Source organism: Eutrigla gurnardus (assembly GCF_963514095.1).
Source record: "Eutrigla gurnardus genome assembly, chromosome: 6".
NCBI classification, from domain to species: domain Eukaryota; kingdom Metazoa; phylum Chordata; class Actinopteri; order Perciformes; family Triglidae; genus Eutrigla; species Eutrigla gurnardus.
In genome coordinates this window covers 6,763,834-6,819,913 of record NC_139920.1, presented here as the reverse complement: position 1 = coordinate 6,819,913, position 56,080 = coordinate 6,763,834, and the positions used below count along the sequence as shown (strand labels likewise).

Genomic DNA, 56,080 nt, shown 5'->3' with positions numbered 1-56,080 from the left:
CATGCAGCACAGCATCCTTTCTTCCCAGAGCTCGTACTCCTCTGCTCTCCCGTCGAACTTGGGCCATTTGGTCTTGCTTCCTGTCGCCATGGCTTTTTGTGTTTGTAGCTCTTACTTGTTTTTAGCCTAGCTTCAGCTTCCCGGGTACTCGATGCTAAGCTAGCTCTTTTACACTTCTGTATGCTAGCGCAACCTTGCTAGCTTTCGCCGCATGTGTCCGTCAAACTTTAGAATTATTCTCGGTTGCTGGGCCCATAACCTGTTAACTGGTAGGCTTCACTGCCTACTACAGCGGAATAATAATTCTATAGAAGAACGGTGTCTCTTCAGCCAACCGGCATACTTTATTTCGGTGCCCAAGAACATGTTGCCCTTCTTCTTCTTCTTCTTCTTCTTTTTTAATGGCGGTTGGCAAACAACTTTTTGTGCATTTCCGCCACCTTCTGAACTGGAGTGTGGATCAGAATGGTTTTGGACGATTATCGTTGGATGAGAAAACCAACAAAAAATTAAAAAAAATAAACCAAACAACTATTCCATGAGAATATATTTAAAAACAAATAAATCAAACCAAATACAAAAAAATAAATAAAAATAAAAATAAAAAAATAAATAAAATAAATAAAAATCCTAACTAACTATGTTATCAAACATATACCATACTAATAATACCTTAATACTTATATTCTTTTAATGAGTCCTGTCTTTTCTAAATACTTAAATATTGCTTTATATCCTACATGCCCTGAGTTCAGTCGTAACACCTCTTTAATACTAAATTTAATTTGCTCCCTACTCAGTCTGTCTTTTAGAAACCTTCTTTGATACTGGTACTTAGGACAATCTATAATTACATGTTCAATAGTTTCTGTATGATTACAGTGTTCACACAAGCCAGTTTCATGTTTCCCTAATAATTTCATTGTATTATTAAGTCCAGTGTGCCCAAATCTCATTCTTGATATTATATCTTCTTCTTTTTTATTTCGACAATTTTCTCTCATCTTTCCTACTTCCCTTTGGATACTGTAGTACATTCTACCTTTGTTTTCCTTGTTCCAACACTCCTGCCACTTCTTCTTCATTTCTAATTTGATTATGCTTTTAACCTCTGCCTTACTATATTTAACTATCATATTAACTTCTACTTTTTTTGTTGCGTTTTTTGCATATTTGTCTGCCATTTCATTTCCATCTACACCTATATGGGCTGGTATCCAAGTGAACTTCACTTTTACTCCTACTTTGGTAATTCTAAATACACTTTGAGCTATTTCTACCAGAATATCTTGTCTTGATTCTGATTTCATATTTTTGAGACTGATTAATGCACTGCTTGAATCTGATCCAATTATTACTTTGTTTGGTCTATTTCTTTCTACCCACTCAAGAGCTAACAGAATAGCTATCATTTCTCCCGTATATACTGATAAATTGTCATTTATTCTTTTACTTGACATAATATTTAACTCTGGTATGATGAATGCTACTCCTACTTTGTTACTAATTGTCTTTGAAGCGTCTGTGTATATTTTAGTAAATGATGAGTATTGTTCCTCTATATATCTATCTACCTGATCCCTATTTATACTTTTTCCTTTCTTCTTCTCTAACATATGCATATCTACATCTATCTCCCCTATTAGCCAAGGTGGAACAGTGGAAAAAAAGTACACTGGGGCTTATCTCTAGTTCCCCTATCCCTATTTCTTTTACCGCATCTCCTACCGTCCAACCAAAGCTCTTCAGCTGTCTCTTTTCCTTTTCTTGGCATTTTTTAAAAACGTCCTGAGTGGGGTGACTGTCCTTATGGCCCTTTAAGTTTGCCCAGTATGTAAGTGAAATCTGGTTTCTTCTCATTTCTAATGGCATTTCGTTCATTTCTACTTGTAAGGCTGACACTGGGGTTGTTTTAATAGCTCCACAGCAGAGTCTCAATGCCTGATATTGAATTGTGTCTAGTTTATTTAGTAATGTTCTTGAAGCAGACTGGTATATTGTGCATCCATAGTCAAGAACTGCCCTGATTAGCCCAATGTAAACAGTTTTCAGTGACACTCTATTTGCTCCCCACTCTTTACCCCTCAGACATCTAACAACATTCAGTACTTTTTTACATTTTTCAATAATTTTTCCTATATGGACTTTCCAAGTAAGATTTTTGTCGAACCAAATACCCAGATATTTAAAACATTCTACCCTCTCTAAATTTTCTCCATACATTTTAAGCTGAATCTGATCTTGAATTTTCTTTTTTGTGAAACATACTACTTTTGTCTTTGCTATTGAAAATCTAAAGCCCCACTCCCGTGCCCAACACTCTATTTTTCCTATTGCCTCTTGCACTTCCCTACCCATAAACTCTACATTCCTTCCCCTTTTCCACATGACTCCGTCATCTGCAAATAATGCAACTCCAATAGACCTGTCTACACTGCTAAACACTTCATTAATCATAACTGAAAACAGTACTGGACTAACTATACTCCCTTGAGGAGTTCCATTTTCCACTACATACTTGTTACTATATTCTTTCCCTATTCTTACTGTTATCAACCTATCCGTTAAAAAGATTTTAATCCAACTATACATTTTTCGTTTTATTCCCATCTGATATAATTTGATCATTAACCCTTGTTTCCACAACATATCATAAGCCTTCTCAACATCAAAAAATACAGCGACTACACTTTCTTTATTAACCTGTGCTTTTCTAATCTCATTTTCTAAACATGATGCCGGATCTATTGTGCTTCTTCCCTTCCTGAACCCACTCTGGTAGTTCTTCAATAACTCCTTGGTTTCTAGATAGTACCTTAATCTTTCATCTATCATTTTTTCCATAGTTTTCCCTATATGTGATGTTAACGCAATAGGTCTATAACTTTCTGTTAAGCTCGGATCTTTTCCTGGCTTACATATAGGTACAATAACTGATTCTTTCCACTTTTTTGGCAAATACCCCTCTTCCCATGTCTTATTATATAATCTTAATAATATTTCTTTACTCCTTTCACTTAAGTTTTTTAGCATACAGTAATTTATTTGGTCTTTTCCTGGCGTTGTCTTCCCAGTTTTCCTTAAAACACTATTTAACTCTCCTATTGTAAATTTCATATTTATTGTACTTCCATCCTCCCCAACCTCCTGCAGAGCCTCTATATTTTTTTCTATTGTTCTCTCCCTCTGTCTCTTTTCCTCATTATTCAAATTTCCATTACTATGTACCTTTACAAATGTCTTTGCTAGTGCCTCTGCTTTATCTTTACTTTCTATTATTATTTTCCCTCCATCTTTCATTACAGGATATCCATACTCTTTCCTATTTCCAGACATTCTCTTAATCATACCCCATACTCGGTCTAAAGGTGTAGTTCTTCCTAATGAGTCACAGTACTTCCTCCAGTAGTTCCTTTTAACTTCCTTTATTGTTTTCCTTACTACTGCCTGCTTCCTTTTATACTCAATTAAATTCTGAAGATTATGTGTTTTTTTAAGGATTTTAAATGCCTTATTTCTATTTTTAATTGCTTTAGTGCACTCTTGTGTCCACCACGGAACTATCCTTTTCAGTTTATTCCCACTTCTTTTTGGTATTGACTCCTTTGCTGCTCCTAGAATAATACTGCTTATTTCTGCATTGAGATCATCAATTCCCTGGTTTAAATTGACCTTTTTTAATTTTCCTTCTGTCAACACTCTATACTTGTTCCAATTTGCTTCTTCAAATTTCCATCTTCCTTCTCTCTCATCCTGTTTCATCTCCCTTTCAGCTCCAACATCTGTGTAAATAGGATAGTGATCACTCCCTATTGTGGTTCCTTTAAATACTTCCCAATTACTATTCCCGACTAATGACTGTGACACCAACGTAAGATCGACTACTGATTCCGTACCCTTCCCCAAATTAATTCTTGTGCCTGCTCCATCATTTAGACACACCAAATCCTTCTCATCCATTATTTCCTCTAAAATCTCTCCATTTAAATCATCTTTACCCCCCCACACTGTGCTATGTGCATTGAAATCCCCACACCAAATGATATTACCTGTCCAGTGTTCCAATATTAACTCTAGTTTTCCCTTTTCTAGCTTTTTGCACGGATTATAAAAATTTATTATTTTCATACTACCTTTCTTACTACATACTTCAATAACTATTACCTCCAATTCTTCTATTGTATCTAACTGTCTATACTGTATACCTTCCTTAATAAATATTGCACACCCTCCACCATTACCATTGTTTCTATCCTTGCGTATAACTGTATACCCCTTAATAATGAAATCCAGAATTGTTTTGAGCCATGTTTCTTGGATGCATATGATGTCTGGTTTCCTTTCTTAATGTTCAATATGTCCTTTAAATTCCTGTCCATTTGCAATCAGACTCCTTGCATTCCATTGAAGTATTAACATTATGTTATGAATTGTGAAGCTGCCTCCAATGTCCCTTCACCGTGGCTAAGGTCAGTCTGTATTTTCTCCCATGATAAATCTTTCATATTGAGGAATTTAGCTGCTGCCTTTACTATGATTTTGATTTTCTCTGTCTTGGTTTTCGCTTGCTCTGAACAGTTGATGACATATGCTAAGAATAGCACTATCCTTTCCATTGGTACTCCTATATTTTCCTTTTGTGCTTGCCCTACCGCCATGCTTGGTTCTTGTTTGCTTTGGTTGACTCCTGCTTCTCTTCTTTCATTGTTACATATCTGCACAGCCTCTGCATATGTCACTTTCCGTTCTGATTTTACTTGTTGCACTTCTACTGCCTGTTTTCTAACAACACATCCACCATATGCTGCTGTGTGGTTCCCCCCACAATTACAGCACTTTACGGCATCCTTACTGCCACACTGCCCATACGCATGTTCCCCCCCACATCTTCCGCATCTTTGCTTCCCTTTGCATACATTAGCCGTATGACCGTACCGCTGACATTTATAGCATCTTAATGGGGGAGGAACATATTCTCTTACCCTGAAACTCATGTATCCTACCATCATTTTCTCTGGAAGCATCTCATCCGTGAACTGTAGTAGAACCGATTCACTATCTACTTTTTCCCCATTTCTTGAGGCCTGGAGCCGTCTAATTCCTGTGACCGTTCCTCCTTTTAGCACTTTCCTGAGTTCCTCCAGATTTTCTCCTACAGGGATTCCAGTTATCACTCCCCTCGTTCCTCTCTTCTCCCCAACTATCTTCTTTTCCACTATTTCTTTTTTACATATCAATTGCAGTTTCATCGCTTTATTTCTCTGTTCAATGTTCTTGCATTTTATCAGCAGGCTGCCATCACGCAGTATCTTTGCCATCTCAATTTCCCCAATTGCCTTTCTCAATCCGGCTGTTAGTGTGATTGGACTGACTGATGTTATCTCATTTCCCACTTTAAATTTAACAATGATCTTATTTTCTTCCATCATTACCTTTTTCCTGACATCCCTTCTTTCCTCCTCCTCCTCCTCAAATGCTCGTTTATTTGACTGGCTATTTCTGCTATCCCTTATCCCTCTTCCACCTCTCCTGCTCCCCCTCATTTCCCACTCTGTCTCTAAATCATCATCCTCCGATAATCCACTCCTACTTCCCATTCCGATCCAGTCACAATTCAGATTATGCCAAAACCGCTTATACCGAAGAACCTCCTGACTTCAATTTTCGCTCCAAAATCCCTGGTCGCACTCCAGCACTCCGCTTCCGCCTCGGACGCCACCTGCGTGTGATCCAGAGCGTGTGTCACTATTTCCATCAAACACTCTCAGGAGCTCCTCGTAATTTCAACATGTTGCCCTCCGTGAGAGCCAGGTACAAGAGAGAGAGAAAACATGCGGTGTTTTTCCCTTCAGGCCACGCGACACGTGACCACATCCAGCGCAACAGCGCCTCCCCATGGACAAATACAGTTACATGCATTCATACACTTAAACCACTCTCAACAATCTCCGATACTACGATTCACCATGGCAACCGGGAGAGCGTAATTAGATATTACCGAGTGTTTATGTAGAAAATGAGCATATCCTGAGAAAGCGGACCACCGTAACTGCAGCAAAGTAGCGTGGCGTGGCAGACATTTACTGCACGATCTAATGTGTATAACTGAATGAAACAGTCTATTGATCTAAAGGTAATAAGTGTTCATTTTCGGATTTGCAGAGCGACACTGTGGTGTAATGGTTAGCAACGCTACCTATGGTGCAGGCGACAGCATTTCACTTCCCGTAGTTCACAAAGTAGCGCAACAAATAAGTTATTATTTTTATTGGGTGTAATCCCCCCAGGCACAGAAAGAAAGTGGCTTCAGTTGAAAATTAAGCATAAGAATATTGCGCAAATACGTTGACTTAGGCATATGATTTTAATCATATTTCACATATTAAACAGTAAATATAAGCAGGTATTTCAACACAGGAATGTACTTAAACATTTCATAAATCTCCCGTTCGCAAAAACACTACCTCCGCAAAGAATCTGGTTGCGGATTATGTCCGCGATATGAAATGTTGAAAATGTCGGAGAATATTGTTTAGATAATATCTAATGTGATTGAAAGGAAAGGTAATCAAAATCCTCTCCCGACGCAAAGCTGCTAGAAAGCCTAGAATCACTTTTATTTTCATATCGATTAGGTTGACGATGAAAGGACGGCACAATTTTTCAGAGTTGGTTTAGATTCCGGAAAAAGGCGGAGACATGTAGGGAGAAACTCAGGGTTTGTTGAAGCAAACCTGCTAGCGAGCAGGTTAGGTTCACGGAGCATGTTACCCGAGTAACTGACTCAGATTTATGCTGAACTGGCTTTGTGAAACCGAAATACCAGAGTTTCCCTCATCTCAGGGTTAACTAACTCAAGGTTTTCACTAAACCTGCTTTGTGAAACGGACCCCTGGAGAGACACCTGCATGGGGCTCTGCTGCCACCTACTGGTGTGACTCTCTGGTTACCGCTTCACATGCCATGGTTTGTTTACAGTTTTTCTCAATTGTTTACACACAAATACTGGTACTTGAGACACAATGACCACAACATGTAACTCATGCACCAACACCCTGAACTAGCTCTGCTAAACTACAAGCACAATTCCTGCTTTACACTCAAATTGCAGTTCTAAAACACACTTTTTTCAAAACACTACACACAATTCTCTGCATTTGGCACAATTTTCATGAAGAAAATCTCTTGTTTTCACAAGGAACACACTGCCATTCAAAATTCTAAAGTTAATTTCCCTACTATGCACACTGACTCATCACATGGGCAAACACCTGCAACACAGTTTTACAATTTGCAATCAGAGCATTAGCATAAAAGTGCAACAGGTGAGCTCTTCTGTTTTGGAGCAATGGATGCCAACATTGGCAACAGAGGCAGAGCCAGAGGAGTGAGAGTACGAGGAGGAGCCTAGCATGGATTTGCCATGCTAGGCGATATTTCCCCCACTGCTTGGCCATCGCTTGCATTGCCTGTGATGTGGATGAGGTGCTGTGGCCAGACGGAAACAGAAGAGAGGATGCGGGATAGTTGTTGTTGTTGTTTTTTTGTAACTGTATACAGTAAATTCTTCTGGTTTTGTATGTAGACCACTGTATATGCAACTTTGTGTTGGTTGGGATGAACAGTGTATACATTACAGTATTCTTGTGGGAAACATAAAATATATAAAAACAATATTCTTAAATATTTTACAACACATTTATGTATGTACTGTCTGTAGTGAGTGTAACACTGAACAAAAAAAGGCCTAAGTCATTATGGTAAATGAAGAAGAAGTCTTCATCGTGTTTTACATTGAGCACATCAGTGTTCAACTGGTTCTTATAAATGTCTATTCATATGATGGTTTGTGTGTGTCATTTGAAAACAAAATACCATTTTGAGAAGAAATAACATTGTTTTTAATGTAAAGTTTCATTTTGCAGGAGAAATGAGGGGGTTTGCCCATTGTGTGTGTGTGTGTTTTTTATTTGTGTGTAGAGTTCTGAGAGTATTAGGCATGCGTTCAGAAAATGTGTGTAAACAATCGAGAAAAACTGTAATGAAAAAGTACGTTTGTTTACCTGCTCACTTGCCAGATACTGATGAACATCTTGATTTCAAAAATGAAATTTTGATTTCAGAGGTGGGGGGGGGACACAAGTATTTTTAATAAAACTCTAACTCTTTCAGTTCACTGTGTTTTCTTGTAGTTCTTCTAGTGTTCTATTGCTACTTTTAAGTTTACTGTTCCCTTTTTTGGTTTGATTGGTTGTAAATCATGTAGCAAAACATCCATCCATCCATCCATTGTCTACCGCTTGTGTATTCAGGGTCGCGGGGGGGCTGGAGCCGATCCCAGCTGTCATTGGGCGAAGGCAGGGTTGTAGCAAAACATTATCCCCCAATTCTAATCCAATAGTAGTAATAACAACAATAATAATACATGTTATTGATCAGATTATTGAGAGCTTTGTAGATGATGAGGAGGATCTTGAAGTGGATATGCTGCTTTATTAGGAGCCAGTGAAGGTGTTGCAGGATGGGTGTAACGCATTTCTTTGAGCAACTTACACTTTCACTTCTAAAGAAGTCTCTTATGTCCACTTTTCTTTTTTTAGACATCCTGGCTGCGTCTAATTACCAAATGCACGCACGCACGCACATCCGCACACGGACACTGATTCAAACGTTCATGTAAATGAAACCGAACATCGTACCCTTTAAACATGAACTGCACCGTTATACTGCCACAATCAAGAACATCAGTAATAAGGAAGCTGCCAAAACGTACTTTATTATGGAGACATTTTGTGCAAGTGACTTGTAAAAACCTCTGACTGTCTTATGTTTGTGTTTTGTTTTTTGTTTTTGTCTGATGTGCTGTGTTTGTTGTTTGCTTTATTGTCTCAATAATAATAATAATAATAACAATAATAATAATAATAATAATAATAATAATACAGTTTTTTTCAATTGTTTACATGCAATTTTGAAAACCGGGTTCTTTTTTTCAAAATATAATCACAATTAACACCACACTCAATTTGCATAATTCCTAGATTGTTTGCAAAATGACACACTTCAGTCAAAACATACACACTTCAGTCAAAACATACACACTTCAGTCAAAACATACACGCATATTTGTGAAAATGCTATTAGTTTTCATTTAAACCAACACATTCCCCAATGATCAGACACTATTGCAGCCAGTTTCACACTGCTGTGATAAATAAAAAACATTTGTAAAAAAAAAACTGATTTTTAGGAAATAGCATGTGCTAGATTTTTGGCCAGACATTGTTATGTAAGGGATAATTTAGATGTCAAAAAAATAGTGACAAACCCACAACATTCTTCATGATTAGTTTGAGATATAGAGAGAATGTAAACAAATAGGCCTACTATAAACTTACCAAGCACTGCACAACACTGATGCTGCAGACTGAATATTTCAAGTATTTATTTTATCTACTTCTTCCTCTCTGTCCTTCTTCTCCTCTTCCTCTACCTGGGCCTCCTCCTCTACCTCCTTCTACTCTTCCTCTACCGCCTTCATCTCCTCTTTGAGCTCCCCCTCTCATTCTCACTCTTCTTCTTCTAGCTCCTTCCATTTTTTTGAAGACAGGTGAACTCACCTGCTGCCTTTTATAGCAAACCTGAGTGCTGCGTTTTCAAATAAGCACATGTGTGCTTCCACACTTGGTGGATGTGATTATCCAATTTGTTCATTAGTGTGGTCATTGGCAATCCGGGGCTTTGTAATGACAAGGAAGTAACCTCACAATCCTTATCTGTGTCTAAGGTGTGAAAATGTGTGTAGCGTTTTACAAATCCCTGTGTGTAATGTTTTGCAAAAAGGATGAAGCAGACAGTGTAATGTTGTGCAAATCTGTGGAGGTGTTTTGCTCCTTGGAGTAGAATTGCGCAAATTGTGTGGACATTTTTATTTTAGTGTGTAATCAATCATAAAAAACTGTAATAAAAAAGGAGCGGACTCCTGTAGACCTCCTGACCGCAGACTAGCAGACAGGTGTGCAAGCAAGATGGAGTGACAGCGGGGAGAGCCAATCGAGGAGCTTGTGGGCGGTCTAAACTGAGGGAAACTGGCTTTAGCTTGAGCGGCCGTTTCCCGCTTGGTCCTAGCGCTTGACGCGTCTGTTTACTATAGCGTAACATTGTTTTTGGACGGTAAAAAGTGCAGGGGACATGTCCCCTGTGTATCCCCCCCCCCCCCCCCCCCCCCCCCCAATTACGTCCGTGTTCAGCGCTGTGTTTTAACCGTTAACCCGTTTATATATTTTATATTTATATATATATATAAATGACAAGCCATTAAGTAATTTCTATTTGAGATGTTGGACCACTGACCTGTCTGTAAGATAATACAATGTAAAGCCCTCAGGTTTCTGCAGTGTGTATGTACAGTATCTCATCGCTCACTCCATCTGCAGCCTTCCAGTCTCATTCTGTGGTTCTAAAATCTAATAGGACTGTTTTCACATAATTCTGGCCATTATTGATTATTATGGATCCATGTAAATGTAGAAAATGTGTTGATGTATGTTTCACACTCTGACCTGACATTTGTCAGAAATAAATACCCTGATTCATTTGTCGTGTGCTTTTTGAAGACTATTTTTTGGGTCATGCTTTACCAAGATGAATTCTTATTCTTGTAAAAAGAAATAAACATCACATTTTACAATATGGAACCATGAATGTTATTATCACCCTGTGTAACCACAAAAACAAAGCTTAAAGAGTTCTTAATGTACATAAAGCATCTTTAATAGTATTAGTAGGCTATCGTGTACATCTGAGACACAGCTTAACATACTTTTATACAATCAGGTTCAACTGACAATAATATTCAGGTTAAAGGCCCCATCAGTGGTTTACACTACTCTGAAGCTTGCAAAGTAAATTTCATATGATGAATTATGTTCTTATATAGACATAAAACACAATCATTAGGGGGAAACATGAACACAAGAATAAAATAAACATTTTGCAAAAACTGCTGCCCGACACGGATAAGCACTAGACCAGTGGTTCCCAAACTTTTTGTGCCCAAGGCACACCAAAGGACAAATTAAAATTTCAAGGCACACCTATTGTGCAAAATAGCACACGTGTTATCACTAATATCATCTGTTTATCTGTTAAGTTTATAATTATTTACTAATGCCAAATAAGATGTGACAAAGACAACTATTCTACTCATGAAATATTTATTAACAAAATACTTCACAAAAATATTTAAACTTTATAAAATTGGGCTTAATCAAACACACCCATTTCAACCAGGCAGGTGAGGCAAAGGAAACAGAAATTCAGCAGAGAACTGTCCATGAGAAAGCTGCATGGTCCTGAATCTGACCCACAAATTATAACTGTAACATTTAGAATCAGGCTTTTTTTGTAAATATTCTGCCTACTAACAAATCAGTGGGACACATGTGCCTGTCGGGGCGCACAGATTTTTTTAATCCTTGGTGGCACGGAGGAGAGGGGCACTCGCAAGTCCTGCTCAACAGAGAGCCGTGACCTGGTCTTGTTCTTCATGTAAACAAGAGTGGAGAACGCCAACTCACACAGGTAGGTGGTGGGGAAATGAAGAAGTTGGTCGATAGCGTGGTGGGAGATGGTTGGATATTCTGATGCACAAACCAACCAAAACTGATCGAGTGTGAGCTCACTAAATTTCAGTTTCAGCGTGCGGTCCGCACGGAGCTCTGCGCTCTCCTCTCTCTCCTTCATAGTGAGCTTCTCGGTTGAGGACTCGGACTCCTGGTTGAATGGGTCTCGGATCCAGTCATTGTCCTCGATGTCCGCCACACGTGGAAAATAGCGCTCAAACCTCTCTTTTAAGGTCTGAAGGTGTTCGGCATATATAGCGCGCTCACTGGCTGCCTGTGGCGCAGCTGATGCCAGCGGGAACATGTTCATGGAGCCCTGTTCCAAAGCCTCGCGCCACAGGGTCAGTTTGCCCATAAAGCCCCGAATCTTGTCTGTGGATGATAAAATGTTTTCATTCCTGCCCTGAAGCTTGGCGTTTAACTCGTTGAGATGCCCAAATATGTCTGCAAGGTAAGCCAGCCTGGCGCACCAGCTCTCATCCGCGAGCCTATGTGGGACAGCGTGTTCACGTGAAAATTCCAAAAGCTCTTCCCGAAGCTCGTAAAAACGGGATAAGACTTTCCCCCGAGACAACCATCGTACCTCTGTGTGGAGGATCAGGCTTTGGTGGTCGGCTCCCATCTCAGCGCACAGCTGGGAGAAAAGGCGAGATTTCAGGGGCCTTGATTTGATGTAATTCACCATCTGCACAGCCTGATTCAGCACCTCAGTCAACTCCGGGGGCATGGTTTTGGCAACTAATGCCTCTCGGTGCAAAATGCAGTGGTTGGTCACTATCTGTGGATTGTGTGCTTTTACCTTTGCAATAAAGCCTCTCACTCTCCCCGTCATGCATGCCGCACCATCCGTGCACAGACTGACGCACATACTCCAGCACAGATTGTTTTCTTTTAAGAATGTGACAGGATGGTCGGGTAGTTTCCACCGTTCCCCCTCCTCCTTGCTTGATCCACACCAGGTGTGTGTCAGTGCGCTGCACTGATTGTAGGGCGGAGCCGCCAGCGCTCCTGGCGCAGGTGTCTATTTAATCCAGTCTGTCCTTCATCTCCCTCATGGCTGGTATCTTGGCGTGGCATGGCGCTGTGTGTGGTCTGAGCTGTGTGGCGGTTGGCGTCGCCGATTTTGCCGGACCCTCGATTTTGCCGGACCCTCTCCACCTTGAAATTGTAAGTCCTTTGCGTTGCGCTATTGGGGTATTTCTGCGGTCTCTGGGCATTACACCTGCTTTATCCTTGTGCCTTGCAGCGTGGCGGTCAGCTGGCTACTGCTGTGTGGGATTGGAGTTGTCCGTGCTGCGGATTCACTCTCTCCAGGATTTACCTGTTGCTTGTCGCTCTCCCTCTCCTGTGTTAGCAGAGCCGCACCTGTGCTTCGGGGTATGTGATCTGTACCGGTTACTCCTTTCGGTCAGATAGTGATTAGTATTAAAATTGAAATCTTTTGTGCATGCTTTCCAGGTACGCTCTCGGCCTGGCTGTGCGCTGCGGTGCTCCACTTACCGGCGTCTGACGCTTCGGTGCACCGGGACTCTACTGCTGTCTTGTAGTGTTTTAATGTCCAGTCTCACGATCACCGTTTACTTGCTCCCTTTCCCACTTACTATTGGTCCTATTGGACCTTAAGTGCTCCACCGTTGTGTAGCCAACCAGTGAGCTCTGATTTATTATCCTTAGTATGTTTATTGATTGTTTTGCATGAATATTGTTTCCTTTTTTAGTTTATTATGACTAATTGCTTTGCTTTTGTGTGCTATTAACTGTTTGCTTTTCTTTGTTTTTGTTTAATGGTTATGTTTGTTTTCTTTATTCCAAGGTTTATTTGTTGTATATAATTGATTGTGTCGTTTTGTTTTTGAGCCACTGTTACCTGAATGAAGAAAAGGTGGTTGAAATATTGCAGCATTTAAAAGAGTAGGATGTCACTGACTAAACTATTTAACTTGTATTTTTATATTGAGAATTAATAAAATTAATTTCATAACTCACGTCTTGTCTGGGTGCATTCGGACTTGTGTCCTTTAAAACTAATTTCCTGGGGGAGAAATTCCCCCAGGTGGCGTTGTCGAGCAGCACTTTATCCGCAATTTAAATTGTTAATTTTGCACATACCACCCTCATGCCACAAGTAGTTATCAGTTACCTTGAATATTTTTTCTCCCGTTGTATGGCTTGCCATTTCTTTACAGAAGAAAAAAGTCTCTTTAATAGAGTCACCGTCAACATACCTGACGTTTGCCAGGAGCTGGGCAGCCCCACTTATGTCGGTCGATTCATCTATTTGAAGAGAAAATCTGCCGCTCGCCTGCAGTTTCTGTTAAATGTTGTTCAATGTCTTCTGACATGTCATCTATTCTTCTTTTGATTGTGTTATCAGATGCCGGCACCTTGGATAGCTCATTTGCAGCATCTGGACCCAGCATGACACCTGCAATTATTTTGCAAGCAGGGAGGATGAGTGTCTCCGCTATTGTGTGAGGCTTCTTTTGCTTTGCAATAAGCTCCGCTAGCATGTAACTAGCCTCCATTGCCTTTTCAGACACTTTCACACAATCCAACAAACGGTCTTGCTGCCTCTGGTTCAGATCCCGCGCTCTTTTGAAATAGGCCAGGTTTCTCTCAGCGTGGAAGGGATGTTTGGTTTCCAAGTGCCTCTTCAGCTTGCTTGGAACCATATTAACATTAGCTAACTTCTCCCGACAGAGGACGCACTCCGGCTGAGGAATGTTGACATCCCCGGTCCAACTGAAGCCATAAGACAGGTAACTTTCATGATACTGTAAATTATTTTTGTAATTTGCAAGGTCTCTCTCAAATCACCTGATAAAAATCTATTCTTATAAATCATGTGATGCTGAATTATAGTAGGCTAATCACATCTGAACATGTCCACAGCAGATATTATTTAAAGGACCAGCGTTATTAAAAGATATAATAGAGTATATGACTGCAGACAAATGTATGCATGTATATACACTGTTGACCATGAAGTTGGAATATTTTGTTTTCAGACACAATCCTCTGTTTATTCCTATTGTTGTGTTGTGTTCAAAATGAAGCTATAGGAGCAGCTATTTAGGTTCTAAATCAGCTTTATTGAAGAAACAGAAAAGTTGCACAAGTTACAGAGCTCTGGGTCTGACTATGTTTCCATGGTGAACAACAAAGTTTGGCAGTTCATGAAGTCTGACAAGCTATTTTTACCCTGACCCAGTCTTTTATACAATGTTGAATGTTAAATTGTGCAAGCGGGGTGTGGTCCTGGCTGCATGGTGGTGTAGTGGGTAGCACTCTCACCTCACAGCAAGAGGGTCCTGGGTTCGATTCCCGGGTTGGGCCCGGGTTCCTTCTGTGTGGAGCATGGGTTCTCTCCGGGTTCTCCGGCTTCCTCCCACAATTCATTGGTGACTCTAAATTCCCCATAGGTGTGAATGTGAGCGTGAATGGTTGTCTGTCTCTATATGTCGGCCCTGCGATAGACTGGCGTCCTGTCCAGGGTGTACCCTCCCTTTGCCCAATGACAGCTGGGATCGGCTCCAGCCAGTACCCCCCCCCCCCCCCCCCAGGATAAGCGGTAGAAAATGGATGGATGGGTGTTGTCCTCTCGGATTGGCTGTTTTCAGGTTCCTTTTCCAGTTCCTTCCTCTTATCTGACTCCATCCTTGCTCCGTCTCCGTCATCCCTTTCATCATAGCCTGTGATTCCCAAATCCTGTTTTCTAAGGCCTTTGGTCTTCTTGACCTGGCAACATATTGTTGTGAACCGAGTCTATTGTGGTTCCCACACTCAGTAGTTGTCATCACTCAGGAAGGGAGCGCTTTTAATGCAAGCAAACAATAAAAATACAATAAGTGTAAGAATAAGTAAGTAAGAGTATAAACTTTTTTTTTTTTTGGTTCCTTTAATATACGATCATGATGTTTGATTAATACAACATAATTGATTCGATCTACATTTTTGTTCTGGGTGACGGGGAAGATAGCGCTGATTAGAGGTAGGTTTTCAAACCCGAATCCAATGGGCACACTCCGGTCCAGGCGGAGGGGAGCCGAGCACGGAGGATATTTCCTCCGCAGTACCGAAACAGATCCGCTCTCGCCCAGACCATGGAGGCCGCATTGCTCCAGAATGTAGTTGTGATGACTTCCCCCGTACATCAATCGGGATCAATTTCTCTCACAGAGGCTCCGGTGTTCCTGCTAAATGCATCAGTAATCACCTTTGACCAGGTGCAATGATTGCATTATGTCCCTATTACCCAGGTGATATGAATTCATGCAGAACATTTGTTTGGTGCTATAAAAGACAAGACATTTGCAAATTATTCCAACTTTTTAAGCAACCCTATGTTTTTTAAGGATTTCTCTTCCATAATCTACTGAAGTGTAAAGTCATGATTACTTGTTGAAACCAGTCTGTAAAGGATACAGATCAATTAGTATGTACACATTTTTAAGGTAATGCACTACCGTTATCATTTCTACATTTAGAACCCGCTGTTACAAACACTAAGGCTCTTGCAAGTTTTCCAGAAACTCCTCTATTTCTCTCCACATTCGGTTCCTGTGACTATCTTTAATCTTCCCCAGAACATTAATGCTGTTTCCACGAAAGAAGGATTGTTCTGGTATCGCTACTGCCTTCATGTGATATTGTATCGACCTGTTGGAATCTTGTCGGTCAAAGTATAAATATTTTGCGTAGTAGTTGTAAAGCATCTGTTTGTCTGCAGGTTCAAGCTCACGTTCTAGCAGTTCCTGGTATATCTGCTCAGCTTCAGCCTGGTCATGATTGGACTTTGCGTATAAATTTGCCAGATCTATTTCCTTCAGAAGTGAAGAATGTGGGTAAAGAGAAATCACCTCTTTAAGGAGGCTGACTGCTCTGTCTATCTCACTTTGCTTTGGGCGACTGTCCCTGGGAAACATTATCTTCCATTTATAGCAGAGTGCAGCACACCTCTTCAGATAACGCTCATCTGGATGGTTTTCCAGAGCCTCCTCTGCCAAATCAATGGCCTCATCAATAGACACATAAATACTGTAAACCCATAGTAACGACTTAATACCACTGTAGCTGCTGACAGGATTTCTCAAAACCTTTCTGGCTAACTCGTGTGCCTCATCTTCAATTCTTTCTCCTTTCTTAGCACATTGCTCAACGTACTTAACGGCGATGTACAAGTTCTCTGGATCCTTTTCCTTAGCCATTCTCATTTTCTCCAAGATGTCAGCCTCCAGCCCTATGTTGCTGCATCTAAGAGCATTCTCCAACCCTATGACGTGGCTGGTGTTCCACTCCACCATGTCCGGCTGCATCCTGATGGCTCTCAGGAAGTAATCTCTAGCCAGCAGCTTTTTCTCTGTGCTGAACTTCATCAGGGTCCAGGCCTTTTCAGCGCAGATCTCCGCATGGAGCTCGTCCTGGGCTGGAGATGGGTATTTACTCATCAGGGCGTTGACCTTTGACAGGTAAGCCTCGCTCTCTGTTTGGTCTCCCAGGCGATGGTGCAGCCAAGCCAGGTTCCCGTAGTTCACCACTAACCACGAGCCCTCATCTGCGTTTCTCATCTGGCGGAAGGCCTCTGCAGCCTTGTTGAAGGAACTCTGGGCGTCTTCAGTGAACCCCAGCTTGTACTGAATGAACCCTCGCAGGTTGTAAATGGGACCCAGCCACTTCTTTCCCTCCTCCATGCCGATGTCCTCCAGCTGGTCCCTGAGACGCAAGAGTTTGGACCTGCCGGGCTCCAGATCCCAGGTGAAGTGGCACTGCAGGGCCTCCAGTTTGGACTCCAGTGTTGTTTGTTGAGCAACACTGATGCAAAATACGAAAAAAAAAAAATGTTAACAGTACTTTGCTTTATTGTTTGTTCTTTTTAATTATTGTGCGCACTGTACATTAAGGGGTCATTCCGTGTCATTTCATCAATTGCCTCCCACCTGACCATCTCAGAATGTCCTGAAAAAATTCAAGTACAAAGACACACTTGTTAGTAGGACAAATCCAAAATATTAGGTCTCTACTGTCAACAGTTTTCTCATGAAACATCATTGAATGAAGGGTAGTTTAGACGGTTTTTGGCATCATGCTCTGAAAAGCCATTTTTAAACGGCAATATCTGGAAAACTATCTCACCTGTGGCCTTCAAAATTTCTTCAGTGTATATCTGTTACTAATAGCCTCCAGACATGGAATATCAGGGATGTAGCTCAATGATAACCTAATATGGTAGGTACTTGAAATGTGGCTTGTTGAAATAAAATAGTACATTTGAAGAGTGGCTGAGCTCCCATTTTTACAGATAAAAGACTTCTATCACTTCTGCCTCTATCTCTGGTGTTAGCTTAAACATTCTACAAAATATGGTTTCTCTTAGATTATTAGTTTCACAGATATTAAGGCTCAAAAATGGAAGTAAACACATCTTTGCCCAACTTCAGAGTCATATTCCAAAAAACTGACAACACGTATCAGGTCCAAACTTACTTTTTTTTAAAGATCATATTCTTGTTAAAATCATATAAAAAAAATCGGGAGGGTGTTTTGCCTCAATCTGTCGCAGTGATTTTTTAAAATCCTGATATTGGTGGGGTTTTTGTGGCCGGTTTTGGTACTGCATGTCCTAACAGCCTACTTGTAAACATCACAGGAGGGCAATTCAATTGTTTTTTATCATTTACCAAAGACTTACATGTGACTAAATGCTACTGATAAATTTAGCCTAACGAAAACATAAACTACCCTTCATTCATGCCGCCTTCGAACGCACCATGAGCAGTCAGAGCCAGGCGGCAAACACCGCTGTCGTGTTGTGATTTCAATCACACAGACATTGATTCAGATCTTGTTCACCATGTAGATAATGTTTAGCTCAATGATGTCTAATTAATACATGTCAATATAGGCCTATCAAGTTAAGTTAGTTAACAATTGTTAACTGTTAGTTATGTTGAATCGCTTGCTAGGTGCGGTGGTAGTAACTAGTTACATTTACTCCTTTACATTTACTTGAGTAACTTTTTGGATACATTGTACTCTTGAGAGTTGTTTTACTGCAAAATACGTTTTACTTTTACTTATAGCAATATTATTCTAAAGTAACAACACTCTTACTTGACTACAATTTTTGGCTACTCTACCACCTAGAAATATACTCCTCCTTAATTTCTGCACAGAACTTGTGCTCATTATTGTTTTGCAAATATTTTTTAAATCTTTATATAATAGAAAGAGCAGCGTCAGGGAGGAGAAAGTGGACCAGAGGCCAGCAAGGATGATCATGCAGGGTCACAGGTGAGAAGAGAATATAACTAGCTGAGAAAAAATATAGATAGCATAAAAGTGACTTTGTGATTAATTTCCACAGCTATGTCACCACTACTATTCTTAATTCTATTTATAAATTTATATACATTTTTATATTAATTTATATATTTAATTTTGCTTCGCACATTTATTATCTGGCTACTTACCCTGTAGATGTTAGAGAGTCATTCTGTGTCAACTCAGCTCTAGATTTTAGATTTTGACTTTAGATTTTGATAGTATATAATTCTAAAGAACTAAAGTCGGTCCCCTGGTGCTGTGCTGTTTGTAGTTATGTGGTTCTTTAGCCACTAAGGAGAGGTGCAATTGAATGCGAGAGGATGATAAATCACTCAATACACCTCAGAACAATTTGTCCCCCTCACTTCTGAAATGATGGCTACATCCCTGGAGGGAAGGATATTTTTCAGCCCTTTGGCCCATCAACTCTATGTTCCATCAACTCTATGTTCCATGAACCCTATGGTCCCTCAGATTAATAATAACATAAAGAACATGATAAACCTAATCCTAATCCTAACTATAGTTACTGTAGGCAAGGCAACTTTATGTTTAACATGTCATACAATGAAGTGAAAGAAATAAAATAATTAAAAGAAAATAAAGGCAAAATTTAAATGCATTACAGAAAGACAAGGAGAATAAAAACATATTTGCAATAATAAAAATCAGTGCAGACCTTAAAAGATTTAGCAGAAAGCTATGGTGAACATGAAAGTTTTCAGTCTAGTTTTAAAAGTGGTTGGAGTTGGGGCAAGTCTTACATCTTCAGCAAGTTTATTCCAGCTTTTTGTTGCATAGTGACTAAATGATGCTAATGATGCTATAGTACTACTCCTACATTACCTACTAATACCTACGTATTACATAAACTGCAGGGAAGGGCCATCCCTGTGCTGAGGGAACATAGGGCCTAATTTTGATGGAAGGAAAATTTCATTGAAATGAGGGGACCCTCATTTCAATGAAATTTTCCTTCCATTTCAATGAAAGCATAATGTTAACATTTCCAGCCCTGGGACTTCATGACATTTAATCAATCATAATCATAGTAAATACTCATAGACTACAATGTATGCAGAAGCAGTTACTCACCTCATCATTCAGCTGTTTCCCCACCTGTAGTTCTTTAAATATTAAGCTGGCTCGGGTTGCTGCCTTGGATCTGCAGGTGTATATAGGTGATGTCCAGCTTCTGCTTTACTGTAAGTTGTAAGATGTTGTTGACCACACTTGTACTGGTCTTGACTTTCATTTACCATGAATGGAAACCTACAGCTGCATTTGAAAAAAAAAAAAAAAAAAGAAGAAGTGAAAACCTGACATGACTTTTAGTAATTTGCATTACAAATGAATGCGGACAACGGCATGTCTTCAGCCTGCTGGCATATTTACTGAACTGCCTGCATGACAACACACAGATACATTTATACAGCCCCCAGGTACTGGTCATCAAGAGGGTCATACTACATCTCCCCTTCCTTTAAAGTAGTTACTGATAAAGCCTTAAATTAAATGTTCAGACACTGCCAGAACTGCCTTAACTGTAGGTCACCTAGTAGTCTATTGCAACAAAAGATATCAGACAGATTAAACATGAACATGGCACTGTCTTGTGTTGGGACCTCACCATGAGGACTACACAATGCGGCCTACAAAAGCCTTCACATGCGGTCAGGACAGAGGAACAAAGGAGATAAAAAAACTACAACTGCCATTTTGGTTTCACCTCGCACCTAGGTGCGAAGTGCAACGTCACACAACTGGTGCCCTATTGGCTGACAACCACAGGTACCCCAGGGGGTCCCCGGGAGCAGCCGTGAGCTATATAAACCGGCGCCACCTTAAGAACTCTCTCTTCCATCGCAACACCACGTTGCAACAGGAGGTTGACTCGTCCACCGCAGCACACCGCTGCAACAGGAGACCAATTTATAACGTCTGCAGCGTTTCCTTTGTCCTAGGCCACAGTCTTCTCCCCAAACTCGCTGGATGAGCGACAGACTGTTTTTCCCTGTTTTCCGCGACTCGCCCCTTTTGTTTTACTCGTTTTTGGATCCTGAGAGATCCCCACAACCGCGTGATTCTTTGTTTGCCTGCAGAAGAGGAACACGAACGGTTCCTTTACCCCAGCGACCAGCAGGAAGCCCCGCTACTGTCTGAAGTCAGCTGACTAAATCGCCAAGCCGTACGATTCTATTGTTGCCCGCGGAAGGAAGAAACACGAACTGTTTACTTTATTCGAGTTTGATCAACGAGAGGGATAACGCCCCGCTCTCGTCTGGACTCAGCCGACTCACGTCCCCTGCTGCCGCCGGGGACTCACGAACTACCGCCGCAGCCCTCCATCGCCGGGAACGGACTCACAGGCTACACATCAACACTGTAAGAGGCTATCTATCTGGGCAGAGATATAGGTTTGATAGTATAGGATATGCTTGTAATTCTTGTTAACGTGTTTTAAGTTTTGATCACGGACCGCCGAGTCCGTTGCCTTCTGTGTTGTTGTATTTGAATGCTGATTGTGCACCCTCGCCGCTGGGTTTCATTTCGGTAACAGCGTGTGTCCAACCTCGGACACATTCACGAGCTCAGTAAGTGATCTACCATCAGTTAAAGGACCGGGGTCCCGCCGAACGAACGCCAGTTCATTCACGGGCTCCCGTGTGATGGTAATAGCTTACTGATCTTTTGTGTATTACGCGCGCATTCCCTCTCTCTTTGTTCCAGCTAACACATGTGCACACACATACACCGCCCCCACACGTATCCTACGCCAGCTGTTTCCGTGAATGCTGTGGGAAATAGCTCCATCTGGTGGCTGTACCCGGCCATCTCTCTCTCTCTCCCTCTCTCGCTATTCTATCTGACGTCAGTGGCTCCGCCCCTGAACGCTGTGAGGAATAGCTCCATCTGGTGGTCGCGCCCGGCCATCTCTCTCCCTCTCTCCCTCTCTCTCTCTCCACACACACACTCACGCACACACACACACACACACACACACACACACACACACACACACACCATGCAGCACTGGAGAGATTCAGTGAGGACACGTCAGTCCTACTCCACGACTCCCGCGACAGCAGCCAGCTAGCGAAACATTCTAGCGGGGGCTTCCAAGATGGTGGCGTGAGCACATGCGCGTTCGGGAGCTGAACACCAACAAATGAAAACATTTTATGAAACATATATCTTAAACTGAATGCCACTCATGGTAATTTTAGAGCAGTGGTCAGTACACCGTGTTGAACTGGCAACAACCTTTATTTATGAAGAACTGTTACCGTACAACGACATACGTCGATGAAAGAAAGCTGCTAAGCTAAGTGCATCAGTAAGCTAGCGCACCACAACGACACAGCATGGAGGCGCCGTCAACAAAAGAGAACCCGCTTATGCACAACCTGCATGACTACAGCATGGCAGATCAACCTGTGATTTCCCTTGTGGATTCGGAATTCCCTCCTCTTCCCACGACACCAGCATCTACACCATCCAAACCCCCCGCACCAAAGAAACAAAAGACACACCGTTCCCTGGATATGGATGACGGGGGCATATAAAAATAGGGTTAGGGTTAAACACCAGGCTGGATAGTCTGGAAAAAAAAACATGGAGAAACTGATTTCTGACAATACACTGAAGATTGAGGGGTTGAAAAAAAAACAGTTGACTTTGCCTGCGCTGAGATTCGGGAGGTGTGGTGTTATGTGTTAATAACATAAGAACTCCAGTTCCCATAATCCTTAGTAGGATGCGCATGCGCACTAGACCTGTAGAAGCAGTCAGTGTTTAGTATGAGTTTGGACATGCCGCAGCAACTACGTTAATAAAGAACACGTTTATTGAACACGCCTCATCTGTTTATCAGCAAGAATACAACAGAAACGACAGGAGGTAAAAGGAAAGGTGACACAAGTTGATGCTCGAGCAAAAGAGACGGAGAAAAAAGTTTCATTTGTGGACCAACGAGTCACCGATCTGGAGAACTACTCGCAACGCTGGAACCTGCTCCTGTATGGAGTGCCCGAAAATAAGGAACAAGACGTCCGCACTGAGGTGATACACATCTGCCATCCTGCCGGAGTTCAAAACAAAACTCCCAGAAGTGATTGATACAGTGCATCGGCTCGTTCAACCAAGGAAAGATGTCTCCAAGCCTCGAGGAATCATCATGCAGTTTGCCCATCGCTTCGACAGCTGCCACCAGAGAGAGACGGAGGCAGCTGTGGCCTCTGGTGGCCAAAGCACGTGAACAAGGAAAAACAGCGTACTACATCGGAGGGAGAGCTTTTGCTGAAGGAACTGAACTGATTCCCACTACCTGAAGGTGATAATTACATCACGTTATTAAGGTTTATACTGGTAACTGAGAAAGACTGAAACCTGGTTGTTGTGGCCAGTTCTAGACATTTGTTTAGAACCTTTCACTTTACAGGGGGCCGCTATCTTGACTCGCACTTTTCCATCAATTAAACACCAAGTCTCTTTCTTCGTTTACGTTTGTTCGTTTATTTTACTTTACACAAAAGAACATGATGCACGGGAAGGTGAGGTGAGGTCGAAAACAGTGTCGATCCCCCTGTTCCACATCCTATCACTGACTCAGTTCCTCTTTATCCTGGCTCAGTGTCCCACCCACTCTCTTCTCCAGCAGCTGATCTTCATCCCATTAATTATCTCAAGATAAATCTAACATTTAAGTAAATTAGAATAAAATATAACATCGCTAAGATGAAATGGGAATTCATTTATAATATAACTGATATAATATAAATTTTAACTAACATAAAATATGGCTCTAACACTGGTGCTCACAGTTCATTTTTATGCAACTTAAGTGCTCTAAGTTGCACCCTGTTATGCTGAAGGTTTGATAAGCAAAGACAATCTCACTCAGGACTCTTTTTTACCTCGTTTTTTGATAACATCAGGTCACTCTTTACATGTTGCCCTGCGGGATTACACTTTATATGGCTTGTTGAGTTCAATTGCCATCAAAAACAAAGGTGCCTCTCTATGTTTACATTTAATATGTTTCACTGCACATAGAACCTAAGATGGGTCAGCTCCTGATAGGGAGGATAATAATCTTAAAGTTTATTCTATCTTTTTCACATATATCGTTCTATTCATTGTTATTAATATGTCTTTATCCATTGTTACTTTCAATGCCAGGGGGTTAAGAAATAATATTAAGCGCAAAGCGCTTTTTCTGTTTGCCAAGAAGCACAAAACTGATTTCTGTTTTATCCAAGAGTCACATTCAGTCCCTGATGACCGAAAGTTTTGGAGATCCCAATGGGGTAATGAGTTGTGGCAGGCTCATGGATCTGAACATTCTGCCGGTGTTACCAATTTAAAGCACAACTTTTCAGGATCCGTGTTATTAACTACTTGTGATCCCTCAAGACATTTTATTCTCCAAGTGGTAGACATTGAAGAATTCATATTGTTAACTGTTAACATAAATGGCTATAATTCACACAATGATAATGACATACTGCTGGATACATTAGAAAACCATATTCAAAATGCTTCTAATAACTTTCCTATCTCAGGTATTAGGGGGAGACTTTAACATGATACTTGATCACAACCTGGACTGCTGGCCTCAACGTAACTCTACTGCAGTTAATGAAAACCTGAAAGTCTTCATGCAAAAAAGGGAATTTAATTGATGTGTGGAGATATCATCATCATAACGCCAGTACCTTTACATGGAGTAACAGAAGTGCCACCAGGAAATCGCGTCTAGATTTTTGGTTAGTTTCTAATAATCTGAACATTGATAAAATATCAGCTAACATTATTACAACACCACTAACTGATCATAATGCAGTCTCCATTTTTATACCATTGGACTCTGCCCCCACAAAGATATATGCTTACTGGAAGCTAAACAGTTCTCTTTTAAAACACGAGACTGTTAAATTAGGCATAAAGAGGATAGGGTTTAATCTCCAATTTTGAGTTCCTGCACCGTGCTTTGAGCTTTCTGTGGTTCTATTAAGCTTTTCATTTGTTTCCAAATAAATGAACTGTTACCCTTTGCCTCCGTTAAAAGTGAAATATAATATGTTGTTTTAGCTGCACGTAGTTCTTTTGTGACTCTATTACGGAGCCCTTTATATAGGGCTAGGGCTGTGTTTGTACGACTCTTTAGACAAGCCTTGAGTGCAAAATCATGTTGTTTCATTAGTTGTCTAATAGATGAATTAACCCACGGAAGGACATTTTTTCTATTAGATTTTTTAGACGTTTTGAGGAACTTTGAGATAATTGTATTAATGGCATTCATAAGTTCACTACAACATGTGTTCGGGTCAGTACTTTGCAGAACATCGTCCCACGTTACTTCGTTTAGTTCGTGTTCCATTGTTGGTAGATCTTGCTTTGGTATAATGAGTTTATCTACGTTCGGTAGGCCTAGTCTGTAATTGACAAAACCTTTCTTGGTTAATTTCCTAGGTTAATTTTCCTATGAGGTTGAACGTTTTTATTATGCGTTCAGTCCTGTTTGTGAATATGAGATCTATCTGGGACTGAGTTGATCTAGTGATTCTCGTTGGCCCTTTAATTATTTGACTGAAATCATGTTTAGACATAGTACTGTTCAGTTTACTTCTAGCTTTTTTGTCTGCCCAGTTAATATTGAAATCGCTGAATATCATCACCTCTGTTTTATGAGAGATCGCTTTAAGCAGTTTCTCTAATTTTTCATAAAATCCACTATCACGTGTGGGTGGGTTATATAGGACTAAAATGCGGGAATGCATCTCCGGGGATAGATAGACATTTAACCCAAGGCACTCAATAGGAACATCATAGTCAAACTCAATTTCAGCGCACCTGAAGGAATCCCTTATGTAGACAACCACACCGCCCCCTCTGCCAATTGTCCTATCTTTTCTAAAACAATTGTACCCAGGTACGTCAACAATTGAAGTTAGAAACCTTGCCATGAAGCCAGCTTTCGCTAAGGCATAAGAAGTCCAGATTTGAGTCCAACAATAATGATTTGATTTCGTCACATTTAGGGAGAAGGCTTCTAATATTTAGGTGCCCCCCAAATATACCCCTAGGTTTAACAGCAGGTTCCCATATGACTTTGGCATGATAGACTGTTTGGAAAATATTGGTCTGTTTGAGAATCGGCTTGGTATGTTTGGTGCAGTTTTGATGAGTTTTCCAGTTGGGTCCGGTTTGTTTTGGGTGGTGGGTCGTGTGTATACGGCTGCATCCACACTGGTCCCTCAGCAGTGCCCAGCTGGAGTCCTCAGATCGCATGTCGGCTTCGGCTCTCAATCCGACACCCCCCAATACGAGACAGTCCGATTCTGGCTGAAAGGCTAGGGTTCCTGTCGTGAGGTCGGGTGCCATGATGGAGCAGTTGGTAACTCTCCCTGCGATACGGTTCTCCCTTGCAGAATGCGTCCCTGCAGAGTACACCTCCGGGGATGTAGTCCTAGTGCTAGCGGTCACACCAAGCGCCTCCATACAGCTGAGACTCGGCGTTCCCTGTAGGGTTTCACTGGGGCCAGGATTCAGTTGGACATCGCCAGCTAGCAATATCAGCAGGGTGTGGATTATGGCTGCTTGTATCCAGGCACGCTTATTGTTCTGAGTGGAGTGATTGACGTTTTTCGGACCTGGCGTGCATGTTTGTGCCTGGCCATTGTTGAGTATGCAGGCAAAAATGGCATGGGAACCAAAGCAAAACTTGAGTAGGCTAGGGTTCATTGGAAGCAGTAAGTCCACGTTTCTGGTTAAGAGGAGTGAGCATTGTCCTTTTGTTAACGGCACCAGCAACAGGAATACACATGTGAGTAGTATTGGTAGGTTATCTTGTAGTTTGCTTGTAGGCAACTTCAGATGGTGATGGCGTTGTATGCCAGAGATTAGTCCATACCTTTTAAAACTACTCACACTGGGTCGAGGCGGCGAGTTGTTTATCTTAAACACGCATAGAACGTTGATAAGTAGAGACAGAACTTTCAGCGCGGAGCCCAACAAACCACGCTTGCCAGTGTCTGACTCTGTCACCTGCGATGCAGCCACCTGCACCATCTTGTTCCTTTTAAAGGTTCTCCCTCTTGGTCGCACGCGGGCAAAACTGCTTTGCACTCTGTATTGACAAAGTAGAACTTTGATTTGGTTTTGCACATATTTACACTTGGGAAAAATAAATATTTTATTTTAACTTTTATAAATTTTAGTTTTAGTTTAAATTTGTGAAAGAAGAAGTTTATTAAAAGATCATGCTTACATCATGCATGTAAAGAGTTATAATAAAATATTTCAAAATGCATGTGCAACTCTGTTAAATTAAAGTCTGTTAGTCCAGTCATATATTTTGTAATTGTAGTTTTCTTAAAATCTCGTCTCGTTCTCGTCAGCGGAGTGTATCGTCACAACCCTAATGGCAATACATTTATTGAATTGAATTGAATAACTATGGACACAAACACTTAACTACACACGTCCATCAATCAATTCAGTCAAATGCGCCGTTACGCATCCATTTTCAGCACCATGGATAGCAAGCAGCAGTAAAGAGCAGTAGTAGCCTTTCTGACAAACACAATTTCACTCATTCTGTTCACTTCATTCACTATGTAATTGCAACAATATCACGTGAACATACCAGGTCAACTTAAAACTGTTAAAGTCCAAATGCAAAGAGGAGAGGGACGGAGGGAGAAGAAAAGAGAAATCATATTTTTTCAAACAGATTAATAAGATGTTGGGGTAGTGTATCTTACCTTAAGATGAACTTTCAGAATTAATCCATCAGTGGATAACGCCGAGGCCTCAAACCGGTAAAGTCATTGACAAGTTCATCTGGGTCCAGTGATTTTACGACAGCAGGCTCAACAGCCATTAACATAAGGTGTGTGAGCCTGTCATCGCCCATAGTGGTCCGCAGGTAGGTTTTGACTCGTTTCCAGTGTCTATGAACACACGCAGTCCATTCCTGTCACCTGTTAAAGTTGAGGCTCCTCCAAGATGACGGCATGCAAAGCAATAAACTGCATCTTCTTGCATAGAGTATTCAACCCAGTCATATTCCTGATACACACTGACATTAAAGCGTCTTCCATTTCTAGTTGGAAGTGGGTCAAACGAGGACGCCTGAGTCCGTCTGTTTTACATCCACTAATATCCTTCTTCTCTGCTCCAGTTGACCCAGAGGCTGCTACTGCTGTAGTTGTACTGGCACCCGGGCCTTGACCTTCCTTATCGCTGTCCAAGTCTGATCCAGCTATTTCAATCTGAGAAATTGGTGGAGACTCAGACTCGGATTCAATTTGAGAAGTCGGTGGGGACGAGTTCTCAGCCTCCATGCATGTAGTCTCCGTCTTCCTGTTAGCATCTTCATCCCAGGCGCAGGTGCTGGAGTGGCTAACAGCCTCGTTAACAGCCTGAATCCCACCTTCACTACCTGGTCCTCCTCCCTCCCCTGCTGGGGCAACATTGGACCCATCACCTGCCGTTTTTGATTAAAAAAAAAAAAAAAAAAAAAGATTCTAAAGTTCTCTGCTTCCTCTACATTTTAGTTAATTAGCTTATCAAAAAAACAACAACAATAATGACCCAGCTCTGGGGGGTGGGGGACTGGGAGATACCACATTTCAAGATATGGAGGGGGGATACAAGTGTTGGGAAAGATAATATCTAGAGAAATCGATTGTGTTGTTCTGATGTACATTTGTAGTTCATTTATATGTATTAAATAATATAATAACCAATACAAATTGATACAGAGTAATTCCATAAATGTATTAAAAAAAATGAGCATTTACATTTTCCCCTGGAGCCAAGGTGTGGCAGCTGCCATACCTTGCCATACGACACCCTGGCTGTCACACCATGGTCCAGATGAAATACACATTTTAAAAAGGTCAACACTTGTTGACCTGATATTACAAGCATTTATAAAAATGTGTTGACCTGATAATACAAGCATTTATAAAAACTCAGCGAAACTTTTTCATACTCTCGTGTGAAACTCGCGTCACGGCATCGGCTGGGTAAACACGGAAGTGGCGTCTACGCTGCGGTAGCATAGCAACAGAGGATAGACCCTATCAGGCAAGTGTTCTTTTAAATAAACTCCTGATGTACTTACAAACTTTCAAATGCCTCGTTTTGTGAGTACAGACCCTATGTGTACTACTGGAGAAGTTTGGTAACATTCCATGCATTATTAGTGGGGTAATTTACGAGATATACCCCCTGTACCATAGCGCTAGTAAGCCATTCGACTGATAGCGGCTATCTTGACCAATGCTGACCATCGCTAAAAATGCTTCCGAGGGGGTGTTTGGCTGGATGTCATGGTGGAAATGACCTCGGGTGCATTTTACTCCGAACCATCACTTTAAGTGTTGCTTTAAAAAAAAAAAAAGTATTACAGATGAGCTGCTTTGAAGAGAGCGATACCACACTGGATATCATATTTGAAAACAAATTCACTTTTCATATTACTAGTGCAGGGAATCCCTAATGAGTGATTTGATTTGGATTCATTTAGAACCATTACAGATTCAATACCAATTTTTCTTGGTTATGAAAGAGATTTTCACAGAGCTAATGCTCTAACCAGAGGGGTATTCCATCAAACTAGCTAAGCGCAAAGCCGGGCTAATTTCGATAAGCCTCGCTACCTTTAGCGAGAGTTGCATTCCATCAACGTGACTTGAGGCACTCTCCGCTAAGTAACCATGGGAATTTATCCGACCAAACTAGCCTGCTCTGGGGCAGGCTAACCATCAGGCTTACTTTAGCGGGGGTTTCAGAGAAGTCCGTCTGTCGGAAACAACTGTACCAGCAGAAGGTTCCGCCAAGCCTAGTCCTCGTGATTTCGTCACGTGAAAGACTGGAAAACTTACCAAAATTACATACATGAAGTACAAACAGACTTTATTTTCATCAAGCGTCTAAAAATACATGCTTGCAATTAAAAAATATGAATAAATCGTTTATTTTGTTTAACACCGACTGGCCATATCATAATTTAAAGCCCCCAGTTGGGTGAGTGGTGATGCACCTGCCCTTGAGTGTGGGCATCGCAGGTTCACATCCCGGCGAGAATATCTCATGTGTGGTTTTTTCTTTTTTTTTGCCTGTATAATTGTCTTTAGATCAGAGAATTAGACCAACATTTTACCTTGACTATGATAAATATGTCATACAATTTCCCCAGAACCCAAATATAACTTGCAAAAACAAGATATAATAGCATGTTATAGATCCCAATGACAAAGGCATTGCTGCATGCAATTTTCAGCCACATAAATTCCTTTCAGGTGAGTTCATTAATAGGTTCATTGAATGTATTCATTAAATTGTTGAGATAAATGAGTCGGTCAATGTAGATGCATTTACTAGGCCTATCTAAAAAAAGAGAAAAAGAGAGAGAAAGAGAGTTCCGGCCAAAGAAAGAAAAAGAAACGACTATGTCATGAATTGAACCGTGGGCGGCCGCATGTAAAGCCGGCGCATTACCTCTACACTATCCTCACATTAGAGAAAATATAGTCAGTGTTATATTAGAACATGTTACTCTTAACGGTACTTAAGTATTAAATCGCTCGGCAATTCTTGCCCAAGCAGCCTCGCGATTTTTATTTATCACTACAGTATTCCCTTTTTTGGTTATGATGGGTTTGTACTCCTCGTACAGTTCCATCAATAATTTTTGCTCTGGTCTTTTCTGCCATTTTCTCGATGATTCGACATTCACGGTTCTGGTCTGGCTTCATATCCCGTGAACGGCGTAACACACAACAACTTTAACCTGGTTTGAATAAGCCTCAACAAGGCGTGACTGAAATGCGTTAAAGTAAATGTACTTAGTATTTCTACTTCTACCAAAGTACAATGGAGGAATAGCTGTGGTGCTCAGTCACTAAAGTTTGGATTTCTGAAAAAGAATGTCCACCAGTCTCTGAATAATTTACAGACTTCAATGGGTAGTATTCAGTATTCAAAAGTATTCATTCTGAACTATTTTCTGCCAATGGTCTAAAAAAGTGAAAAAAGTGATTATTATTTTTTTCCAGTCTCAGAGCACCACATGGGGTGGTTTGACTTAAATCACTTGAAAACACACAACAAAAGGCTGTTGAGAAATAACATCCCAACATAACATCACCCCCTAGTGGTTAAAGGAGGAAACTGTAGCACTAAATGACCACACAGTGTATGGTACGGGCCGATGGACAGTATAAAAACATGTTGCTATGACAACACTGTAAAACACCAACGCCTCTCTTCATGAAGCTTATCAGAGCGATGCTGATTCAACTTCATGTCATTTTAAAAGGCTGCTGTTGAATTTTACTGCTGGCACAATATTGGGTTTCATTGCGGATCGTGATGAAATACAGGATCATAAATCATTTTAGAAGTATCTAGCTGTCCTATCATAGTAGAATTACAGCATGTGGGATACAAAAGTACATTTTTTAAAATGTTTAACTGCTGACAAGCGTTTCTATTAAAAGTATAAGCAGGAATGTAAAATGGCATTAATAACCATAATGCAGAAATAAATCTACAATGGGCCATTCTGCATAAGTATATTTGGTACTTCAAGTATATGTTGATACTAATAGTTTTGTAATTTTACTTAAATATCTTTGAGTGAAGGCCTTTGATACTGTGTTATTGGTACTTTTACTGAAGTAAATGATCAGAAAACTTTCTATTTCTAAGTTACTGGGTAGCATTAAAACCAGACAACCGTCATCATTTTTCCATTCTTAAATAAATATTAAATATTAGAATTGTTACAAACGGCAAGTTTGTCTTCAGCAAATACTTTCATTTGATGCTAAATCTTGAATGTAAATCTTTGTACCTATTTCTGAAGGACATGGAAATAAAGAACAACATGACATCGAAACCCAAAATAAGAGTTTACTTTTAGTTCATTTACAAAATACAAGAAATACATTTAAAAACAATTTACTCCAGAGTTGAGTTTTTAAACATAGAAACTATAGAAAAGTTTGCTGCGTTGTTTTTACAGTGTTTTATTTATCAATGTTGTTTAGAGCCTCAGTCTGTTTGGATTCCAGCTTTTATTGTGAAGGATTTGCACAAACTGGAACATGGATTTTATGGATCAGAAATAAGTAACTTCCTGTTGCCAGTGTAGTGTGTACAGTAGTACAGTACTAGCCAATCACAGTACAGTAGTACAGTACTAGCCAATCAGAGTACAGTAGTACAGTACTAGCCAATCAGAGTACAGTAGTACAGTACTAGCCAATCACAGTACAGAAGTACAGTACTAGCCAATCAGAGTACAGTAGTACAGTACTAGCCAATCACAGTACAGTAGTACAGTACTAGCCAATCACAGTACAGTAGTACAGTACTAGCCAATCACGGCACAGTGGGGCAGGACTAGGCAGAAAACAAATGACATAAGTACATAGCTGGAGCTGGTTAGCTTAGCTTAGCATAAAGACTTGAAAAAGATAGAAAAAGCACCAAAATCCACACACCAACACCTTTAAAGCGTACAGAATAAACAAAGGAGATACAACAGTATAGTAGTTCTTAGTCTCAGATATGTGGCTTCTGGTAAATTTTAAGATCTTTAATGCACCACCTGCCGACAGTAGCCTAAACCTCAGACTGACTGGGTATTATTACCACTCGCTTCTTCAGTCTAACTGTTGTTTATCTTCTTTTGTCTATCGGGTGATAGACAGACATAATCTACCATGAATACATGCATTTGATTGGCCACTGTGTGTTGCCACAAAACATGAGCCAGGCTCAAAAAAACTTCACCTTCAAATAACCTTTATTGACAGCGCAGCTCACCTGAGGACTCAGCACATTTACAAATCTACATGTTCAAAATATTCACAAAGGCAGAATCCAGGAATACAGGGAAGAATGTTCATACAGCAGAAATGTTTGGTTTTAGTGTCTGTTAGCAGATGGTTGGTTGCTAACGTGCTAAGCTATGATGGTGAACATGGTGAACACGATGCTACACATGTTAGAAAGCTGCTATCGCTCCTGCTGGGATCATTTGCTCCACCTGTGTTAGTGGCAGATTGACTGAGCATCAACTCACTCAGACGTTGGTAAAGGCACACACTGTCACAGCCCTGTTTGTAGGCGTGAGAGCACATGTGTTGGTGTGCGATCATCTGTGCAGATAAACAGCCAGGATCTGCTCCACCAGTCGTACAGTCGGTTGACTGATCGGGTAGTGAGGCGGCAGCTTCTCCTCGGCACACGCGACAGCTTCACGAAGTACCTGGAGGGGAAAAACACAGATCCTTAGATAAAACCCAAGGAAGCCCACTACATCTCAGAGGAAAACATCGTACTAGTTACTGCACTTCTACTTACTCTACACATTTAAAAAAAAACACTATTTGCAAAACGAATCGACCCGGCAGTGTGAACATTTCACATCACTATTATCCTGGCCAAAATAATTACACAATATTATCCACAATATATTATCAAATATGCTTAAAACTCTTAAAGCCACTAAAACATACTGGAACCACTTTATCACTTGTTTATTGTGTCACAGATAAGACACACATCTTCTTAAAGTGTAAAATAATCATCCATCCATCCATTTTCTTCCGCTTATCCGGTACCGGGTCGCGGGGGCAGCTGCCTGAGCAGGGACGCCCAGACTTCCCTCTCCCCGGACACTTCCCCTAGCTCCTCCGGGAGGACCCCAAGGCGTTCCCAGGCCAGCCGGGTGACATAGTCACTCCAGCGTGTCCTGGGTCTTCCTCGGGGTCTCCTCCCGGTGGGGCATGCCTGGAACACCTCCCGAGGGAGGCGTCCAGGGGGCATCCGATGCAGATGCCCGAGCCACCTCAACTGGCTCCTCTCGATGTGGAGGAGCAGCGGCTCTACTCCGAGCTCCCCCCGTGTGACGGAGCTCCTCACCCTATCTCTAAGGGAGCGCCCCGCCACCCTGCGGAGGAAGCTCATTTCGGCCGCTTGTATCCGGGATCTTATTCTTTCGGTCATGACCCAAAGTTCATGACCATAGGTGAGGGTAGGAACGTAGATTGACCGGTAAACCGAGAGCTTCGCCTTTCGGCTTAGCTCTCTCTTTACCACGACGGACCGATACAGCGACCGCATTACTGCAGCCGCTGCACCGATCCGCCTGTCAATCTCGCGTTCCATCCTTCCCTCACTCGTGAACAAGACCCCAAGATACTTAAACTCCTCCACTTGAGGCAGGAACTCCCCCTCAACCTGGAGGGAGCAAGCCACCTTTTTCAAAATAATCAAATAATCTTAAAAATAAGACTGTTTTCAGAGCAGCACAAACCTGAACTCCACTCTGAATTGGGAGCTGAGGTGCTGGGCCAACTGGTTGTTGTACTGCAGGCAGGCCAGCAGGAGGCGACAGCACTGGAAGAGCAGAACAGACTGAACCGGACTCAGAAAGGACTCCTGCAGGTCTGACAAAACCAGCACCACCTGCTGGACCTGGTGACCAATGAAGGACAACTGCAGAGACACAAGGAGACCAGCTTCATTTCAGTTTTGACTCCACACCACACTTTATAGATCAATATTATTCAAAAGTGTTACTTGGTGACTCAACACTTTATAGAAGAAAAGGCAACATTTGAATGGAGGCATTTCAGGCAGTTCAGGAGAAGAGTAACTCCCTCTACACTTTGACTCAAGTCAACTCACTTTAAGTCAAGTTTGAAGCTTCACGTATCTGACCAAGCTTCGTTATTTGGCCAGTTCATGTGAGAATATGTTTCCCATCTCTACTAAAGTGCCGGTGAGGAACGTTACCAGGTGAGGATGTGGCTGCAGGACTCCGAGCATCCAACCGACAGACAGGGAGGTGTCCGCTGAAGAACATCTGCTGGCCTAAATAAAGTCAATAAAGTGTAAATTCACAGGCTGAGTGCAAATGATTGGACTTCCCCACACTTGCAAACAAGACATTTTACACCTATATGTATGATATATTTGGATTTGTTTATTATAGACAAGCAAAGATTGTTTTGTATCCAAAACGGCACCTTTGTCTCCCCCTTTGGCAGTGAGAGTAATTAAAATAGTATTCCATCGTATAGTTGTCACTCACCTCGTGGCCTAAAAGCAGCAGTTCAAAGAGCAGGGAGCAGGCAGCGTCCAGATACTCAGCTAGGAAGTCCTGAGGCTGACAGAGAAGGACAGCTGTGACATTTAAAACTGATTAAATACATAATGATATTAATGTGAGCAGCTCACCTCACAGTCAACCTGGGATCTTTGGTTCTGTGTTTGAAGCTCTGCAGCACATATCAAGGCAAGCAGCATTCTGGAGGCCAGGGCACCTCTGCAGGGAGGGAGGGGGGGAAGGGTGTTAATAACAGAGACAGGATTATCATTCCATAAAGGTAAAGTCAAGAGGATGGTGAGATGTTTACTTTTTGGCAGAGAGCAGGTTGAGTCTGGCTGGTTCGACATCCGTCTCTCTGAACATGACGGCGAGCGTCTGGACGATCAGAGTGCTCAGTCTGAATAGAAGCATCGAGCTGGCGTTAAATCAGAGCCTTTATGGCATGAGGTCCATTAACAGTACATAACTGGTGAAATCTAAATGACCTTTTACAGGTTTCTGTGTAACACACACACACACACACACACACACACACACACACACACACACACACACACACACACACACACACACACAATTAGTTTCTGTTTAGTTGCCAAAGTCGTAGAGACAGATGAAATGTTATGAACACACCCAAAGCCTTCTTAAACAGCAGTTTAAAGTGTGTTGTGTAAAAACAAAGCAGCTTATCATCCAAAGGGTGATTTCCCTGATTGTATTTAGGTTTTGAGATCGATCACACACACACACACACACACACACACACACACACACACACACACACACACACACACACACACACACACACACACACACACACACACTCACACACACCCTGAGCTTACAGTAGTTGATCTGCTGTGTAGACTCCACTGAGTCTCTGGCAGCTGTGCAGAGATTCCTCCAGAGTCTGAACCATGAAGACGCAGAGCTCACTGGACTGAAACACAGCAAAATATACACCTTTTTATTAACAAAAGTACATTTACTTGAAGTACTGCACTAAGGTACTTGCACTGAAGTAAGGTACCAATAAACTTGTACTTTATGTTCAAGTTCTGCTACTCTGCTTCTACTCTGGGAGGCTGTTATTGTATCGTTTACTCCACTACGTTTATGTGACAGTATTTACTCATTACTTTAATGATAGAAATGTCAAAAGTGCTGAGCGTGTCGTTGTGATGGTCACTGTTGGGGACGAGACATCGTGTGTTGGGACATCTCACCCTCCAGAAGAGTTGCCGCAGGGTGACGTTGTGGTGTGCAGCCGTTCTCAGCTCCTGCAGCAGCAGGTAGAGACTCTCCACACTCAGACCCTCCTGCAGGAGCTCAGAGCTCAGCTGACCAAACAGGTGAGCTGTCCGCTCCCAGCTACACACACACACACACACACACACACACACACGAACACACACACACACACACACACACACACACACACACAGGTCATACACAACGATGTTGCCTCTGTTACAACAGAGTTTTGTACCTGATGGCAGGAAGCTTTCCAGGCAAGGAGACAGACGAGGCACTGAACTTCCCTCTGTAGAGCGGGTCTAACAACAGAGTGGACCCCTAAACACACACACACACACACACACAACAATGAAGTCGATGTAAAGGCAGTTTACACTCAAATCAAGATGAAACCTTGTTGACTTATCTTTGAATCCACTGTATGAACACAACAAGGAATACTCTATGGAATCATTTCAATATGTGTTACTGTAAGGGTATTATTCTTAATGATAACAATTTCTTGGTTGCTAAATCAACCCTATATAAATGAGCAATGCACTAAAAGACTGACAGGCAGGGCTGGACTGGGATCAAAAATTGGCCCGGGCATTTTCAGCCGAGACTGGCCCACCAGGTATCGATGGAAAGACAATGAAGCCTATGAACAAACTTTTTTGTGACAAGGCTTGTACACTGTTGGGCATCGCCCCTCGGCTGTAATTGGTCCAGCCCAGAATCAATCATGACTAAGGGGCCGATCTACCAGTTTTGTGTACCAATATCAGTGTTTCCCACAGGATTCTATCGTGGGGGGTCTTGTGATCTTGTAGGGGGGTCCGGGGGCATGCCCCCCGAGAGAAACATTTTAATAGATTTCATTTTAATGCATCAATTTGGTGAATTTTAAGAACCAAAATATGACATCATTTACTGGCCAATTTCTTACAAACTGCTGGTACTAATACAAAATGTTGACATACAAAATGGGGTTGAGGAGTTGAAGCATTCAAGAAAAGATTATAACAAAAATGACTAAAACACAGTGTTGAGCCTTCCAGGGTCCCCCAATTAGTTTTCACTGAGGGCCAAATTATGCCCCGGTTGCCAAGTCGAGGGCCAAATTGTCTGTTATTTTTTTCATTGGATCACTAAACATTATTTTATGTGCAAATGTTATTATTGTTGCTGCCATTATTTGAAGTATTATTATTGTAATGATTAGTACTACCAGTGGTAGTTGGTTGTAGTAGCAGATAGTAGTCATAGCCTGTGTTGAGGGACAGATATAAATGTACACTTGAAAGAAAATAAATCCAATATTAACGATGTATTTATTTGAATGCCCCTGGAGAATATTTTGATCAACAACAAAAAACAACAGCACTACAGCAAGTGGTGCACAAGAGGAAAACAATATTGTATAACAGTAGAGTTAATGATTTTTGTTTGCAGCGTCTTGCTTTTGTCTTGTAATTTGCAGACGGTCCCTGCGCACTCGCCCGGCTGCCGGCTGCACATAGAGATCAATGTTCTTGCTGACTGAAGTTTCACAGGTTGGGCATTAGCAAGTATCTTGTTCTGGCGTAGTGCGCCTTTACTTTCGTTTTCCATGAATGGCAACCTACAGCCACACTTGAACATTGGTCAGCCACATAAACATTCTTGTGCCTCTTGAGCAGTGGCGGTCCTAGGTTTCATGACGCCCTGGGCGAACCTAAGCGAAGATAAGAGTTTATCTACTCTTCACATTTATTAAATGTATTTTTTCTTCCTGTTTCCCAGTGCGAGTATAGATACACAAATATCGCATTTGTCAATTGCGGTATTTTATTTTGAAAATTGCTTTAATTTTGCAAATTGACCGGATTGTCTCGTGTTTCTTTGTGTGGTTTCCTGCCAGAATTGACACGATCGCTCGCGGCACGCCCAAAAAATAGAGCAGACGCCGAAACGATCGCTTCACGGCGAGGGGCGGCCGCGCTTATTTGCGGCGCTTCCGCGGCCGGTGTGAACCAGTCTCTCTCAGCATCAGCAGACGCACCTTTTTTTTGTGCGGGCGCTCATGCTGCCCCTCCACTAATGCCGCACTGGGCGGCTGCCCACACTGCCCATATGAGAAACCGCCACTGCTCTTGAGATAGAGCGAGCCTACGAAGATTCCACACTGCCCTATCCCTGCACTTTATCCTCAAATAGTAACCTGGAGAGACACCTGCATGGCGCTCTGCTGCCACCTACTGGTGTAACTCTCTGGTTATAGCTTCACATGCCATGGTTTGTTTAAATGAAAAAGTACGTTTGTTCACCTGCCACTGATGAACAGCTCTCTCTCTCTCTCTCTCTCTCTCTCTCTCTCTCTCTCTCTCTCTCTCTCTATATATATATATATATATATATATATATATATATATATATATATATATATATATATATGACAAGCCATCAAGTAATTTCTATTTGAGATGTTGGACCACTGACCTGTCTGTAAGATAATACAATGTAAAGCCCTCAGGTTTCTGCAGTGTGTATGTACAGTATCTCATCGCTCACTCCATCTGCAGCCTTCCAGTCTCATTCTGTGGTTCTAAAATCTAATAGGACTGTTTTCACATAATTCAGGCCATTATTGATTATTATGGATCCATGTAAATGTATAAAATGTGTTAATGTATGTTTCACTCACTGACCTGACATTTGTCATAAATAAATACCCTGATTCATTTGTCGTGTGCTTTTTGAAGTTTGTTTGGTATCCGATGACGACAAGAACAAACCACACATGATCGATGCTCCTGGAAATTTTATTACAAAGAGTAGGAGGTAATGAAGTAATCTTAACTGGGGTTGAACTAGTGGTTCAGCCTTTCATACAATGTTAGATGATGATAAAGAGCCTCTGTTGTCCTTTTAATAGACTATAGTGTGAAAACTTGCAGATACTTGTTGAAACCTGCCTTTAACAGAAGCAGCCCCGGAAATATATGTTATTATTCTTTGTGTTGGTCATGAAAAGATCATCACCAACTATGATCTTATGTTACATGTTCTGAGTCGGGAGTTATTGGCTTCTGCACCACCCGACCATTTCTTGGGTCATGCTATACCAAGATGAATTCTTATTCTTGTAAAAAGAAATAAACATCACATTTTACAATATGGAACCATGAATGTTATTATCACCGTGTAACCACAAAAACAAAGCTTAAAGAGTTCTTAATGTACATAAAGCATCTTTATTAGTATTAGTAGGCAATCATGTACATCTGAGACACAGCTTAACATACTTTTATACATACAATCAGGTTAAACTGGCAATAATATTCATGTTAAAGGCTTCAACAGTGGTTTATATTTCACTACTCTGAGGCTTGCAAAGCAAATTTCATATATTGAATTATGTTCTTATATAGACATAAAACACAATCATTAGGGGGAAACATGAACACAAGAATAAAATAAACACCTTGCAAAAGCTGCTGCCTGACACGGATAAGCACTAGACGATGAGAGAGACCTTGCAAATTACAAACATCACCTGATAAAAATCTATTCTTATAAATCATGTGATGCTGAATTATAGTAATCACATCTGAACATGTCCACAGCAGATATTATTTAAAGGACCAGCGTTATTAAAAGATATAATAGAGTATATGACTACAGACAAATGTATGCATATATATACACTGTTGCCCATGAAGTTGGAATATTTTGTTTTCAGACACAATCCTCTGTTTATTCCTATTTAAATGCATCAGTAATCAACTTTGACCAGGTGCAATGATTGCATTATGTCCAAATTACCCAGGTGAAATTAATTCATGCATAACATTTGTTCGGTGCTATAAAAGACAAGACATTTGCAAATTATTCCAACTTTTTAGGCGACCCTGTATGTTTTTTTTAAGCATTTCTCCTCCATAATCTACTGAAGTGTAAAGTCATGATTACTTGTTGAAACCAGTCTGTAAAGGATACAGATCAATTAATATGTACACATTTTTAAGGTAATGCACTACCGTTATCATTTCTACATTTACAACCTGCTGTTACAAACACTAAGGCTCTTGCAGGTTTTCCAGAAACTCCTCTATTTCTCTCCACATTCGGTTCCTGTGTCTATCTTTAATCTTCCCCAGAACATTAATGCTGTTTCCACGAAAGAAGGATTGTTCCGGTATCGCTGCTGCCTTCATGTGATATTGTATCGACCTGTTGGGATCTTGTCGGTCAAAGTTTAAATATTTTGCATAGTAGTTGTAAAGCATCTGTTTGTCTGCAGGTTCAAGCTCACGTTCTAGCAGTTCCTGGTATATCTGCTCAGCTTTAGCCTGGTCGTGATTGGACTTTGCGTATATATTTGCCACATCTATTTCCTTCACAAGTGAAGAATGTGGGTAAAGAGAAATCACCTCTTTAAGGAGGCTGACTGCTCTGTCTATCTCACTTTGCTTTGGGCGACTGTCCCTGAAACAAATGATCTTCCATTTATAGCAGAGTGCAGCACATCTCTTCAGATAACGCTCATCTGGATGGTTTTCCAGAGCCTCCTCTGCCAAATCACTGGCCTCGTCAATAGACATATATTTCCAGTACACCCTTAGTAACGCCTTAATACCACTGTAGCTGCTGACAGGATTTCTCAAAACCTTTCTGGCTAACTCGTGTGCCTCATCTTCAATTCTTTCTCCGTTCTTAGCACATTGCTCAACGTACTTAATGGCGATGTACAAATTCTCTGGATCCCTTTCCTTAGCGATTCTCATTTGCTCCAAGATGTCAGCCTCCACCCCTGTGTTGCTGTGCTTGAAAGCACTGGCTAACACTAGGACATGGCTGGTGTTCCACTCCACCATGTCCGGCTGCATCCTGATGGCTCTCTGGAAGTAATCTCCAGCCATCAACTTTTTCTCTCTGCTGAACTTCATCAGGGTCCAGGCCTTTTCAGCGCAGATCTCCGCATGGAGCTCGTCCTGGGCTGGAGATGGGTATTTACTCATCAGGGCGTTGACCTTTGACAGGTAAGCCTCGCTCTCTGTTTGGTCTCCCAGGCGATGGTGCAGCCAAGCCAGGTTCCCGTAGTTCACCACTAACCACGAGCCATCATCTGCGTTTCTCATCTGGTGGAAGGCCTCTGCAGCCTTGTTGAAGGAACTCTGGGCGTCTTCAGTGAACCCCAGCTTGTACTGAATGAACCCTCGCAGGTTGTAAATGTGACCCAGCCACTTGTTTCCCTCCTCCGTGCCGATGTCCTCCAGCTGGTCCCTGAGACGCAAGAGTTTGGACCTGCCGGGCTCCAGATCCCAGGTGAAGTGGCACTGCAGGGCCTCCAGTTTGGACTCCAGTGTTGTTTGACTCTGAGCAACACTGATGGAAAATATGAAAAAAAAAATTAAACAGTAATTTGTTTTATTGTTTGTTCTTTTTAATTATAGTGTGCACTGTACACCAAGACAAACTCCTCGAATGTGAAAAAGTACTTGGCAATAAACTCCTTTCTCATTCTGAGACACGGCATTGAATGTGTGCAACGGAAATACAGAGGGAAGGATGTTTTTCTATTTGGAAGTTGCTTGTTGTTGTTCCCTCAGCCCTTTGTCCCATCAACTCTATGTTCCCTCAGCCCTTTGTCCCATCAACTCTATGTTCCCTCAACCCTATGTTCCCTCATCCCCAAGTTCCATAAATGTTCCCTCAACCCTATGTTCCTTCATTCCCATGTCCCATCAACTCTATGTTCCCTCAACCCTGTGTTCCCTCATTCCCATGTTCCATAAATGTTCCCTCAACCCTATGTTCCTTCATTCCCATGTTCCATCAACTCTATGTTCCATCAACTCTATGTTCCCTCAACCCTATGTTCCCTCATTCCCATGTTCCATCAATGTTCCCTCATTCCCATGTTCCATCAACTCTATGTTCCATCAACCCTATGTTCCCTCATCCCCATGTTCCATCAACTCTGTTCCCTCAGCCCTTTGTCCCATCAACTCTATGTTCCCTCAACCCTATGTTCCCTCATCCCCAAGTTCCATTATTGTTCCCTCAACCCTATGTTCCCTCATTCCCATGTTCCATCAATGTTCCCTCATTCCCATGTTCCATCAACTCTATGTTCCATCAACTCTATGTTCCCTCAACCCTATGTTCCCTCATTCCCATGTTCCATCAATGTTCCCTTAACCCTATGTTCCCTCATCCCCATGTGTCATCAACTCTATGTTCCCTCAGCCCTATTTTCCCTCAGATTAATAATAACATAACGAACTTGATAAACGTAACCTTAATCCTTACTATAGTACTACTCCTACATTACCTACTAATACCTACATATTACATACACTGCAGGGAAAGGTCATCCGTGTGTTGAGGGAACATAGGGCCTAATTTTGATGGAAGGAAAAATGGAAGGAACATTTCATAGAAATGAGGGGACATAGGGATGAGCCTAAGTCGCTCAGAAAGAAAGAAAGAAAGAAAGAAAGAAAGAAAGAAAGACAGAAAAATTATCCATAATGTTAACATTTCGAGCCCTGGGACTTAATTATATGACATTTAATAAATCATAATCATAGTAAATATGTTCTCATAGACTACAATATACAGAAGCAGTTACTGACCTCATCATTCAGCTGTTTCCTCACCTCGGTAGTTCTTTAAATATTAAGCTGGCTCGGGTTGCTGTCTTGGGTCTGCAGGTGTATATCGGTGATGTCCAGCTTCTACTTTACTGTAAGTTGTAAGATGTTGTTGACCACGCAGCTTGAAACGAGACTGAAGTTTCACAGATGGGGCGTTAGCAAGTGTTTTGTTCTGGCGTAGTTCGCTTTTACTTTCGTTTTCCATGAATGGAAACCTACAGCCACACTTGAAAAAAACAAAACAAAAGCACAGCGAAAACATGACTCATCAAACGTTGATGGACTATCTTCCCTCACATAAACATTCTTGTGCCTCTTGAGATAGACCGAGCCTACGAAGATGCCACAATCTTCAATCCCTGCACTTTATCCTCAAATAGAAACAATGAAGACACCACTTGCATCATCTTCAACTCATTCATACATTCAGCATGTTGTGTGTGTAAACTTTGAGCAGCGGCCGTCTCTGCATAGTGTCGGTACGAAGAGCTGTGAGGGTGACATCGTAACCTGGAGAGACACCTGCATGGCGCTCTGCTGCCACCTACTGGTGTACCTCTCTGGTTACCGCTTCACATGCCATGGTTTGTTTAAATGAAAAAGTACGTTTGTTCACCTGCCAGATACTGATGAACAGCTCTCTCTCTCTCTCTCTCTCTCTCTCTCTCTCTCTCTCTCTCTCTCTATATATATATATATATATATATATATATATATATATATATATATATCGGTCGGCCTGGGTTCCTTCTGTGTGGAGTTTGCATGTTCTCCCCGTGTAAGCGTGGGTTCTCTCCGGGTTCTCCGGCTTCCTCCCACAGTCCAAAGACATGCAGGATGGGGATAGGTTAATTGGTGACTCTAAATTGCCCGTAGGTGTGAATGTGAGTGTGAATGGTTGTCTGTCTCTACATGTCGGCCCTGCGATAGACTGGCGTCCTGTCCAGGGTGTACCCTGCCTTCGCCCAATGACAGCTGGGATTGGCTCCAGCCCCCCCCCCGTGACCCTGAATACAGGATAAGCGGTAGAAAATGGATGGATGGATGGATATTATATATATATATATATATATATATATATATATATATATATATATATATATATATATATATATTTCAGTGTATTTTGCGGTGTGTTTTAACCGTTAACCCATTCAAATATTTTATATTTATATATATATATATGACAAGCCATCAAGTGATTTCAATTTGAGATGTTGGACCACTGACCTGTCTGTAAGATAATACAATGTAAAGCCCTCAGGTTTCTGCAGTGTGTATGTACAGTATCTCATCGCTCACTCCATCTGCAGCCTTCCAGTCTCATTCTGTGGTTCTAAAATCTAATAATACTGTTTTCATATAATTCTGGCCATTATTGATTATTATGGATACATGTAAATGTAGAAAATGTGTTAATGTATGTTTCACACTCTGACCTGACATTTGTCATAAATAAATACCCTGATTCATTTGTCGTGTGCTTTTTGAAGTTTGTTTGGTATCCGATGACGACAAGAACAAACCACACATGATCGATGCTCCTGGAATTTATTACAAAGAGTAGGGGGTAATGAAGTAATCTTAACTGGGGTTGAATTAGTGGTTCAGCCTTTCATACTCGGAATATACTTATTATTCTTTGTGTTGGTCATGAAAAGATCAACACCAACTATGATCTTATGTTACATGTTCTGAGTCGGGAGTTATTGGCTTCTGCACCACCCGACCATTTCTTGGGTCATGCTATACCAAGATGAATTCTTATTCTTGTAAAAAGAAATTAACATCACATTTTACAATATGGAACCATGAATGTTATTATCACCCTGTGTAACCACAAAAACAAAGCTTAAAGAGTTCTTAATGTACATAAAGCATCTTTAATAGTATTAGTAGGCTATCGTGTACATCTGAGACACAGCTTAACATACTTTTATACATACTATCAGGTTAAACTGGCAATAATATTCAGGTTAAAGGCTCCATCAGTGGTTTATATTTCACTACTCTGAGGCTTGCAAAGCAAATTTCATATCATGAATTATGTTCTTATATAGACATAAAACAATCATTAGGGGGAAACATGAACACAACAGGAATAAAATAAACACCTTGCAAAAGCTGCTGCCCGACACGGATAAGCACTAGACGATGAGAGAGACCTTGCAAATTACAAACATCACCTGATAAAAATCTATTCTCATAAATCATGTGATGATTATAGTACTCACATCTGAACATGTCCACAGCAGATATTATTTAAAGGACCAGCATTATTAAAAGATATAATAGAGTAAATGACTACAGACAAATGTATGCATGTATATACACTGTTGCCCATGAAGTCGGAATATTTTGTTTTCAGACACAATCCTCTGTTTATTCCTATTTAAATGCATCAGCTTTGACCAGGTGCAATGATTGCATTATGTCCCAATTACCCAGGTGAAATGAATTCATGCATAACATTTGTTTGGTGTTATAAAAGACAAGACATTTGCAAATTATTCCAACTTTTTAGGCGACCCTGTGTGTTTTTTTTAAGCATTTCTCTTCCATAATCTACTGAAGTGTAAAGTCATGATTACTTGTTGAAACCAGTCTGTAAAGGATACAGATCAATTAGTATGTACACATTTTTAAAGTAATGCACTACCGTTATCATTTCTACATTTAGAACCTGCTGTTACAAACACTAAGGCTCTTGCAGGTTTTCAAGAAACTCCTCTATTTCTCTCCACATTCGGTTCCTGCGTTTATCTATCCATCTTCCGCAGAACATTAATGCTGTTTCCACCGAAGTAGGATTGTTCCGGTATCGCTGCTGCCTTCATGTGATATTGTATCGACCTGTTGGGATCTTGTCGGTCAAAGTATAAATATGCTGCATATTTGTTGTAAAGCATCTGTTTGTCTGCAGGTTCAAGCTCACCTTCTAGCAGTTCCTGATATATCTGCTCAGCTTCAGCCTGGTCGTGATTGGACTTTGCGTATATATCTGCCAGTCTGTTTCCTTCAGAAGTGAAGAATGTGGGTAAAGAGAAATCACCTCTTTAAGGAGGCTGACTGCTCTGTCTATCTCACTTTGCTTTGGCTGACTGTCCCTGACATACATTATCTTCCATTTATAGCACATTGCAGCACACTTCTTCAGATAACGCTCATCTGGATGGTTTTCCAGAGCCTCCTCTGCCAAATCAATGGCCTCATCAATAGACACATATTTTCCGTAAACCCTTAGTAACTGCTTCACACCACTGTAGCTGCTGACAGGATTTCTCAAAACCTTTCTGGCTAACTCATGTGTCTCATCTTCAATTCTTTCTCCTTTCTTAGCACATTGCTCAACGTACTTAACGGCGATGTACAAGTTCTCTGGATCCTTTTCCTTAGCCATTCTCATTTTCTCCAAGATGTCAGCCTCCACCCTTATTCTGCTGTACCTGAAAACATTGGCTAACAGTAGGACATGGCTGGTGTTCCACTCCACCATGTCCGGCTGCATCCTGATGGCTCTCTGGAAGTAATCTCCAGCCAGCAACGTTTTCTCTGTGCTGAACTTCATCAGGGTCCAGGCCTTTTCAGCGCAGATCTCCGCATGGAGCTCCTCCTGGGCTGGAGATGGGTATTTACTCATCAGGGCGTTGACCTTTGACAGGTAAGCCTCGCTCTCTGTTTGGTCTCCCAGGCGATGGTGCAGCCAAGCCAGGTTCCCGTAGTTCACCACTAACCATGAGCCCTCATCTGTGTTTCACTTGAAAACACACTTGAAAAAAAAACAAAAAAACAAACAACGGAAACATGACTCAAATGTTGATGGACTTCTCTCACGTAAACATTCTTGTGCTCTTGAGAAAAGACCGAGTGGGAGGAGAAAATGTTTAACCCCGCCCACTCCCCAACATTTGACACCTCCAACAGAGGAGACATGCTGCTGCGGGTTTGCAGTGAGGTCTGATGTATTCCTCCGGTCTCCTTCCACACTTCTGACTGCCGCTTTGGTATGATAAATAATGGAGGCAAGTGTGACTTTTATGATATCGTTCATGTAATTTTAGGTGTATTGTTAGGTTATGTGAATTAGCTGCACATGAGCTAATGTTATATTTAAACTAACGTGATACTAATATCAGAGTGCATTCAGTGGTATATGCACTGTAAGTTAATGAGACTAATCAGAGCACTAGAAAAAAAATAATGTCAGTGTTTTGTGACTTTGTAATCATGTAATCATTTTTTTATGTATAGAGACATTACAGTGATACGTGGGGATGACCTCCCCTAGTCCAGAAAAAAACGGGAACCTGTCATGTCCGTTTTGCAAGTACAGTGCATCCTCTACATAACAAATGGATAACCACATTAAGGGCCATTCCTCAGTGAGGAACAAAGGTAATACTCAGGCCTGGACTGGGACAAAAATTCAACTCTGGACTTTTTGGTCCAGACTGGCCCACCACAATCCACGCGCAGATACTGTGCCAACTCTTCCTGTTGATGTACTGTACATATAATCACACAAGCCCTTAATAACAATATACTGAATAATATCCCTTCATATTCTGGAGCCTTGGATAAAATAAATCAGTGTTTCCCCTACCATTGTACAGGCCTGGCGGGACGCCAGGCCAAGGAGACCTGCAACCAGGCCAAAAAAAAAATCAATACGCCAAAAATAAGCCACCTATCAATTAATTCATAAATCAATAATCATTTACATTAGGAGCGCCTCCGCGCAGCACAGTAGACTTGCTCTGCAAGACGCGCGGCCGCAACAATCCTCGCCGCGCGCTCCCGCTATGTTCTTCTTCGCGTACTTTATGCGCTTGATGTTGTTCTGATGCCGCTCTGCCTCGTTAAACCACCACGATGTTGCTTTCTACTTTGAAAACACGGAAAGTTGACACTGTATTTTGATAAGCTGTTGCACTCTTCAGACTCCTGGTGTGAGCGGAACCGGACCGGTACCGGAACCGGACCGGTGAATTTATAAGAAAAATGCCGCTGTGTGTCTCCGTCCAAAATCCGCTTTCCTCGCGCTGCCTTCTCGCACAGATCCGCTCGTGCGCACATGCGCTGATGCAGGTCGAGTGTTGTCGAGAAATATATGCAGAGACGGCGCTCCTTAAAAACAACATCAAGCCTTAGGCAGCCTAATAAAATAAGGATTGTTTTTGATAAGCTGTGGAACTCTGAGTTAACCTATTTCTACCTGAATTTCTATGAACTATTAGGCTGTTGAGTAAACCTATAACTTATATTTTACTTGATAAAATAAGACAATATATGCACTCATATGTCGTTTTTATGTTATGTTTTATAACGTATAAAAGTATCTGTAGCTATTAATGTGATGCTCCTCATTTTCCAGCCATATTTTTCCGGCCCCTAATTTTTGATCATTTCCATCAACCGGCACCTTAATAAGTAACTCTCTCTCTTTAATCCTTGAAAACCTTGAATACACTCAGGTTGAACAAAAATGTTGAATGCAAATATAATAATTGCAGAATTGCAGACTGCTTGCTGTGCCACCTGACTTAATCCAACTGCACCAATACACCATCCCACACGTCTCGTCTGTTTAGGGTTTTTTCGGTGGGTACCACCGGGCCTGAAAAAAATTCTAGGGGAAACACTGTAAATGATGACTACACAGTATGTTGCTCATTTGCTCTTAAGAAGGTTACTGGAGAAAGGATTTAAGATTCAAGAGTGTTGTTTATTTAACTCACTCATATGTGGTGGAACTGATCATGGCATTGGCAGGCTGATAGCAAGGTATTGTGGTCAAACCACACCACATTGCAACATGTGAGTTTTAAGCAGTGGCGTCAATTCAGCCAAAGCTAAGGTATGGTCACATGACTTAACTACAGTATCAATCAATATACATGCCCAGCAAAGAATCACAACAAAAGTGACAACTCTGCTATGTAGCTGTGGTTAGGAAAAAGGTTAGTGGGTCATGCTATGTAGAGACTTCATTCACTATGTAATTGCAACAATATCACGTGAACATACCAGGTCAACTTAAAACTGTTAAAGTCCAAATGCAAAGAGGAGAGGGACGGACGGAGGGAGAAGAAAAGAGAAATCATATTTTTTCAAAACGATTAATAAGATGTTGGGGTAGTGTATCTTACCTTAAGATGAACTTTCAGAATGAATCCATCAGTGGATAACGCCGAGGCCTCAAACCGGTGAAGTCATTGACAAGTTCATCTGGGTCCAGTGATTTTACGACAGCAGGCTCAACAGCCATTAACATAAGGTGTGTGAGCCTGTCATCGCCCATAGTGGTCCGGAAGGTAGGGTTTGACTTGTTTCCAGTGTCTATGAACACACGCAGTCCATTCCTGTCACCTGTTAAAGTTGAGGCTCCTCCAAGATGACGGCATGCAAAGCAATAAACTGCATCTTCTTGCATAGAATATTCAACCCAGTCATATTCCTGATACACACTGACATTAAAGCGTCTTCCATTTCTAGTTGGAAGTGGGTCAAATGAGGATGCCTGAGTCCGTCTGTTTTACATCCACTAATATCCTTCTTCTCTGCTCCAGTTGACCCAGAGGCTGCTACTGCTGTAGTTGTACTGGCACCCGGGCCTTGACCTTCCTTATCGCTGTCCAAGTCTGATCCAGCTCTTTCAATCTGAGAAATTGGTGGAGACTCAGACTCGGATTCAATTCAAGAAGTCAGTGTGGACGAGTTCTCAGCCTCCATGCATGTAGTCTCCGTCTTCCTGTTAGCATCTTCATCCCAGGCGCAGGTGCTGGAGTGGCTAACAGCCTCGTTAACAGCCTGAATCCCACCTTCACTACCTGGTCCTCCTCCCTCCGCTGCTGGGGCAACATTGGACCCATCACCTGCCGTTTTTGATAAATAAAAAAAAAGATTCTAAAGTTCTCTGCTTCCTCTACATTTTACTTAATTAGCTTAGCAAAACAACAATAACAACAACAATAATGACCCAGCTCTGAGGGGGACTGGGAGATACCACATTTCAAGATATGGAGGGGGGATACAAGTGTTGGGAAAGATAATATCTAGAGAAATCGATTGTGTTGTTCTGATGTACATTTGTAGTTCATTTATATGTATTAAATAATATAATAATCAATACAAATTGATACAGAGTAATTCCATAAATGTATTAAAAAAAACGAGCATTTCCATTTTCCCCTGGAGCCAAGGTGAGGCAGCTGCCATACCTTGCCATACGACACCCTGGCTGTCACACCATGGTCCTGATGAAATACACATTTTAAAAAGGTCAACACTTGTCAACCTGATAATACAAGCATTTACAAAAAACTCAGCGAAACTTTTTCATACTCTCGTGTGAAATTCGCGTCACGGCATCGGCTGGGTAAACATGGAAGTGGCGTCTACGCTGCGGTAGCATAGCAGCAGAGGATAGAAGCTATCAGGCAAGTGTTCTTTTAAATAAACTCCGGGTGTACTTACAAACTTTCAAATGCCTCGTTTTGTGAGTACAGACCCTATGTGTACTACTGCAGAAGTTTGGTAACATTCCATGCATTATTAGTGGGGTAATTTACGAGATATACCCCCTGTACCATAGCGCTAGTACTAAGCCATTCGACTGATAGCGGCTATCTTGACCAATGCTGACCATCGCTAAAAACGCTTCCGAGGGGGTGTTTGGCTGGATGTCATGGTGGAAATGACCTCGGGTGCATTTTACTCCGAACCATCACTTTAAGTGTTGCTTTAAAAAAATATATGTATTACAGATGAGCTGCTTTGAAGAGAGCGATACCACACTGGATATCATATTTGAAAACAAATTCACTTTTCATATTACTAGTGCAGGGAATCTCTAATGAGTGATTTGATTTGGATTCATTTAGAAACATTACAGATTCAATACCAATTTTTCTTGGTTCTGAAAGAGATTTTCACAGAACTAATGCTCTAACGTGGTGCGTTATTGAAACTATTAATGTTTACCTTAAAAATAGACTTTAATTTAACAAACTATAGAAGTCAACAGATCAACTCTACAGTCGATGATTCATCATTTCAGCACTGAAAGGACAAAATGTGAGGAGCAGCTGAGACAGAGAGAGAAGCAGGTCACATGAGGAGAGGTCACATGATCAGAGGTCACATGATGAGAGGTCACATGATCAGAGGTCACATGATCAGAGGTGATGGTCAGAAACCAATCTGTTGCTCTGGATGTCCAGTTAAAGTAAAGTTTCACTCTGGGTGCAGTCCAATAGTCAAAAAATAAGGTCCTAACTCCTATTCCTAACTCCTATTCCTTGACCTCTGGAGGAAACGTCAAAGGGTCAAGGAAAGGCGATAGGAGAACTCAAAAGGATTTAGGAAAAGAGAATCCGACCGGACTTTCACTAAGCTACGTCATTATAATGCTGCTGATGAGTGACAGCTGATGATCGGCACCGGCGATTGACGTGCGTCTGCGCTGGAGAAACTACAATAATGGACTACAAAAAAACACGTCGTCCACTTCTCCACATGGCTCTTATCATGGCGGCCACTTATTTACTTCCGGGTCACTTCTTCAGTTAGGAACCTTCCTAAGAAAATAGACTATTGGACTGCACCCTTTGTCTTAATGTTAGTGATCGCCACTTCACCCATAAGTTAGCGAGTAGCTAACACGTAGCATGGCACGACAAGCAAAAGTTCACCTCCCCTCCAGCTGATCGGATCTCGGACGCTCATTTAAGACTTCACGCAACCGGCGTCGGCGACTTGTTACACGTCACGGCCTCTCTGGTTCCACAAAACCGGCGTGATTGTAGCGTTACCTCTATGTAAAAGCGCCTGATCTCAATGTTCTCCTCTGTTAATTACTTAAAATCAGCTGAAAAAGATTTTGTTCAGTTCCTTGGTTGTTTTTCATCTTTGAAACAGGTGGAAAACTCCAAACATGAGGTGCACATATTGTGTTTTAGTCAATTATGTTACTTAAAACATGAATTATTTTCGTGTCAGTCGTGGTCCTCTTCACCCTCTTGTGGCCAAAATGAGTATCACAACAAACACCATCATCTGCTGCTGATGACTTTTTACTATTATGACCGTTTCTCCTGCAGCACTGCTCTGATGACACGTCGTAGTGTATTTCTGCCATGGGGAATAACTATGTTCTAATTATTGTCTTATTCTGAACCCTTCTATGTTGCTTCGGTGGTTCCTGGTAGACGGACCCTCCTCATGTTCTGAGGTTTTTGAGACTGTGTCCTGATCTGATGGAGGGTCCAGTGTTTAGACTGGAAACCCTCCCCATTTAGAAAACGCAGCACTAGAGCTGTTCTCCCAGACCAGCTGGACTCACGGTGCCTGCGGGGCTGCTTGGTCTGTCCGTGAGGACCCCCGTCCCCTCGGTCACGCTGCTGCTCTCATCCTCGTCCGTCTTCGTCCGGATGTCTCTTCCTGCCGCGGCCCCGGAAACCCCCCGCCTGCTTCTGGCTCAGGTCGAAGAAGAACTGATGGGCCGGCTCCTGAACAGACGACAGGAAGGACAGACAGAATAAAAATGGATCACATGACCACTAGGGCGTAGGAACCGGGGGGGACGGAGGGGACGTGTCCCCCCCAATTTTCGAGACAGGCGCATTTGTCCCACCCAAAAATTATACCGCAAAATATCTGATTTTTAAATATTTTACTCACTTGCTTTTATTTTGAAAGCGCAACACAGCGTCTTGTCACCGGCCCCATCTATGGCGTTGTATGCCTAATGCCCCCGAACGCCTTCGAATCCCTGCCTAGAAGGCTAAGTTGGGGGCATAAAGCCTGATTTCCACCGGGGACGTAAGCGCCGCGGAACGGCTGCACCGCGGTCACCGCTGCTGATCGCTGCCACTCTAATCGCGTGATCTCGCAATCTCGCGTGAATACGGCTGTCTCGCAAGACAGCGCTACGCTGCTGCATCCCCTCAACGGCTCAGACTGTTTGAAATGCGGGTGTCTGCAGCTAGCGACAGGTTAGAGCCGTTAAGATGAAAAGACAGCAGCAGCGCAGTTTAAAAGATTTCTTTCTCCAGGGAAAGAAAAAAAAGAAAGGAAATGTGAGTTGGTCATAATTTTATCCAGGAGGATAATTCTATTTTCAGACTAACGTTAGAGTTGTTGATGTTAAACTGATGTTGTGATTCAACATCTAACTAGTACACTCTTGCTAGGTAAAAGTTGTTATTATGAACGTTACTAGCCAAAAGCTGGCGGACTTTACAGTAAAGTAAAGGACAAAAAGCGATTTGATTTAAGTGACTGAAAAAATAACATTATTTTTCTTAACCCATGTCACTTGAAAACGAGTAACGTCACACATCTCCCACATCTAGAAAGGAGTTGGTCTGTCTGTATGTTTTTCCCTTGTTCTTGACAATCCTATCAGTATTTTTCTATGCCTTATTAATCTCCACTGCTTTCATATTAGAGCTCAGATGAAGTCCAGCTGGACACTAACAGTGAGGTTGAATCAGGGAAAGCCAGCACTGCAGAGTTGCAGGTAGGTGCTACAGTATATGAAGAGTGAGGCGATGTTAGGTTGTTGATCATGAGAGGAAATGTGAACATAACTTTTTATTTTATTTAAACAATAAAATTACAAGCATGATTTTAATATTGCATTAGCTTTTCCCATCACTATTTTTCTATGCCTCATTCATCTCCACTGCTTTCATATTAGAGATCAGATGACGTCCAGCTGGACACTAACAGTAAGGGTGATGCAGTGAAAGCCAGCACTGCAGAGTTGCAGGTAGGTGCTACAGTATATGAAGAGTGAGGCGATGTTAGGTTGTTGATCATGAGAGGAAATTTGAACATGATAAGAAGTGAAAATTACAAACATGATTTTAATATTCCACTAGCTTTACCATCAGTATTTTTCTATACCTTATTCACCTAACCTTAAAGGACTAGGGTTAGGGTGCTTGTAGTAACTGCAGTCTTGTTGCATTGTGTGACCAGGGTTTTTCCTGCGTTCAAAATTGCGAGGCGGCCGCCTCCAGCTAATTTCGTGCCGCCCCCAGCTTTTTTCTTAATTTTGTGCCGCCATATCGCTCTGCCCCCAGCTATGGATGTCATTTTAACTGCAGTTGCTGCATTGCGCCACTATGGGGGCGCTGTATCAACAGCACGTCGAACGAGTGACAGACGAGCCCGAGACGGTCCCATCATGGGTTTGGCAAAGTAGCGGGTTTGGACCGCATACTTTTCGAGGGAGACTTACAGACTCTAGCATCAGGTATCCCGAGGTATAGGAGGAGGGACCGCAGCGAGACCCGCCGCCACCCGCCGACGCTGCCCTCGTTTCCCCCACGAGAGCGGTCCCGTCGGGGTAACGCACGCGTAACGCGGTCAGCCGGAGACTGAAAGTCCACTGACTGCCGCGCCCGCACATGCGGTCCCGACGGGGGCCCATCCCCGGCCCGAAGGTCGGGGAAGGAGGGAAGGAGGGGGGAGCGCGCCGAACGAAGTGACAGACGAGCCCGAGACGGCCCCATTATAGGTTTAACAAAGTAGCGGGTTTGGACCGCATGATCATCCGATTTTTGGGGAGATTACAGGTCACGTTAGCCATCCTAAAGGATGTTGCCCGCGGACCCCAACGAGGAGGTGTGACCCAACCGATTGTTCTTTATTAGACTCTGTATCCACGTGTTCCCCTGTGACTCCGGTTTCCATTTATAAGAGAGTCATAGTTACTCCCGCCGTTTACCCGCGCTTCATTGAATTTCTTCACTTTGACATTCAGAGCACTGGGCAGAAATCACATCGCGTCAACACCCCCCATGGGCCTTCGCGATGCTTTGTTTTAATTAAACAGTCAGATTCCCCTGGTCCGCACCAGTTCTAAGTCAGCTGCTAGGCGCCAGCCGAGGCGACCCGCCGGGACCACCGCGTGAACGGGGCCCGACGGGCACCGTAGCTGGGGGAGATCCCGGCGCGCGTCCAGAGTCGCCGCCGCCGACCGCCGTACCATCACAAGCAGGAGTGAATGGCAAAATCGTGTGCTTTCTTGCTGTTTTCCCCCTCGGGTATCACGTGAATTGGGCGTTCCCGGGGGCGTTCCCAGGTTGCCGACTGGATCTATGGTCAGGATGGTACCACCTCTGCCTCAATTTGAGCCAGGAAAAACCCTGGTGACATTGTGACTGTTTTCCTTTTAGGGTGTTCAGAGCAGGGACAGACAGCTGAGAGACACTGAAGTCAGGGCAGAGAGGACAGTCATATCAGCCACATCCAAAATTCATTGAAACTCAAGTTCTGTCTAACAGAACTCTCTCCTTCCAAGAGCGGTGGTACAAGGAGTTTCCCTGGCTACATTATGATGCAGCACAGAAGGGGGTTTTGTGTTTTTATTGCATGAGAGTTTACCAGGACAAACCCACACCATTTGCTGTAAAATCCGAACCCGCCTTTATCACTTCTGGATTCAGAAATTGGAAGAAAGCTATTGAAAAATTTAAAGCACATGAAAGTAGTCATACACACCGTCACGCTGTCTCTGTGACTGCACAAGAAAATCACCCTGTAAATGCACAGTTGTCCAGTGCTTTGGCAAATACACAATCAGACAACAGGCACTGTCTGGGGAAAATCATGAGTTCAATCAAATATTTGGCACGACAGGGACAGGCCTTGAGAGGACATGAGGATGAAAACAGTAATTTGTATCAACTCTTGAAAGACAAGGCAGAGGATGATGTCCTTTTAGCCAAATGGTTGCAGAGGTCCCAGAAAGAGTACATCAGTCCACAGATCCAGAATGAAATTCTGTCTACAATGAGCAACAATATTGTAAGTGGAATAGCTGATACAATCAGAGATCTACCAGTTATTCAGTATGCAGTAATTATGGATGGAACACAAGACATATCTGGGCAAGAACAAGAAAGTATTTGCCTGCGTTATGTTGACAATGACCTGAAGCCCCACGAAGAGTTCATCGGCATGTATTCTGTTACTGAAACAACAGGAAAAAGCCTTGCTGGAGTAGTTAAAGATGTGCTGCTGAGATTAAACTTACCAATGCATGGTTTACGAGGTCAAACTTATGACGGGGCAGCTAATATGGCTGGGAAGCATGCTGG

General features: G+C 41.9%; 4 protein-coding genes across 5 annotated transcripts; all 4 read right to left on the bottom strand.

The window, feature by feature from the left end:
* Nucleotides 1-15,978: 15,978 nt before the first annotated feature.
* Nucleotides 15,979-20,065, bottom strand: LOC311014346 (interferon-induced protein with tetratricopeptide repeats 2-like). Its single transcript, XM_084010904.1, has 2 exons — nt 20,043-20,065; nt 15,979-17,435 (listed from the first exon to the last, which is right to left on the bottom strand). Exons 1-2 carry the CDS (start codon nt 20,048-20,050, stop codon nt 16,130-16,132), a joined length of 1,314 nt encoding a protein of 437 aa, XP_083867030.1. The 5' UTR covers nt 20,051-20,065; the 3' UTR covers nt 15,979-16,129.
* A 13,015-nt stretch (nt 20,066-33,080) lies between these two features.
* LOC311015240 (uncharacterized protein C12orf56 homolog) lies at nt 33,081-38,600 on the bottom strand (the record flags this gene model as incomplete). Its single annotated transcript, XM_084012369.1, has 9 exons — nt 33,081-33,240; nt 34,291-34,472; nt 34,773-34,850; nt 35,071-35,145; nt 35,217-35,304; nt 35,396-35,485; nt 35,934-36,028; nt 36,315-36,459; nt 38,566-38,600. The coding sequence occupies 9 exons, from the start codon at nt 38,598-38,600 to the stop codon at nt 33,081-33,083; spliced, it is 948 nt and encodes a 315-aa protein (XP_083868495.1).
* Nucleotides 38,601-39,537: 937 nt separating this feature from the next.
* On the bottom strand, nt 39,538-43,608 carry LOC311014345 (interferon-induced protein with tetratricopeptide repeats 1-like). Of its 2 annotated transcripts, none has more exons than XM_084010902.1 (2): nt 42,948-43,608; nt 39,538-41,694 (listed from the first exon to the last, which is right to left on the bottom strand). In XM_084010902.1, exons 1-2 carry the CDS (start codon nt 42,953-42,955, stop codon nt 40,386-40,388), a joined length of 1,317 nt encoding a protein of 438 aa, XP_083867028.1. In that variant the 5' UTR covers nt 42,956-43,608; the 3' UTR covers nt 39,538-40,385. The 2 variants fall into 2 exon arrangements, with proteins under 2 accessions (XP_083867028.1, XP_083867029.1); XM_084010903.1 differs by having other exon boundaries at nt 42,972-43,606.
* A 2,298-nt stretch (nt 43,609-45,906) lies between these two features.
* Nucleotides 45,907-46,939, bottom strand: LOC311015238 (interferon-induced protein with tetratricopeptide repeats 1-like; the record flags this gene model as incomplete). The annotated part of the gene is made up of 1 exon (XM_084012367.1): nt 45,907-46,939. Exon 1 carries the CDS (start codon nt 46,606-46,608, stop codon nt 45,907-45,909), a length of 702 nt encoding a protein of 233 aa, XP_083868493.1. The 5' UTR covers nt 46,609-46,939.
* Between the last annotated feature and the right edge of the window lie 9,141 nt (nt 46,940-56,080).